Source organism: Pinus tabuliformis, chromosome 5_2 (assembly GCF_031772625.1).
Source record: "Pinus tabuliformis cultivar Carrire ecotype Pingquan chromosome 5_2, CPIR1, whole genome shotgun sequence".
NCBI classification, from domain to species: domain Eukaryota; kingdom Viridiplantae; phylum Streptophyta; class Pinopsida; order Pinales; family Pinaceae; genus Pinus; species Pinus tabuliformis.
The window spans coordinates 886,233,551-886,305,639 of NC_142306.1; positions in this window are offsets into that span (position 1 = coordinate 886,233,551).

A 72,089-nucleotide genomic window follows, 5' to 3' on the forward strand; every position below is an offset into this window, starting at 1 on the left:
AAATGTGTTGTTGGTTTAACCATCACTTTGGATTGCCAGCTAACTTTCTTTCTAGCTTGTGATGTATCTTCGCTCATGTGTTACCTTCCCATTCGAGTACTATTACAAGTTGCCAAGGGGTGCACTCATCTCAACCCACTTTTGTTAGAACCTCTCATGCACCTTCCTTGACTCACTATAGTTGCCACACCCTTGCTACCAACAGAGTTATATTACTTTCCTCTGTACGAAATCGTAGTCAAGGGATTACCATACGACCCACTGCTACGACTCCTACACCAAATAGTCTGAGGTCTAATTGGGACTTCTTACCAGGGAGATCCCCTTGACATGTTGGTGGGTCCAACACTGTCAACGAAACCATTATAGATATGTTTGAAACCTTGAAGACACTTTTCGAGTAGGATGATTGAAGCGCTCATGTAGTGACATTGGAGAAGATTGCTTGGGTATCATGAAGAGTCTTGGAGACCCCCATTATGGTTACTAAAGTTGTCATTGATTAACTAAGTGTTTTGAAGATTAATTGATGGCATTGTTGAAGGAAATTTTGAAGATATTAGTAAGGATTTTTGAAGATTACATTGGAAACCTTGAAGAACTATAAAACTACCTTGAAGAACAAAAGCAAAGGATTGGAGCCCTAGAGGATAGGAGTCCTCAAGAAGATGAGGTTGGAGCTTGGGCCACAAGAGAGGGTTGGATCCATAGAGGATTGGAGTCCTCAAGTAGACCAAGTTGGTGCTTGGTGAAGTACAGGTTGGAGCTTGGTGGAATTGAAGATTGGAGTCTTCATCTAGGGTTGGATCCTTGAAGCATTATTGTACAAAATAGAAATTAATAATTGTAAAATAAGATTGGACTCCTCATTGTTTTTATTAATAAATCTATTCTTTTGTTATATATACTTTATATTATGTTTATAAGTGATCTTAACTAGCATAAAATAACAATTGTAAGAGAAATATTGATTAACTCCCCCCTCAATATTTACAAAAATTGGTATCAGAGCTAGTACCTTCACTCACTGTTATACAGGAAAATGACCTCCTCACCAGCTCAAAGGAGAAAGACATGATGACTAAAGGACTAACTAAGTTCACAGGCCTAGTTGTCAAGCTAACGTTATCTAGGCACTAGCAACCTGCTTTATAAAGCTTCCTAGCAAGGCTAAGGGTTCGTTAGTTCCTAGGGTAACTTTGTCTATTACCTCGGGAAGAGAATTAGTGAACCTTAATGAGTTTCTATGGGTCAAGGGAACAAGTTGACCAAGAAATATCCCAAGATTCTCTCCTATGTCAGCTCACAAAAGTAGGGAGACATCGAAACTCAACCTGTTTGTAGGAATTACTAATTCCTAATGGAGTATACAAACGGGAAGGAGCACAAAGGCTTGGAAAAATCACCACTTTTGCCTAATGGAACTCATGAAGGACTTAGAAACCTTGTCCTCACATGCTATATATGCAAGACTAGGGCCATTGTGAAAGAGGTAGAACCATTTCAAAGGATTTCCTATTTAGTTGTCGAGCATAGTCTTAGACTAAGGCATCAGAAGAGGTTAAAAAGGGATAAAGAGAGGAGCTGGAGGGGTAAGGGAAGGCTGATAGAACTAATGGTTGTAATCACTCTTTTCTACATCAATATAGAGCTGCAATTACGTTGTCCACTCCACGATGTTGGTAGTATAACTTGTTTATATGTTCATGCAATGTCGTTATTCTGAGTGGCTTAGATATATGCAACTAGATATCTTTATATGTTCATGCATTGTTTATCAAGGTTTTATCATGTGATATTATGCTTGTCTTTTCTATGTGCAAGTTTTGATCTGGAGCTGGCTCAGGGGTCTTCCACCTAGCTACGTTGCGCTCTCCAGCAACACCATGCTAAGACTTGAGGTAATAATTCCTTCTCGATTTGATATTCATTTGTTAAGCATAGATATGCATGCACCTTTGTGACAGCTGCAGCTAATCTTATAGTCTTCCAAGGATCCCAGGAAGATCCTTGAGGGTTTCTACATCACTAAACACTCGTGCCTTAATCCCTATCGCACTCACAACCTAACAACTAGAAGGTAGATCCTTAAAATTCAAATGGAAAAGTGAAATAAGAAGGCTTTCAAAAATTCTGAAGGTGTCACCACCTTAGTGGATGATCAGATGTACAATGCCCCATGTTCAATGGAAGAAATTTTGAAATATGGAAAAGAAGATTGGAGGCCTTTTTTATGACCTTTGTATTTGAGGTATAGGAATCAATGATTATGAGAAGCTTTAGAGAGTCAAATGAATTCATTGTAATAACTATGAAGGTTCATGTCATGCGGAAAGAGTCGTTAGTGCGGACACAACCGACCTCCCTAGAAGCCTAAGACTTTCTAGTGACAAACAAGACAAATAAGAGCAATCCTTCTCTAAATATGCATTTACAATATGAGAAATCAAGTGTTTAGATCTTACCTGTAACCCAACACTGTTGTAGTAGTCCAGCTTCGTTGATCCGGATGAGCTCCTCCTTCTCTTCGAAACCTGCATTCACTAACAATCAAACGATTAAATAGCACCTGAATATCACATAAAATAAAACATATTTAACATATAGACCAAGAAGTATATGAAACAACTCATAAATAACAAATTATTGAGAAGAATGGACTAATTTGTATTAAAAGGTAACAAAAGGAACCATTACAACCTGAGCCTTGGTGTTGTGCAGGTCCTTCCCAGGGTCCACAAGAGTTCTCCTTTACTCTGATCAGCTCACCCACTTCCAAATAGAACAAGCAAAGATGGTAATCTCTCCTCACAAGCTTCTACAAGGAAGTCCTAATTCCAGCAGCATCTACCCTTAGGAATGTTCAGCTTTCAACCTCTCTCCCTTTGGCCCAATGCCTGTATTTATAGTGCTCTAGAGGAAGTTATTCAGGTCCACCATCAATGGGATAAGCCCCTCTTTGGATGGGATAGCTCCCCTCTTGATGGGATAAGTTCCTCTTTGGTAGGGATACATGAACCATCTGGAGGCGCTCCATACACGTCAAACAAGCTTCTAGAAGGCTCTAGAAATGACCACAAGTAACTTTTTTGGAGTGAAACTTGCGCCTTTTGACCTGTACAGGAGTACGCACCCATTGCTTTACATACAGAGCGTGCAAGTACGCAGGTATTGTGAACTTGGAGTGCGTACACGCAGGTAAGGCTAAGAGAAACTGCGTACCCAAAGATATATAGATTCTTAATGACTTTCTCTCTTTTTTGAAGTTTGACATGGAGAGCAGAAGTATGAGGTTTGCCATGGAGGATAGTATGACAATTGATGGAGCCATACTAACTGCAAATAGTCATGGTGACAAATTTTAGTGTAACAGATTGCCCCCTAAAGTGCGAATCCTGTAGTAGATTAGGGTTTCATATCATCTAGGAAGGGTGAAGTACTTTATCATTTCAAGGAGTATCTTGCGGAGAGCTCGGTCAGAACCTGCAAATATTCAACACAAAATAGATATATAAGATGCTATCATCGCTGAGGTAGGCATTCCCATACTCAAATTGAAAACTTTAACTAACAATCTAACTACTGCTCTGATACAAGAATGATTTTGCAGTACATCACAATCGTAGACTTTTGTAGACACAGTATGGACGCAGCCATCTGTTTATGGTTAGTCTACTATATAATGAATACAAAAATCCTCGCAGCCTGGATGGTGGAAACTAGATCCAGGGTCTTCATCTCTACTTCCTGAATTGGTACGATTCTATCCATGCGAATAAATGAGTTGACGTCGAACATGGTAGAAACCACTTGATTATCAGTCGATGATGTAAACTGTTAACAAGTGTGAGAGAGACCACCAGTGATGTCAATGGTTCTCAAAGTACCCAGTACAATCCATGAAATGTGAATGAATGGGTTGATGTCGAACACATCACAGAATCCTTTGATCGAAAGTCAATGATGTAAACTGTCGTCAAAGGCGAGAAACCTGCCATTGATGCATGCAGACTTCAAGGTACTGGCGATTTCTAAGTCATCTTTCTAGATAATGTGCTAATGTCGATAGAAAGCGACCCGTCGCAGGCAAGCCCACAACACGAAATCATTGTTCAAGTTGAAGAAATGTTGCTGTAAGGACTGACTCAGGGATGGTCAAGATGGATGACGGGTATTTTGCAGATGAATGTTTATTGCAGAGACCTCTTGAACACATAACGACACGACAGATGGCTTGGTGACATTTGACCCAAAGTTAATACCCGGCTAAAGACTTTCAATGTGGTTTGATCAACTGTCAGGCAAAGGATTTCCCAACCCAGGTGAATGAAAGTGTTGTGTTCAAGAGTGGTAATAAGGCTTCTTCTGAGACAAAAGATAACAAATGGGATCATTTTTCTCTCTTTTCCCCCACCATTTCTGGCAAGTACCTCTTTATTTTTTACAAGCTTGAGGAGGATAACATATGCTTGATTATAAGCTCATCCTTCGGATGAGTCCAACTTAGTTTTGATTCGAACCCTAAGAAGGAGTGGTCCGTTCCTGTTTGTAATCGAACAGGTCCTTTACTGTGAAATTTTAACGAGTCTAGTATAGGAGAAACTCGGCGTTTTTCATTTTTAGAGAGTCTGAAAAAACTTAAGAAGACTCCAGGTTGAACTTTTTCGTAAAGTTGTGTCTCCCAAGCCCGAAAAAGTATAAAATAATACTTGCGAGAACCGCTTAGTCTTGCGACCAAGGAGTACTTTCATGATTAGTGCCTCTGACCTAAAAAGTAAAAAGCGATCAAGGACACGTCATTTTATTTCCATATCGAGTTTGAAACGACAAAAACTCGGCAATCTTTTCCTGTTTTTACGGTCAAGAAAGAGCTATAAGGGGACCATCTTTTAATTCCATTTTAACGAGTGTAAAAGAAACGCTCGGCAATCTTTTCATATTTTAGGAGTCTGAAAAGGGCTTAAAAGAGGACTCCAAGGTTTCACTTTTTCGTAAGTTTTAACGAGTTCGAAAAAATGATAAAAATGTACTCATGGTTTTCACTTTTTCGTAAGTTTTAATGAGTTCGAAAAAATGATAAAAATTTACTCATATGGTCGACTTTCAATTTAATTTACGAGCAGGAAAAGACGGAAAGAACTCGGCATTTTCATTTGTTTTATGAGAATGAAAGATAGCAAAATAATCTCGGGATTTTCATGAGTTTAACGAGTCTTGAAAATAACTAAAATTGACTCGAGATAGGTTTCATTTTTACAAAATCTTGAAACAGAGAAAAACTATGCTTCAAAGTAGTTTCATTTTTGCACAAGCTTGAAACAGAGAGAAAACTGTGCTTGATGCCCCCTAAGCATAACTGCTAGAGCGCATGCCCCCCAGCTTCATTTCATTCAATCAGTTGGATGAAAGGAAGGTTCAAATACGAGATCGTTTGAAAGACTCGACCTAAAACTGTAAGAAAATTATACAAAACACTGAAATAACTAACCTAAATATAGAACTTAACATTTATGAGATCTAGTCAATCTCTCGACTCAAGTAGAGGAGGATTTGTTTCATTTTTTAACGAGCTTGACACAGAAAAAGAACTATGCTCGGATTCAGTTTCATGTTTACGCAAGCTTGAAACGAAAAACTATGCTTGTTATAAGTTCACGTGCCCCCAGCATAATGACGCAAAATGAGGTACATGCCCCCCAAGCTTCATTGCATTCAATGAGGTGGATGGAATGAAGCTTTACTTTCAAGATCTTGGAAAGACTTGTGGGAGATGTTTCATTTTTTAGTGAGGTTGACACAGGAAAAGAACTATCCTCAAAACCCTTGTTTAATTTTCTAAACGAGCTTGACACAAGATAAGGAACTATGCTCATAACTACTCTCTACAATCTACCTAACAAAAAACTCTACTCTAAAAACCTTGATTCATTTTTTAACGAGCTTGACACAAGACAAGGAACTGTGCTCTAAAATCCTTGATTCATTTTTTAATGAGCTTGACACAAGACAAGGAACTATGCTCATGACTACTCTCTACAATCTACCTACTTAACCTACCCTTATTTCATTTTTTAACGAGCTTGACACAAGAAAAGGAACTATGCTCTAAACGTTCGCATGCCCCCAGTATAATGATGCAAAGCAAGGTACATGACCCCTAGGCTTCATTGCATTCAACCAGATCGATGGAATGAAGGTTTACTTTCAATATTTAACTTGAAAAGGGAGTTGTTTCATTTTTAAAGAGGTTGACACAAGAAAAGAACTATCCTCATACCTGATTCATTTTTTAACGAGGTTGACTCAGTAACACGAACTATCCTCAAAACCCTACTTCCTAAAATCTACCTACATAACCTAAAATCTACCTGATTCATTTTTTTAATGAGGTTGACTCAGTAAAAGAACTATCCTCATGCTAGCCTATTTCATTTTTTAACGAGGTTGATACAGGAAAAAACTATCCTCGTACTCACTGATTCATTTTTTAACGAGGTTGACACAGTAAAAGGAACTTTCCTCACAACTCCTTGTTTCATTTTTTAATGAGCTTGACACAAGACAAGGAACTATGCTCATGACTTCCAGTTTCATTTTTTAACGAGGTTGAGACTAGAAGAAACTATCCTCATAACTAATTCATTTTTTAACGAGGTTGACACAGGAAAAGAACTGTCCTCATACTCACTGATTCATTTTTTAATGAGGTTGACACAGGAAAAGAACTGTCCTCTGCCCAACTGATCATGGCTTCCAACTAGAAGAAAGACATGTCAATGGACACACCTTGATCATGGCTTCCAAAAGGTCTTCATCAGAAGGAAGAATAGTTCTCTGGAAGGAACACATGTCAAGGGACTCAAAAGGAATAAGAACATCGTGTTCAAGAAATCCCATAGAGTTTTCCATGTTAATTACCAGATCTAAATCAAAGGAAGATGAGCAAACAGTGAGAGGCTCACGTACATCCGTAACTGAAAACATGGGACCAATTGCCACATAATTAACCCGTGGCAGGGTAGATACCACTTTAGAATCAGGAACATTTAGGGGTGTCATATTATTGGTAGTTGAGACAGGACTAGGGAATGAAAGCTGGTCTACAGTCACAATACTGCCATTGTGAGGGAAAGACATCACACGAAAGAGTGTCGATACGACAGCTTTCATTGCATAAACATAGTCTCGCCCAAGGAGTAAATTGAAATCCAAGGGACCTCGAACTACCATAAGATCAATACAGACAGTTTTACCTTCCAAGGTAATAGAAAAGTTAGGAAGGATCCCTAAAGGTTCACTAATGGTTTTGTTAAAAGCTTTCAGATTCTGCGTAATAGGCGCAAGCTGAGGGGAACCCAAAGCTTTCCAAACAATTGAGGATAAAATACTAACAGAAGCACCTTCATCTACCTGAGTATGATGTATGTCCCTACCACCAGCCTTGACAATGATTTGGAAAGGGATGGAGGAAGGAAGACGAGGTTCTGTCAGTCTATTCCAATCAAAGGAAAAGACCTCAGTACTTGGAGGGGGTTCTGTAGAAACAGGTGAAAGGATCCCCGGCATAGAAGAATCTGATGTAACAAGAAGAACCTGAGCGGTATGAAGTTCACTCTCTAAAGGGAAAGTGGGATCGACCGAATGTGAAATTGAATCGACCACTTGATCAACTAATGGATCATCAACCTGAGTGACATGAGTTTCACTCTCCAATGGAAGAGTGTGATCGACTGTACTTGAATTTAGATCAATCACTCCGTCAGTTGACGGTAGGTTGGGAGAAAGTTTACGGTAACCAGTTGGAAATTCTTGCTGTGGAACAGTAAGGTTTTCCAACAATGTTGAGGCTTCATCCATGTGAGGGCAAATGTGAGTTTGATGACTCCCTTTTCATAACTTACAAGGAAACCTAACTTTACCCTTTTTCCCAGGAACCTGATTATCACTGGTTGATGGATCAACGGAAAGTTGATGAGATTTTTCTGACCAGACTTCCAAGACCTTTGGAATACCAGGACAATTAACAAGGAAGTGGTCACCCTTACAAAGCCTGCAAGGGTATTTGGGTTTACGATGCATGTCGGAGTTTTCCTCAACACAACTAACACTTACAGTCGTGGTTGGTTGGTTGACTTCTTTCTTATCTTACTTCTTCTTCTTCTTCTTCTTCTTCCCTTTATTCTTCTTCTTAGCCCCCTGGTTACTAGCATCAAGGCTTTTACCAGGCGAAGAGGAAGAAATGGAGGAAGAAAAATTAGGCGAAGAAGGTAAAGGGTCAACAGAAGGTTGGTGATGTTGAGATGGTGAACTCTATTGAGGTGAAGCATCCGGTTGAGATGGAACAATTGGAGTACTTTGGGCCAACCAAGTTGAAAATAACCATATCGGTAAACCTATTGTAAATCCAGGTAATGACAAAGTTGCCATATAAGGAGGACCAACATTTCCAAAGTAAGGAAAAGTACTAGGATTCTCGTTAGGAGGGGTTTCTAGGTTGGTAAATTCCGAAACATTTGCCATTATATTCAACTTCAGTGAATTTTATTAACAATTTAAAACTAAAATTAACAATTCACAATCCACACCTAACAATTAAAATTCACAATTCACACCTATGGTCTCTAAAAGTAAAAACAAACAAATTAACACGCACTATCAAATCTAGGAGTCAAACCACACACAAACAGTAACCTTCCGGACCGAAAACACTAGTTGGTGATGAAATCCAACATCGCAGAATTCAGTACAGAAGTGGTGGGTGGAACAGTTACCTCGACAACCTGCTTAATGAATAGACTGGACCAAGTTCCTCCACTTTAACCGTCTTGAGTGAAGTGAACCCCCCAGAAAATCCAAGTGAGTCTAGCCGACGTCTGCTCCAGGTACAGTGGGATCTTCCCTCCACCGTCACCTTGGGTAGAACCCTAAAAATATTAGTCACTAAGGTTACCAACAGCAACAAGTACACCTGGGGGAACAGTCTACGACCCGATAGCACGCAAGGGCAGAGTAACAAGCTCAATCCCCTTGCCGGCTCCTTGACAATAATCCAAGGTTTACCGACAAGTGACCCCAGGCTCCTCGACAATAATCCGAGGTTTACCGTTTGTATTACGTGTGTATCTGGCATCTTTCCCAATGAAGGAGGATTGATCCCCTCACTGGTTCGGACACGGTCTCGTGCTTCTCCTTTAAGAGGAGCTTTCCCAGAGCATAAATGTAACAGTTGGATTTATCCTACCACAAGATGAGCTACTTGTTTGGTTTTACTGTCTTGGAGAGTTAATTACTCTCCTACTCGAAGACACTAGCCTAAGCTATGTTGGTGTATCAGAGCCCTATAAATGTAAAAATTACTAGATGAATTTTAATTAAGCGCTGTGTTATTAAGGCTGTTATTACTCAAATGGGTAAATGGATATGAAACCAATGGTGTTATGACCCGACTCAACTGAATGCAATCGAATATGATAATGCAATCCTTTCAATTCGATGAATCCTAACTACAGTAAGGAGAGAGTTTCCATTCACTTCCAACAATGCAAAAATTGATCACTAAGAGAAAATATAACAAATTCTCTAATGCACTAATTTCATCAAGAAAAACTAATGCAAATCAATTCCAAACCATTTTTTTTATTTCCATTTTTGTGTAAATTCAAATCAAAGAAAGCTGATCTAAATCTACGATTGATTTTTCAGAATGTAAACTATGCAATTGTAATCTAAGCACAATTCACTTGAAAATTATGTAAATGTAATCTATGCACATTTTTCATTCATATTCTGAAAATGAGAATTCTAATTATGCAAATGTGATCTATGCAAGAGAATTCTCAAACACAAGACGATTCTAATGTAATCTAAGAACCAATCAAGTGCAAGTCGAGAAAATTGGGTGAGAGTTCCAAAGATCAAAAAATAAAAACACTCAAAGGCGATTAACACTCATACACAATTTAGCCCCCCCCGGCGAATGAGGGGGAAATTTTTTTGCAAAAACAAAAGCAAAAAGATGCAAAATTGTGAAAGGACTGAGAGAAACCTCCAAGCAATGACCAAAGGAAAACAAATCAAGAATTTCTCAAAAAGAGACTCAAAACACCCAATTGATGAAAGCTTAAAGTAGGAATGCCAATGAAATTAGCCAAGATGAAAGCTTCTGACAGGTGAATAGTGGATCTGGGCAGCAAAAACAAGCTATAAACAAAATCTAATAGGAGAAAAAGGAAAAAATGGATATTTTCTAGCTTTTGACAGGGGTACGCAGGCAGCCTGTTTGCACAGGTGTGTGTACGCTCTGTGTACAAAGCTGCAGTGCGTACAAGTACGCACTGTGCTCAACGCAGAGGCTGCGTACTTCTAGCAAAACCAAGAAAAAATAAAATCTAATTTAACCCTAAGCTATCCCACCCAAATACACAGTCAAACAGCCAAAAACCAGAAAACAAACGACTTTTCTCAGATCAAAGTTTCATACAAAGGAAAAAACATTCACATCAATGGATTCCCCAGTGGAGTCGCCATTTTGTCATGCGGGAAGAGTCGTTAGTGCGGACACAACCGACCTCCCTAGAAGCCTAATACTTTCTAGTGACAAACAAGACAAATAAGAGCAATCCTTCTCTAAATATGCATTTACAATATGAGAAATCAAGTGTTTAGATCTTACCTGTAACCCAACGCTGTTGTAGTAGTCCAGCTTCGTTGATCCGGATGAGCTCCTCCTTCTCTTCGAAACCTGCATTCACTAACAATCAAACGATTAAATAGCGTCTGAATATCACATAAAATAAAACATATTTAACATATAGACCAAGGAGTATATGAAACAACTCATAAATAACAAAATGTTGAGAAGAATGGACTAATTTGTATTAAAAGGTAACAAAAGGAACCATTACAACCTGAGCCTTGGTGTTGTGCAGGTCCTTCCCAGGGTCCACAAGAGTTCTCCTTTACTCTGATCAGCTCACCCACTTCCAAATAGAACAAGCAAAGATGGTAATCTCTCCTCACAAGCTTCTACAAGGAAGTCCTAATTCCAGCAGCATCTACCCTTAGGAATGTTCAACTTTCAACCTCTCTCCCTTTGGCCCAATGCCTGTATTTATAGTGCTCTAGAGGAAGTTATTCAGGTCCACCATCAATGGGATAAGCCCCTCTTTGGATGGGATAGCTCCCCTCTTGATGGGATAAGTTCCTCTTTGGTAGGGATACATGAACCATCTGGAGGCGCTCCATACACGTCAAACAAGCTTCTAGAAGGCTCTAGAAATGACCACAAGTAACTTTTTTGGAGTGAAACTTGCGCCTTTTGACCTGTACAGGAGTACGCACCCATTGCTTTACATACAGAGTGTACAAGTACGCAGGTATTGTGAACTTGGAGTGCGTACACGCAGGTAAGGCTAAGAGAAACTGCGTACCCAGAGATATATAGATTTTTAATGACTTTCTCTCTTTTTTGAAGTTTGACATGGAGAGCATAGGTATGAGGCTTGCCAAGGAGGATAGTATGACAGTTGATGGAGCCATACTAACTGCAAATAGTCATGGTGACAAATTTTAGTGTAACAGTTCATATAAAAGTTAAAAGAAAGAAATGTTCATCAACAAAAGAGCTTTGGGAGAATCTTCAAGATCTTCATTCAAAAGGACTTTTACTCATGACCTCAGATCTAGAAGATCATGAACAAGAGCACAAAAAAAATCAAGAGTTAAAGGAGGCAGATGAAGGCACCAATTTCATAAATTAAGAACTAGAAATTGAAGATGCCAAGAGAAAGGATAAACTAAATAATGAAGAAGACCTCAAAGGAGAACTTGTGGCTACTCTAGAAGAAATAATTAAACTCAAAGAGGAAAATGAAGAAGTCAAGAAGAAGGTACAAAATGCTAATCATGATCATACAAAGGAAGAAATTGACCTTTTCAAACTTCAAGTACAAGAAAGAGTTAAGGATATCAACAAATTTAAGGAGGAATATCATCAAAAGAAGAAGAGACATCATGAAGAAGTTATTTCCATGACAACCCAATTAGAGAAAGTGAAAAGAAGGGAAGATATTATGGAAAATTATCTCAACTAGATATCTAAGGAAATGAGTAAATATGTAGCAGAAATTGGTCAATGTAGAGAAGACATCACCTCCCTAAAATCTCATCAAGATAAAGTGAACAAATATATACAAGGAGATGAAGATAAGAATTTAAAGGAAGATTTGGTCCTCCTAAAAGGAAAATCTAATGCGGTTGAAAAGGAAAGAAAAATCATGACATGCCAACTAAAAGAAAAAGATGAAGATCTTAAAAAATTTAAAACAGATGTCATCTATTTTAAAGTCCAAGCATGTGAAGAAATAAGGATGAAGGAAGAAATGGAGAGTCAACTGGTAAAGAAAAGTGAATACTGTGAGAAGATGAAAGAAGAGATTGATTATCTAAGAAAATAATTTCATCAGCCGAACAAGAATCTAAAGAGTTCTCAAGCCTTGGATGACATCCTAAGTCATGAAAGATCACCACTTGACAAAACTAGTCTTGGATGTGTAGGTGAGTCTTCTAATAAAAGTAACGCAAAACTGAAAGCATCAAAAGACAAGAATGTGGAGAAGCTTGAAAGTTGTGCTAATATCCCCATCTCTAGAAAAAGTAAGGAGAAGAGTCAAAAGTAGCAAATAATATCATAAAATAATCTTAAGGTAGAGTAACTTCAGAAGTATACCAAGGCAATCCTCATATTCTAGGTATGAAACTATATTCTTTGGTTATTGTTACTCCTATACAAATTTTGTGCACATGGAAAAGGATTGCATGGCATATAACAAAGACACTATGAGGACTCCAATCAGTTCCCCAAAAGTAATATTGTAGGGAGATACTCAAATAATTTCACCAACATAAATTATGCTCCATCATTCATGTATAAAAATGAATGCTTCAAATGTCATAATGCTGGACATATAGCTCGAAATTGCAACTTGAATTGGGCTCCTAGACAATTCGGGAAGTATTCCACCAACCATAGAAAAGAAATTACACATGTTTGGAGAAGGAATCATACTAAACCAAAAGGATAACACGTGGAATGTTTTTTGAATACTCAAGGTATCAATCCATGTGGTTAATCAAATATGGGCATCATAGGTAGAAATTATCCCTCACCAAGATTTTTCATATTAGAAAAAGGAATATTATATTTTTAGGGGGTGTAGGTTTATGACAAAGGAGGAGGTAACATGATTAAAATAAGAAGGAGAAACACAATTCTCGGGGGAGTAACACAATTCCAAAGAGGGTAGCACAATGATATGTGGGGCAACATATGAAGAAATTTCCATTGATGTCAAAGGGGGAGAGAATATTGAAAGAGGGAGAGTATTTCCATCAATGACAAAGGGGGAGATTGTTGGGTAAAGTTGTCATTGATGAAAATAAGATGGAAGCACTAGGTTCATTGTTGAAGCATGCCCTATATGAAAACTTAGGTAAAAACCCTAGGATCTTAAGTGAAAACCCAAAGTGTAGATGTTAATAGTGCATGAAACACTAATGTGCAAGAAACCCTAGCCCTAAATTGTTGAAGCAACTCCCATGTATACGATCTCCTAACATAAATCATAAAAAGGTTTATGCCATGCAAACCCTAGGTGCATGGAAATTTCCTAGTTGAATTAATTCCCTTAGGAACCTTTAAATAATCCCTAGAATTGTTGATGATGATGCAAGCCCTAGATGTGTGAATATATGATGCCATAGTTGTGTTGAAGCAAGGCCTAATGGATATATATTCCCTAAAACATATAATGTAACCATAACCCTAATAGATTAATCCTTATATCCTATATCCCTATGATGAAGAATCCCTAACCCTAATGCCCTAGGTCCATGATGATGATACCTTAGCCTTTATCCTAATATCATACCATAAATACCTAATATACTAAGCCCTATTCTAGATAATCATACCATAAATCCCTAACAATTGTCTTAAAATTCTAAAGACTGCCATAAAATAACAATTTATTTCTGACGTTAGAGACAAAATATTGATATGCCTCTTACACCAATTGATAGAGGGCTTCAAGGACTTTCTAACAAGTGTTTATACTCCTTCTAACTCTTTATCATTGTAGTGAAATTAATTTTTGAAGTCAAAATCCACTGCGTTTCAAGCTTACTCAAGTCAGCTCCTAAATGTCATCTTAGCTCAACTCCAACAGATGTGTCCTTTCAAATTATGGTAGAATAGTATAAATAGGAGCATATGCTCCTCAAATTCTGAAATCAACTTAGAGTAAGTCAAGGGAAAGGATCAAAACAGTGTACGAATCTGAAGTGAGAAAAAGATTCAAGAATTTAGAATTGCATAACAAAGAAGATAAGGCAAGAGTTTTGGGCAAGATTTGGTTAATTTGTTTTGTGCTCATGCCTTTGTCTACCCATGGTGAATCTATTTTTGCATTGAATAATTTTTTTGGATAAAAAATTGGATTATACCTTTGTTTAGGCCTGTAATTTTAGCTTAACAAAACCTGCAATTTTGGCCTATTTGGAGTAGAGATAGTCAATAGCCTTGAGTTGCAGCCCCGTGGCTCTCTAAAATTCCACCCTAAGGCCCTCTGCATATTTCTGTGACAATATGCAACTCAACCCTCCTTGATTGGTCTGTACCTCAGACCTGTGGAGTTTATCCTTTTAGCCCTATACAAATCAAACTCTCGGATGTGTGGAGGATCTCTGGAAGTACAAAATTAGACTTATTTCAGACTTGTGGGTAAGTCTTTGTTGCACATTATATTTACACCTCTGGACAAGTATTTTTCCACAGTAAATTTGGACCTATGAAGCACATTTCGAGCCTGTAAAAAGGAAGTATTTTGGAGTAGATTACATTATTTTTGGGAGCAATACTTTGAGCACACATATTTTTTATAGTCCTTGGCCTCCCCTTTGAAGATATCCTTTGTTAGAAATAAATTAATAGAGCAATAAAATACAAAAAGTATTGCAGAGACAAATACAAAAATTCATAAAAAAAGAAAGGCACAAATATAACAAATTTACCAATCAAATGGCAATTATTACCTCAAAACGAGGACTCTAGCCAAAAAAACCCCAAAAAACATGAAAAACAACCTAAAAATGAAAAATATTAACGTTGGAATAACGTTTATTTTCTTTTTCGGGTTAAATTTTCAACATTGTTTTAAAATGGAAGTAAACGCCGATAAAAGCCAATTTTTTTTGTGAAAAAAACACCCTGAAAAAAAAAAAAGCGTTAATGCTAGAATAATGTCTTTTTTTTCGAGCTAAATTTTCAACATTTTTTAACAATGAAATTAAAGTTAAAATTTCATGACTCTAAAAATCCTTAAAATTCCAATGATAGGCATGACATTAAAGATAAAATATCACGTCTCTAAAAACTCAAAAAATTCCAAAAAAAAATAGGCATAACATTAAAGATTAAATATCATGTCTGGCCCATGGGGCTTCAGATTAACGATGAATGGATGTACTGTTAAGGCACTCCTTGCGATAGGTCATCGGTTCAAATCCCCATGGGTGCCTAGGTAGTATTATATAGAAAAAAAAAATATCATGTCTGAAAAAGCCTTAAAATTCCAACGATTTTCAACTTTGGCATTAAAGATAAAATATCACCTCTATGAAAAGCTTTAAAATTCCAACAATTTTCAGCCATGGTGTTAATATTCTTTTAAAAAATTATTACCATTTAATTTATATTAATTTATTTTTATTTTAAGTTTATCATATTAATAACAATTTATTAAATATAATGTCTTTTTTACATATTGTATTAAAGTCACTAGATTGGAAACACTTCAGTTATGATGAATGAGCAACTTTACAAAACAAATAAATTTATATGTGATTTTGGAGTTTTTGACACTCTTTGCATTAAAACACTTGTTTTTTGGAAATTTGTGCAAATATTTTATTTCTAAATAATTTTAAGATTTTGAAATTTGTAAATTGTTTTTTAAAAACTATGTTATATATATATATATATATATATATATATATATATATATATAATTTAAGATTGAAATTTTATTTCTTTTGAATTTAATAAATTCAAGCTAATAAACATATTGAAAGTGGGTAGAAAAAGCAGAGATTACACAAAAAAAAACATGTTGTTTCCAGAATCCTATTGGCCGCAAAAGGAGTACACCATCAACACAAAATTGTCCTCCTATACATTGTTTTTATTTTGACATATATATCCAATCAAATATTTTCCGAATATAGAAACATTGAAAAAAACACAAAAAAATAATAACAAGTAAATAAAAATATATATTAAACCATAATAAAATAAAAAAAATCCAATATAAAAAAAAGACAAAAAAAACTTATAAAAGATAAAAATTTAAACAAAAAACCCAAAAAATAATAAAAAATATATATAGAAAAAGGAAAAATAGATGAAAATTTGGCTGGTAAAATATTGTAATTTCGAAGTCAAGCCGGGTCATTCATTAAGCTGATGATCTAACAATATAAGTTATGTTAATTTAGGGTTTTTTTCCCTAGAAGGAATCCCTCGGTTTATATGAGGGAATTTTATTGCAATTGTGCATGATTATTCTGATCGGGAGACAAAGAGGAGGTTGTGTGAGGGCAAAGAGGAAATTACAATTCATCTGTTGTAGGTTGTATCCCTTCATTTTGCTATAAAAGGAAGGACTAATTGTTTCTCCATGGACGTAGCCCAAATTGGGTGAACCACATATATCTATGTCTCTCTTGTTTTATGTGTTTCTGTATTTGTGTTTTCATAATATTTTGTGTATTTCATTGCTCCGTTAATTAATTTCTAACACTTTTGGAGATACTTTGAAGTTTGTTCGAAGTAGTACACCTGCATTCAAGTGAAACTTTTTAATGGTTTCCTTGGAGACATCTTGATAAAACATTAAACCAATATTTGAAGTAGTCTTAACATAGATCTTTTGGAGAAGCATTGAGAGCATTTCTAAAGCAGTCATGATAGTAACTTTGAAGACTTGGTTGTTCACCATTTATTGGAGCAGACCTAGAGACCTTGTTCAAACTTGTTGAAACCATTATATATATATATAAAACCCTGAAGACACATTTGGAGCAACATGAGTGAAGCCCTCATGGAGTAACATTGGATAATATTGCTTGGGTATCATGAAGAGTCTTGGAGACACCTATTATGGTTACTAAAGTTGTCGTTGATTAACTATGAGTTTTGAAGATTAATTGGGGGCATCATTGAAGGCAATTTTGAAGATATTATCAAGACTTGTTGAAGATTTCATTGGAAGACTTGAAGAACTATAAAACTACCTTGAGGAAGAGAATAAAAGGGTTGCAACCCTAGAGGATAGGTGTACTCATGAAGACTAGGTTGGACCCTGAGCCTAAGGAGAGGGTTGGAGCCCTGAAGGATTGGAGTCCTCAAGTAAACCAAGTTGGTGCTTGGTGACGTACATGTTAGAGCTTGGTTGAATTGAAGATTGGAGTCTTCATCTACGGTTGGAGCCCTAAATAATTATTGTACAAAACATAAATTGATTGTTGTAAAAGAGGATTGGAGTCCTCGGTGTTTTCATTAATAAAGTTATTATTTTGTTATATATATATATATATATATATATATATATATATTTATATTGTGTTATGTTTATAAGTGATATTAACTTGCATAAAATAACAATAGTAAAAAAAATATTGATTCACCCCCGAAGTATTTCCAACATATATTTTTCTTGTTGGGTTCCTAGGTTTCGTTTTGCATTATATTTAAGGTGAATTACACTACAAATACACATACCTCTACAATTTGGCCATTTTTTCCTTATGGAAAAATTCCTTACATCCTTGGAGGTGTGAACCTCTTTGATTAGCTACAATTTCTCACCTTTAGGAACTCACAACTTGTCAAGCATATAGAGTACCTCATTCTAGATATGGTATTGAATTGTGTTTCCACCATCATGCACATGAATCTAGATCTACAATTTCTAAAACAACTCCTTCAAGTCTTCATTCTATGTGTATGCCTCTCTATATGCATCATAGGTGAAAGGATTCATGTGCATTATAGTTCTCAAAGCTATGACATCTAATGTGGGTGGTCTTGGCATGTTTTCCAACTTTTTTATGTTTTCATTATTATACTTTATCACTAATTGAAACTGCTATAGAAACCCTATCCACTTATAATTTCTAGTTTATTGTAACTTACTTTTGGCTTGTAGGTACTGTAGCAGTTAATGATCTAGATGGATAACTATCTCTTTTCCAATCATAGTGTTTCCACATTTTCATAGCTTATACCAAGATCTATATCTCCTTGTCATAGGTAGGGTAGCAGACACATGCCCCATGAAATACTTCAAAATGATAATATATAACATACCCACTCACATCTATCTCAAATCCAAAGGTTTGTTACAAGTTTAGTAATGCATGTTGAAAATAGCAACAAGAAATGCTAAAAATAGCATTGCTAAGGATAGCATTTCAGGATATTTCAATTTTAATTTGTCCTTGAATTAAAATTCGAATTTAGTCTCACCAGCTGTTTGAAAAATAATTAATTAATTCATCCTGAGTTTATTAGTTGGAGAAATTCAAACATGAAGTCTTTGTGAAGACATTCAACAGTTATCCCTTCGATTGAGGAAGTTATCCCTTCATTAAGGAGATAAGGATGAGTTGTATTTGAGTTGTAATTAGTTAGCTCAGTTAACTGAGTTAAGTCCAGTTAGATTAGTTCCAAACAGTTTGTGGAACTGATTGTGAGTTCAGTAAGTTAACGCACGCATGCATGAAACTACTGTACTCCAGATAACTGAATATTCTCTTATAAATAACTCATGTATGTTAGTTCAGACAAAGGCCCAGTTGAGATTAATGGCAGGGACATTGTACTATCAGTTGCTAGAATTTTCCTATAAGAAGATCTCTTGCATGCAAAAGGAATGTATTCCTTGAGATTTGCACAGTTTTACAGTGCGTTGGAGCAGTGTGTGAGATCAGTGTCACACAAGGTTACAGCACGAGCACCCAGGGAAAACAGCGCAAGGAAATAGGAGGCTTGGAGGATAGAGGGAAAGGCATATGAGTTGTCTAGTCTGTCTATGAGTAATGAGAGGGATTTTATTGGGAGTTGGATAGCTGTGAAAGCTAAATCTTTGTGTAATCCTGAGATATTTCCACTTGTATGATAATATAGATAGAGGGGTTTTTAGCTGAGGCTTTCCCCAAAGTCTTCTTCTGTGTTTCATGTGTGATTGATTCTTCTTCTCTGTTATATGTGTTCTATTTGATCTTACTCAAATCAATTAAGCTTCCACAAGTTTGATTGTAGAAGTAGATTAAGTATTTTTCTTTAGTACATTGCATAATCAGATTAATCTACAGTGAGAATTTCTACATGGTATCAGAGCAAAGGTGATCAGAGTTGTGAACAACATACTGATAAGGGAAAAGTCAAAGTTTGAAGTTCTTAATTGCAGGTACAAAATCAAATTCTTATCACACCTCAAAGTTCACCAATGGCATTCAATGGCTTGAGACTTGAGTATGCACTAGATGGAAACTCGAATTATATAGCATGGAAGGATTGCATGGAAGCGGTATTAGAAGACAATGGTTTGAAGGATTTCATTGATCAAGAAATCCCCAAGCCAGTAGTAGTTAATGCCCAAGAATTAGCGGAATGGAAGAAGTGTGTGGCGAAGGCGAGGAGGATTCTTCTGGAGGGAGTTCAAGACCATATTGTCTCCAGTCTCTATGGGAAGGAGACTCCATTTTCAATGTGGAAGACATTGAAGGACCTATATCAGAACAATAGTGACCAAAGGAAGCTGGCGCTCAAGGACAAGCTTCGGAAAATCAAGTGTGAAAAGGGTGACACTATTTCTACATATTTGAACAAGCTCACCACCTGTAGAGATGAGCTTGGAAGTGTAGGAATAATGACAAGCAATGATGATATGGTGATTCTTGCTCTCCTCAGTCTTCCTAAGAGCTAGCATAGCTACCAGGACTTAGTGAATGGAGGAGAGAAACTACCGGATTGGTAATGACTGTGGTTGGATCTGATACAGGAGGAGATCAGGAGGAGCACTAGATATGGTTCTTCATCTAAGCATGATGATGAAGAAAATATAGCCTTAGCAAGTAAGGCAAGGAAAGGGAAAGGGAAGGCTTCCCATTCCAAATCAATTTCTTCTCATGGTGGGAAGAAGATTGACAAATCTAAAGTGAGATGCTTTATTTGTCATGAGGTGGGCCATTATGCAACTAATTGTCCATTGAAGAAATCCAAGAAGAGATCCTCGAAAGGATCAGAAGGTGAGGCACTGGCCTCTCAGTTCAAATTCGATTTTACCCTCATCACATGCATGGTTTCATTGATGGTGGGTTGTGTTTGGTACCTGGACAGTGGAGCCTCATTCCATATGACTGACGATAAGAATTTATTCAGTACCTTGGAGGAGAAATACCTCAAGATGCGCATAGAGATGGGCGATGATGGAAAGTAATGTGTTTCAGGTGAAGGCACGATTGTGTTTCAGAGGGAGCATGGAGCTCCTCTCACCCCGACTGATGTAAAGTATGTGCCTGGATAGAAGAAGAACTTGGTATCATTCGCGATGTTCGAAGACAAAGGCTATGATGTAGTCTTCAATAAAGGAAAGGCGTTCCTGAGACACATAGTCATGGGTCAGACCAAGAGGATTGGGATTCGAGTGAAGAATATCTACAAGCTAGAGGTAGATGGTTGTGCTGCATTGAGTTTGAAAGTAGAATTGGTGCTAAGCCAAGACATTGGCAAGTTATGGCATAGGAGGTTGGGCCACTTTCATCATGGGGTCTTGAAGATAATGCAACAGATTTCTACTGGACTTCCCAAAGGTAAACTTGAGCAAGTGGACACATGCAAAGGTTGTACCTTGGGTAAGTATGCAAAATATTCCTTTCATGACCAAGACAGTCGAGTTGAAGCAATCTTGGAGCGAGTTCATACATATGTGTGTGGACCATTCTCGATAGCATCCACCGTGAAACAAAGGTACTATGTGATTTTCATTGATGATTTTTCTCGTAAATGTTGGATCTATTTTATGTAGAAGAAGGATCAAACCTTCTCAAAGTTTTGTGAGTTCAAAGCTTTGGTAGAGAAAGAATCAGGGAAGAAGATCAGGGCCTTGAGAAGTGACAATGGTGGAGAGTATGTCTCTCAATAGTTTAAGGACTTCTGTGCAGCAGAAGGAATTAAACTTGAGTTGACAGCACCCCATAACCCATAGCAGAATGGGGTGGCCGAAAGGAAGAACAGAACAATTGTGGGGGCAAACTCGGGCGATGTTGCATGACCAAGGCCTACCACTTCATTTTTGGGCTGAGGCATGCAACGCAGTGGTCTATTTGTAAAATAGAAGCCCGCATCGCATACTTGGGATGAAGACACCAGAGGAAGCTTTCTCTGGGAAGAGACCAGATGTGAGTCACTTCAGGATATTTGGCTCATCGGTATTTTTCCATGTGACCAAGGATGCCCAGAAGAAACTTGAGCCAACAGCTGAGTTGGGAATACTTGTGGGGTACACTGATACGCCAAACAACTATCGGGTGTACATGCCTATGAGTTGGAGGACAGTGGTACACAGAGATCTAAATTTTGATGAGAAGAAGGCCATGCGAGTTTCCCTTGAGAGGGAGCTCCAACTACAGGCTGTAGAGGAAATTTTGTTTCCTAAGGAGGAGGAGCCTCATATTGATGCGGAGCAACCACATGCAGAGGTTCCAGGAGTGGAGACATGCACTCAATCAGATTCTTCCAGAGATGGGTGGAAGCGCATGAGAGAAGCTGACAGATTGTTGTCGGATGCAAGAGAGAATGTGGGAGAACCATCTTCTCAGCGTAGACAGAGGAGGTCACCTAATAGGTACACTTGATACATGGCCCTTGTTGGGGAATGTGTTGAGACCAAGCCATCTTCCTTTGAGGAAGTAGTGCAATAACCGATTTAGGTTGATGTTATGGTGGAGTATGACTCCATAGTTCAGAACAGTGTTTGGGATGTAGTTTCAAGAACGAAGAACAAGTTAGTTGTGAGTTCCTGTTGGCTTTACAAGGTAAAGCAAGCTGCGGATGGTAGTGTGGAAAAGCATAAGGCAAGGTTTGTTGTCCGTGGCTTTTCATAGGTCAAGGGGATCGACTATGATGAGACTTTTTCTCCTGTAGCAAGGTACTCATCTATCAAATTGATTTTGGAGCTATCAACATAGATGGGTTGGAAGATCCATCAGATGGATGTGAAGACTACATTTCTCAATGGCAAGATTTAGGAAGAGGTGTACATAGAGCAACCAGAAGGTTTTGAGACCTTCAATCATGAGTCGCATGTGTTCCGACTCAAGAGAGCTTTGTACGGGCTAAAGCAAGCACCTTGTGCTTGGTACACTAGGATCGACAACTACTTCACTAGGTTGGGCTTCACAAAGAGTGAAGTGGATGCGAACCTATACCACATCATGGTAGAAGGTAAGCAGCTGATAATTGTTCTTTATGTTGATGATCTGATATTGACAAAGATGATCATTTGATCATGTATTGCAAGGAGGACCTTCCAAGAGAGTTCAAGATGAAAGACATGGGTCTCATGCACTACTTTCTACGCATGGAAGTGTGGCAGAAGGATGGGGAGTTGTTTGTGTCTCAAGGCAAGTATGCCAATGAGATACTCAGGAGATTCCACATGGAGAAGTGCAAGCCCATGCAGACTCCTCTAGCAGATAACTGGAGGAAGGAGGATGCTACTTCAGGAGAAGTAGTAGAAGCTACTATGTATCGGCATCTTGTGGGTTCACTGATGTACTTAGTGAACACACGACGATATTTGTGCTATGCGATGAACCAGCTGAGTCAAGCTATGGTTCAATATACCAAGCTGTTTTGGAAGGTAGCAAAGCATGTTATGAGATACCTCAGAGGCACATCTCAGTATGGATTATGGTACAGACAGACAGAGGGAGTGAAGCTACAGGGCTTCACAGATGCAAATTGGGTAGGGAGTCCATCAGATCAGAAGAGCACATCAGGAGGAATTTTCAACCTTGGTTCAAATGCAATTTCTTGGTACAGCAGGAAATAGAGGTCAGTTTCACTCAACTCAGCAGAGGCTAAATACATGGCTGCAAGTCAGGCAACATGTGAGGCCATTTGGATGCGGAAAATTCTAGTTGGTTTGTTTGATTAGAGGATGGATCCAACTGTGATCTATTGTGATAATCAGAGTTGTATCAAACTCTCTGAGAATCCAGTATTTCATGACAGGTCCAAGCACATTGACATTCGGTATCATCATCTCAGAGATTATGTGGTGAGGAGGATCATGTTGTGTAGTATATTTTGACCAAGGAGCAAGATGTTAACATTTTGACTAAGGCATTGTCAAAGTGTAAATGCGAGTTCCATAGAGACATGATCAGGGCGGTAGATAATCCCTTTATTGTTGAGAGAGAGTGTTGAAAATAGCAATAAGAAATGCTAAAAATAACATTGCTAAGGATAGCATTTCATGATATTCCAATTTTAATTTGTCCTTGAATTAAAATTGAGAATTAAAATTCAAATTTAGTCTCGCCAACTGTTTGAAAAATAATTAATTAATTCATCCTGAGTTAATTAGTTGGAGAAATTAAAACGTGAAGTCTTTGTGAAGACATGCAACAATTATCCCTTTGATTGAGGAAATTATCCCTTAATTAAGGAGATAAAGATGAGTTGTATTTGAGTTGTAATTAGTTGGCTCAATTAACTGAGTTAAGTCTAGTTAGAATAGTTCCAAATAGTTTGTGGAACTAATTGTGAGTTCAGACAGTTAATGCATGCATGCATGAAACTAGTGTGCTCCAGATAGCTGAATATTCTCTCATAAATAATTCATCCATGTCAGTTCAAACAAAGACCCAGTTGAGATTAAAGGCAGGGAAAGTGTGCTATCAGTTGCAAGAATTTTCCTATAAGAAAATCTCTTGCATGCAGAAGGAATTCATTCCTTGAGGATTGCGCAGTTTTACAGTGTGTGAGAGCAGTGTGTGAGATCAGTGTCACACAACGTTACAATAGGAGCACCCATGGAAAACAGTGCAAGGAAATAGGAAGCTTGGAGGACAGAGGGAAAGGCACATGAGTTGTCTAGTCTTTCTATGAGTAGTGAGAGGGATTGTACTAAGAGCTGGATAGTTGTGAGAGCTAAACCTTTGTGTAATCCTGAGATATTTCCACTTGTATGATAATACAGATAGCAGGGTTTTTAGCTAAGTATTTCCCCAAATTATTCTTCTGTGTTTCATGTGTGATTGATTCTTCTTCTCTTTTATATGTGTTCTATTTGATCTTGCTCAAATCGATTAAGCTTCCGCAAGTTTGATTGTAGAAGTAGATTAAGTATTTTGCTTTAATACATTGCATAATCAGATTAATCTACAGTGAGAATTTCTACAGTGCAAGAATTGGTACTTGACTAATTTTCTACTTTAACACTTCAAATTCTTCTTTTGACCTTTTGAAGTGGCTACAACCACCCTCCAAAATTTTGGCTCGCATGAAAATTTCAGAGCCTACCTTCAATCCTACGATCGATCATCCTTGGCCACTTATTCGTAAGATGATGGTTTCAATCTCCCCTCCTTGAACCTAAGAGTTGTCTTCGTCCTCATATTTATGCAGCATGTGTCTTTTTCGGGCATAAGGGTTGTTGTTTGTCATGCAAAGGGAATGTTGTTTTGCTTCAAGGGAAAGCATGTGCGTATGAGTGGTTGTCATCACATAGACATGTTCCACACTCGCTTCACGCACTTGTGTCATGAAGGTTGTTGCATCAAACAAAGTGTTCCTTATGCATTCTGGATGGTCTATGTTGTGACAATAAGTGTTCGTGTGTGATCACAGTCAAGTCCTATCACTATTTACATATGTTTCACTGATCTCACGCTTGGCCATTTTCCCAAGAAACCTAGCCTCATCTAGATTCCTGGAACTATGCTCTTTGCTTCTACAACCATCAAGCTTCCTCCCTTGCCTATTGAAACCTTGCAGCCCGCAGAGACACCAACCTCCCTTTCTTCCTGAAACCCCGTAGCCCTCAGAGACCCCAGCGAGCACTGCTCTCTAAAAATGCGTAGAGCAGTTAGGCAAACAACATTTCTCTCTAGAAATGTGTAGAGCAGTCCAACTGCACTGCACTTAGAAATTGTGCAGAGGTGTCCTCCAAGGACCCCCATCCAGCAGAAGTGTCCTGTGCCTCAAAACTATGCAATGGTTCCCAAGCTGCCTTGTCTGTCTTGCATGCAGAAACTACACAAACATGCCTCATCCCAGCAACAATCACTATCCATTGAATTTACGTAGATCTACATCTCAGTGACTGCACGAAAAGGTGACATGCTGAAATCACTTCCAAGGAGTTGAGGAGAACTACAAAGGAACCAAGTAATGGAAAAGATTAGGACTGCATGGAAACTTTATCGGATGCAAGATCATCTTAAGGTTAAGTATGGTAAATAAATAACACCTATCGAAGTACACCTCTTAGTTGAGTTTTCAAGATGATTTGTCATTGTCATATCATCCTGTCCTCAGTAACATGCATGTGCAAAAACATGAAAAGTCATCTTATGTGTTTCTTCTACATGTCTTGCCTCCTTTTCACTTATTTGACAAACTGTATTATTCGACATGTTGATTGTTATGTCATGCTTGTCACCTTGTTTTGGTGATGATGAAGGTTGTGTTTGAGTTTTGCTCGATATGTAAATCATCTGTCACACTCACACATGAAGTTGTAGGCATTGACACGCAAGCGTCATCGTGATCATTTAACAATCTATCATAAGTGTCACACTTGTCGCTCACACCATTGGTCAATCACACTAAGTATATGTTTTCTTGATGGCTTGAGGTGTCTTGTCATTGAGTCATGTTAAGTGTGTGTTCGCAAGGTCGTGTACGCACAAGTTCACTTGCTCACACACTCAATCATCTTGTTGAAATTATGACGACTAGATCGCCCTCCAACAACAGGACCTTTATTGAGCTACATTGCTAGTTTCAACCCTCATTGATCATGTACTACTACCCAAAATTGCGCGAAGCTTGAGGCTGTCTCTCAAGCAGCCTGCACTGCATAATCCTGGAATCAGTTGGATTGACTGTCACTTAGAACAATGCAAAAGTTGTTGAACAAGTCATCTCAATCTATGCTGCCTGCAAGCAAATCCGTCAAGCCTTTAGCTGGTTAATCAGAGAGTTTGACCAGGTAGTGACCCCGGGCCTCACTCCTCCAAAAAAATTTCACTAAATCTGCCAAGCATGCCCACTTCTACTGACTGATGAAATTGTGCAAACATGTTGGACAGAGACCCGCTGCTTGTCATTGCATTGCCCTAGAAAATTGCGCAGTTTTCTCAACCAGTCACCTTGACAGCCAGCCTGCTACTCCTCCTGAAAGCTATGCAGTTTTCATAAGTAGTCTCCCAAATGCCTAGTATCTCACTTAGCCAAAAAATTGCACAGGGATTTCCAGTAGACCAACCTCCCATCTCTATGCAGTTTTGGCCAGCAACCTCCTGCAGCCTGCAGCGAGCCTCCCCTGAGAAATTGCGTAGTTTTCACTGCTGGTATTCCCTCGCTGCCTGCACTGTCTCCCTGGAAAAATTACGTAGATATGCCCTCTAGCCGAGCCAGATCCAGTGGATAGTCACTGATGATTCGGATTTCCCATCTCAGCCTCCCAATGACCTCTATGCAATTTTCACTCACACTACACAAAGCCCACATCCCAGCCTGAAATGTGCTATGTGCAATTTTAGAGCCTTGTCCTCTATCCCGGTCACCTACATACGAAAGAGAACTATGATACATCATGGTAGACTAGGATATTTCTGAATTTTATGTCATCTCGTCATGAGTGATTGCAGATACATGTATGTGGATGAGACATGGCATGATGAAAAATAGGATGAACAAGGAGCTTATGAAAGGAGATTTGTTCACAAATGGGATGAACAAGGAGTGCATGCAAGGACATTTGTTCATGAACGGGATGAACAAGGAGCACATGCAAGGAGATTTTTTTGCGAACGGATGAACACATGAAGCGTACCAAGAAGAAAGAGAAGGAGACACATGCGCGTGCATGAAATATAAAGCGAACACCAAGACCATCGAAGACTTCGCACACCTTTCCATGTGGAGATGAATCTATGATACACCAAGATCACATTCATCACTCGATAGCACTGCAGCTCGACATGGACACCACCAGTAACATGAACATACCAGCATGGTTGTGTCAAGTCATGTCATGAGTCATCTCGGTCACATCACTATTGTGGTCCATACTGTTGTAATCAATGTAATGTAACATGGAAGTCCAAGAGACCCACATGTAAAGTTGAAGAGTCATGTAAGTAAAACAGTCATGAGGGAAGTCGAACAGTCACAAGGGTCAGTTTCACCCTTGGCTATATATACCCCTCATTTGTACATGCAAAGGGATTTTCACCTTAGCTCCTCCCACATAGCCTTGAGAGTCTGTAATATTTTCTTTGAGGAGTGAGCAGTGGCTCCAATGCCCTGCTATCAGGGTTAGTGATGTAATGGTGTACGGATGTGTCTTGGAACTTTCGCTTAATTCAGAAGCCTGTTAACATGCTAACACATTTTCACACATGTATTGTATTCGTTTGTAATACTATTCTTTAGACACTTGTAATGCATGTTGCTTTAACCTGTATTAAGAAAATTGAACTATTTTAGTTGTTTTAGTACATATGCTATGGGAAATGTGTTGTATTAGTTGCTAATGCTATCTCGCCCATGTGGGCTATCCCATCGAACACTCGACATATTCATTCTTGTAAACTTGTTATAATGCCTGTTGCACTCATGTAGACTATTCTGATGGGTGTTTTATGTGCTATATGTTCACCTTGTGTTTGTGGCTACCGCATCCATGTGGACTAGTTTGCCGGAAGCTACGCATTTCCTATTGTTTTGTGTGTCTCTAGCAGAGTTGGGACTATTCCCTTTCAACCTAAGACTCACTTCCACCCTCTCCCTCTGCAGTAAAAGAATTTTGACATAAGCAACACTAAGCACTCACCAGGCAGGTGAGCCTCATTGTTCAAAGACAAATCAAACCACTTCACATGCTAAAAATCAAGAGCTAAGGAATATCTTTAAGATAATGGCAACTGGGTCATCGTACCAGATGGGACTCCTACACCAAATAGTGTGAGGTCTAGTTGGGACTTCATACAGGGGATATCCCTTGAATGTTGGCAGGTCCAACACCGTGAACATTTATGGCAATAGAAGGAGGGCCAAATGACAAGTTGAGTCCTCACAATGTATTTTGAATCTCCACATACTTATCATGACTAAAGACAAAATTTCTCTTTTGGAGTGTATGTCTTATGGAAACGACTTTGAAATCTCGGAAGAGCTCTAGAATAACTTGTCATGTAAGACATATGATGGTGGAGGCCAAGTAGCCTTGGTTAGACACGTGATTGGCATTGTAGGCTCCTGTGAAAGGCATGAAATCTTTGAAGATTACATGACCTACATGTTGTTCGCATACACGCTTCAAGGTCACCCACTACATTGGTATGCCACACTTCTCGAAAAATCCATTCACCCTTTCCATCATCTAATCACAGAGATAGACTGTGCTTTCAATCATTTTGACCATAAAGCGCTCAATAAAGAAATTATAAAATTATGGAAAGCACTTGATGAATCCGTTGAACAATTTGACATGCGCTTTCGTAATCTTGCATATCGATATCCTGAAGATGAAATTGATTGGGAATTCCTTAATGGAATATTTAACTATCTTCTTTACATCTCTGAAAATCCATCATTCTTGGAATCATTCGAACCCCTCCCAACACACCTCGGTGTTAGAGTTGCAAAATATAAGACAAATGAGGTCATTATTACAAGTGATTTCCTATCTTCTTCTCATCAAACAGCTCTAGCTCGCAATGCAAGGTGGGATAAGGTGTGCACACATCTGTTGAATTGTGATATCCTCCCACCCCATCTACTCTTTATATCTATGCAGATTTGGCTTGCAAGCTTGCTGGTTGTCATGTGGACTCGTTACCTCAACCTCCGTCCCCACATTCTTTTGATCCTCCAGATTATATTGTCTTATGTTCTTTCATTCCAGACTCCACACTTGTTGTGAACGAGGATCAAGTTGTTGATGGAGTTGGTGTTGTGCAACCAACCTACGCTATCATTCATGATGAGTGCGTGCAGGAATTAGAATAAGAACTCATGGTGAAGGATGACTGCCTTCCATCCATGCCTTATCCACTCTATCCTGACATCCATTGTGATTCTGCCACTTTTGATTCTTCTTGTGAAAACTCATTTCCAGATGTTTCTATTTCCAATCGTTCACAAGACACACCATATGTCAATCTATCATTACATTGTGAAGAGGACACATATTCCTCTAAAAATTCGTCACATCTATCATCTATCATTTCTGAAAACACAGAGGGTGAACATCCTTGCTTCTCATCTACCCCTCTACATGATTCATCAAATCGTGAGGATTCCACTAGTCTCTGATGATCTATATATTGACGAAGTGGAAACCCCACAAACTAACAAAGAACTTTAGCCTGGGCTGATGGTTATGTCAAGCCCTCATTGTCCTAAGGTTAGTTCCACTTCCAATCAGAAAATTTTTGAAACACCCAAGGCTCCTCGTTACTCTCTGCTTTGCATTGAAGATAAAATAAACACCCAAATTTTGCTTCCTCCACTTGAATCACATGATCCCATCACTCAAGCTTTGGAGGAATCTTACACACTGAGCATGCTTGCAAAGAATAATTTGTCGGTATTTCTCATGTTCTCACATATGTCATAGTCCAAAGAGTGTGTATTTTTACCATTTGCACACAGTCCGTCACAACACCATGGTACATCTGCAGAATGTTTATTTTGTGCATTGGATCTTTTCTATTCTGTGGATGTTTTAGAACTCAGAGTGTATTGGTCTTCATTGAACTATCTTTCTTGTTTGATGGTTTACATGATATCTTTCTTTTTAACCATGCCTTCACCAACATGGACCAGCCAATGCGCCAATGGTTGCATTGGAAATATCACTTCACATGAGTAGGCCCATGCACTGTTTAGCATAGGATTAGGAGTAGTATTTGTTTCTTGCTTTTCTTTTCTTTTTGGTGTTGAGCATGGAATCCCCCCCAAGGCATGTTTTGGGGCTTCAAGCCCAAATTTTGACCAAATCTTGTTGTAAAACCTCTGCAAATTGTGGGCGCGGGGCACGAGAGTATGATAGAGTCACAAGGTTTTCCACCCTAGTTTTGTAATGTAATGTCAGCTGGATAGACCTACCCATGGTCTGCGGACCATGGGATTGTATAAATAGAGTGAGGCTCTAAGTGTAAAAGAAAACTAACTAATAATGAAGGAATAATGAAGTCTAAGTAATTGAGCCAAAGTGTAAAGTGTGTCTGTGGGTCGTAGAGTAGGAGAAGGCTCTGCAGCTGAGTGCACAGAGGCCTAATAGTCCGCAGCTGAATGCACGGACCCCTGTAGCTAAGTGTTCAGGGCAGGTCAAGTTTGTAACCATTGGATGAATCAATAAAGAGAAGTTTTTCTATAATCTAGTGTATCTTTTCTTGGTTTAATGCATGATTGATATAGTTTGTAAATATACTGTTTATTTACTGCATGCACCTGTATGGATGTTTTGTATTGTTAAGTATAACTTAAAACACTTAAGTAGGTGAAGGTGCTTAAACAAGACTGGAAGATAATAAGATTTCAGATAATAGCGCAGAGAGGTAGTGTACCAGGCCGCAAGGAACGGGAAAGTGTGCGAAGCCACCTACGTGCAGGGACAAACGAAGGACCAGTCGAACTCATCGGACATCTCCAGGGTGCGGAAACCTAGTTCTAACACCCTCCCATACTACTTCAGGTGAGACCTCAGTCTGCGCTCCACAAACTGTTGCCGAAAGGGCCAGTAGTACTGGGATTTGTTTGGCTAATTAACTCTGAACCTGGGTCAGGCCTCAACAAGCCAACAAATGGTTTCATTTCCGGGACCAGGATCTGCATAGAGATGTCTGATGTCGTATCACTGGAATCTGACCAAGAAAGGAATTGAAGAGTGGTTGGATAGAAAGATTCACGAGTTCGCGGCATAGGAAAACAGGAATCTGTGACTATCAAAGGAAGAGTGCTTAGATTGCTACTTGTATACAGATATCCATGAAATTTTCTTTGCATCCTTCCCTACGGAGTTGTACGAGTGGATCGTGAAGCTAGCAAATAGCCAAGGAAGGTGTAAACTCGACAAACCTATTGTGTGGACTCCAGAATTGGTGCGCAGACTGGAAGCATTAGAAGCATCGGAAGATAAGATTGTGCACGTTGTCAATCACAAGCTCGATCGAATCATAGGAGGGTTCATTACCGAATTCGCAGTATATACTTTGGTCAGCTATAGCGAGGCAGAATGACAATTCCTCAAGGGACCGTGGGGTAAGTACATTAAATCTTTGAACACTTGGATTAAAATGCTACTATATGAAAAGCGGGTTATGTGAATAAATTGATGTTTGGGGCTATGTGGAGTGGGAGAATCTACAAAAACAAAGGTAGCACAGAACTAGAAACTATCCCCTTGATATCACCTCCACGAGAGGGGCGAAGAAGAGCTCGTGAAGGTTTCGCTAAGAAGTGCGATCAATATGATAAAGCAAAGAATTCCGCGCATACCACCCCCACTCACACCACCACCATCTTCACCCCCGACTTCACCCGTATCGCCTCCGCCACCACCGCAAAGCAGTATGGCTAGTGCGATAAAGCTACCAGTGTTCAAGGGAGTAGGGAAGGAAGATCCGGACCAGTTTTGGTTCATGATAAAAGTTGTATGGGAAGCACAGGGTGTCATAGACGACAATATAAGGAAGGTAACGTTGGTCAGTTCTCTGCAGGATCATGTGCTGACTTGGTACATTAAGCATTTCAATGACAATCCGAATGCGAGGATAGTGGATATCCAGACTACGCTAAATAAAGAATTTAGCAAGCCAAAGTCAGAGGCACAATCGATCATTGGATTCAAGGAAATCTCAATGCTACCAGGTGAAACCCCGTGGGAGTTGGATCAAAGACTGAAGTGCACAATTCACAAAGTAAACATGACCTCAATAGACGAGCAACACCATGAATGGTTTGTGGCCTCGTTAAAACCGCATCTATGGAACACGCTGTCACAACAAAGGCTAACCACTCAGGCTGAGGCTTTGGAGGTCGCGATGAGATTGCACAAGACTCCAATACAAGATCCTAACTTGGGAGTGCAGCAGATTCATGTGCAGTTGAAAAACTTGTGCCTTGAGATGCAGAGTTTGAAACAAGATAAGACAGCTTGTCCAGAAGTGCACGACGAGGTATGGAGCGTAAAGTGCAAGGGCCAAGGGCATGACAAGGACCACTGCCTAGTGTTCGTGAATTACCTTGTAGGAGGAGGACCAATGCCATTGAGACCGGAGGCACAAGTAGGACCAAGTGTGGTGCCTGCATTGCGGTGCGTGATTTGTTAGATAGGAGGGAAGCATGCTATAGATAACTGCCATCTATTACAGAAGTATACGCAGAATTCCCAGCAGTTGTTCTGTAATTTCTGTAGGTCAGTAGGATATGACGAGCACACGTATAGAAGTTATGAACTGATGATGGATCAGACTCCTACCTATAGATTTCAGGCTGAAACATGGGCCCTAGATCAAAATGCAGGAATGGTGTGCACTGGATTTTTTTAGAAAATTATATATTACGGAGCAATGGAACACATAGAATATTGCAGAAATATAAACACAGAAAACGCACAAAACAAGAGAGACACAGATATACGTGGTTCACCCAGTTTGGGCTACGTCCACCCCGAACAGCCAGTCTTTCCTTTCTATTATCCAGCAAAATGAAGAGATACAACCTACAACAAAACCGCTATAATATCCTCTGTTTTCTCTCACAGTCTCACCTCTATGTTTCTCGCTCACCGAATACACATCTGTATCCCAGCCTCAAATACAATGCCCTCATATAAAGAGAGGGGTTGCCTTCTAGGGCAAAAAACCCTAAACTAAACATAAGTTCTACCGTCAGATCATCCGCTTAATGAATGGCCTGGACCCCCCACGGCAGCGATCATTTTACGGGCGGCGTTGCCGCCCCATATTGAACTGGGGTCCAATATGCCGGTACTATAGAAGATAATCAGGCTCCACACCCAACAGATTTCAGGGGCGTGGACGAGGCCGAGGTGGAATGTGGCCAAGAAGAGGTCGCGAACAGTTGATATGTTACAATTGCAGAGGACTGGAGCATTATGCCCATGATTGTAAAAATCCAATGAGACCATCATGCTTATATTATACGCAGTTTGACCATGAGACAGAGGACTGTCCAACACTTATAGTGAGGTTGCACGATAAAGGAGCACTCCAACCTCCCTCGACTCAGAGCCTACAAATGATGAGGTCTGAGCCATGCGAGGAAGACCCTAATGTAAATATCGTTCTTCAAAGTGGTATTACGACAGGGGATGAAAAAGGTAAGTAGCATGAAGAAAGCACCTAGGTTTGCAAGGCTCCAACGAAGGAACCAGAATTTGATTTGGAGCGCGCTAAGGAGACCTTCATGAAAGTTAAGAGGAGCTTCACTAATGCCTCCACTTCAAGAATTAAAGATAGAATGGAGCCATAAATGGACCCATCGATGCTCACTATGTTCTTGGAGACATGCATGAAGCTGTTGCGTGACAGTAAGGCTGTAAAGGGGTTGCAAGAACTCATAACTAGATGTGCTAGGACCGCGCCAAGAGACCTGCGCATAGTCCAGAAGCATGGGCAACACACGACGTGAATAGGAAGGGAGATGATATTGACCACGTAGATCGAGGAATATGAGATGGACCAAGTGATTCTGTACCTAGGATCATATGCAAACGTCCTGCCAAAGTAGACATGAGAGTGCATGGGTAGGCCTGCGCTACAATGGTCTCCTATCCAACTATGAATGGTGAACTAGCAAAAGATCCGACCTATGGGGAGATTTTAGGGAATTACAGTAGACATCGAAGGAGCGAGCGTGCTAGTAGATTTCAAAGTAATAGAGATTGTGGATGACAGCAATCCCTATCACGCGTTATTGGGAATAGAGTGGGCCATTGACATGAATGGAGTAATAAATCTAAAGAAGCGCAAGATGATCTTTGAGAAAAAGAAACTGCACGTAGTGATACCTTTAGACCTTGTAGAAGGATTGCACTACACAGAACCAGTGCGTGACAATGATAGCGACGACAATTTGGACTGCATCTACAAGATAATTGCGTGGGAGAAAGATTTGGTAAATCCAACCACGGATGGTTGAATCTCTTGGGAGCGCAAAAGCTCCTGCACATCATATTCTGATGAAGAGATAGAACGATGGCAGAACCAGTTACATGAGGTAACCATGCTCAACTGTAACATGATGACGAGGTCACTATGCTACGTAGCAATGGAGGTAAGAGACTTGCCAACGTATGACAGGTTAAGCGAGGTGGATGACTTCCTAAACAAATTTGAAAGAGAAGTATCGGAACAACAGCGTTTTGACGCTCTGAAATGGGTACTGCGCACTACACCCACAAGATGGTGGGGTACACACCAAAGAAGTTTTGAGGACTGGCGCGAATGCAGGAGGATGATGCTCTTACAATTTGGGAAGCCTCAGATGTGATTGAAATACAAGTATGACGGACGGGACGATCCACGTACGCACCTCGCAAAATGGATGAAGGTCTATGGGGAAGAGCCACAACCTGAGTGGGTGCACCTGTTCTGTCACACCCTAGATATTATACCCATGAATTGGTATATAGAGACAAAGCTCCACCATGGCATGAATGAACGGGATATCTTGCACGAAGGATTCATGTTAACCTTCACATTTGAGGATCGTTGGTGGGATACTGTTGATGATGCGCTACAAGAAGTAAAAATATCTATCTTTAAAATATCCTAGGAGCCAATGGAAGTGCTTCAGCCTGAATGGGCGACCCAGCTGAGCTGCACGCTTGAGTGTTACAATGTAAACGTTGAAGAAGACGATGAAGATCCATGCAAAGTTAACATTCTAGAAACTGAAGGCTATCGTGAGGTTCAAGTTCCATTGATTGAAGACCATGACATTACCGCACTGGTAAAAACAAAGCAAGTAAACATTGGTACGGAGGCTGAACCGAAGTATTCAATGCTCGGCGACTACTAGGATGATGCCATGGTGGATAAGGTCACTGAGTTACTCCGTGAGTACCAAGACTTATTCCCAACCAAGATCATTGAGTTAAAGGGGATCATTGGCGATTTAGGTATGATGAAGATCACCCTAAAACCCGATGCGAAGATGGTTAAGCAGAGGCCTTACTGCTTGAATCCGAAGTACAAGGAAAAGGTCCATGTAGAACTAGACAAAATGCTCGCATCGGGAATCATTAAGCCAGTGGAAGAATCTGATTGGGTAAGCCCTATGGTAGTACAGGAGAAGAAGCAGAAGGGTGAGATAAGAATATGCATGGAACTCAGGAAATTGAATGATGCTTGTGTGCATGACCCATTCCGGACTCCATTCACAGACAAAGTAATTTCGGTGGGAAAGAAGCGTATTCGATTACTGATGGGTTCTTAGGGTACCACTAGATCAAAATCATGCTGGAATATAGGAGTAAGACCACATTCGTGACTGAGTAGAGCTGCTTTTAATACACCATTATGTTGTTTGGGTTAAAGAACGTGCTGACCATCTTTTCACGCATATTTGTTGCAACATTCAAAGAGTATATCCACAAATTCCTAGAGGTCTATCTGGATGATTGGACTATATTTGGATTGGTTAAGCAACATGTAGCGAGCTTACGCTTGATGCTGGATACTTGCCGACGACCCCAAATTGCGTTGAACCTCAAAAAGTGTACGTTCCTCGTTCCCTTTGGGAACCTATTAGGACATAAGGTCTGCAAATAGGGACTAATGGTAGACCCTACGAAGATTGCAGTAATTCTGAATTTGGAAGCACCGTGAAGTGTTAAACAGTTGCGCGCTACCTTGGGACATATGGGGTACTATAGGAAGTTCATCAAAAGCTATGCCCAGATCACCGCGCCAATGGAGAAACTGTTGAAAAAGGATGTCACATTCTACTAGAATGATGATTGCATGAAGAGCCTGGATGTACTAAAAGAGAAACTGGCCTCCGCCCCAATCCTAGTCTTCCTGAAATGGGATGTGGAGTTTCATGTCCATGTGGATGCATCATGTATAGCGCTAGGAGTGGTGCTCACACAAGAAGGCGGAGAGGGCTTGGACCACCCTATCATGTTTGCAAGTCACAGGTTGTCCAAAGCCAAAAAAAACTATTCCACAACTGAACATGAGGGGTTGGCTATGGTGTACACGCTCCAAAAATACCAGCACCATTTGCTAAGAGGACATTTCAAGATGTATACAGACCATTTCACGCTGAAATACTTGGTCAATAAGCCTATGTTGGGGGCGTGCATATGCAGGTGGCTCTTATTGTTCAAAGAGTATGACTTTGAGGTCGTGGTAAAGCCTAGACACCTGAATGTAGGACTGGATCACTTGTCGCGTATTGAGACGGGCGAGGAACCTACTATTTTGGAGGAAGGATTACCTAACGCACATCTTTTTGCTGTGCGCATTGCAGACAGACACTTTGAAGATATAATCCACTTTCTGACAATAGGGACTGCGCCAAAGGAATAATCTGTCCAGCAAAAGAAGGAACTGGTGGTGCGTGTGGTTGAATTTTCGATCATTGCGGGGCACCTATACAAAATGGGGAATGATGAGATACTATGAAGGTACGTACCTAAATTTGAACGAAGACAGATCATCATAGAAGCACATGGTGGCGCTATAGGAGGACACTATGCAAGATGCGCGACCGCACAAAAGATTCTCCACACAGGGTTGTGGTGGCCAACCCTTCACCAAGATTCAAAAGCACATTGTAAGGCCTAGGATATATGCCAGAGGACAAGTAAACCATCATGTAGGGACAAGATGCCCTTGAATCCACAAATGATGCTGCAGCCCTTTGTAAAATGGGCAATCAAATTTGTAGGACCTATCAAGCCTTAGGGAAAAACGAGTGCTCAATACATTATCACCGCGACAGAGTACCTGATGTGTTGGACAGAAATGCAGCTGGTCAAAGATTGCACGGCCGCCACTGCTGCGAAGTTTTTGTTTGAACACATGTTGACTCGATTTGGCTATCCGAAAATCTTAATGAGAGATCACGATACACATTTGCTGAATGAAACCATCACCGCGCTAACAGAAGAGTTCCAAGTGTATCATCAAAAAAGCACACCGTATCACCCACAAGCCAATGGGACAGTAGAAGCATTCAACAAAATATAGGAGACTGCGCTAACCAAAGTATGCAATACGCAACGAAGTGATTGGGACCTGCGCATACCTACAGTACTATGGGTTTATAGGACAACATGCAAGAAACTGACGAGACATACACCTTTCCGGTTAGTTTATGGTGTGGAAGTTGTCATGCCAATGGAGTATATTGTCCCTAGTCTGCACGTAGCAGTGCTCAAAGGTATGATGGACCGCGAAGCCTTGGAAGAAAGACTTGCGCAACTAGAAGAACTCGAGGAGGAATGGTTCATGGCTGGCTTTCATCAATAGGTGCAAAAGTAGCGTGAGAAGGCCTGGCACGATCGCCATATTAAGTTGCACACCTTTAAGGTAAATGATTTAGTGCTACTATATGACAGTAAGTTTGATAAATTCCCGGGAAAGTTCAGAATGCATTGGCTGGGACCATACATTGTTAAGGAGGTCACAGATGGAGGTGCAGTACAGCTAGTCAAACTAAATGGAGAGCCTTTCCTAGGCAAAGTGAATGGCAGCTGCTTAAAGCCCTACATGGGTGGCCCGACTATCTGACTAACCAGCTAAAGCACAGTCTTCATGCTCCAAGGATCCAGACAAAGGCACAAGACTATAAACAAATGTAGGGGATACCAGCATAGATTCAAAGAAGCAGTTTTGACACAAAGGTCTCGGAACAATGTATGTAGCAAATCTAGCAAGCAGTAGCTTAGTGTGCTGCTAACCTTACCATAGTTCAAGAATAGTTGGAGGGACTCCACGCAAAGATCTCCGCACTGATAGAGTGACTCGAGGGCAAGTCACGATGTTTGTGTTGGGGCCTGTTGGGCATGGAATCCCCCCCGAGGCTTGTTTTGGGGCTTAAAGCTCAAGTTTTGACAAAATCTTGTTGTAAAAGCTCTGCAAATTGCGAGCAAGAGGCGCGAGAGTATGATAGAGTCACAGGGTTGTCCACCCTAGTTTTGTAATGTAATGTCAGCTGGATAGACCTACCCATGGTTTTCGGACCATAGGATTGTATAAATAGAGCGAGGCTCTAAGTGTAAAAGAAAACTAACTAATAATGAAGGAATAAGGAAGTCTAAGTAATTGAGCCAAAGTGTAAAGTGTGTTTTTGGGTCGTAGAGTAGGAGAAGGCTCTGCAGCTGAGTGCGTAAAGGCCTAGTAGTCCACAGCTGAGTGTGCAGATCCTTGCAGCTGAGTGCACAACGCAGGTCGAGTCTGTAACCGTTGGACGAATCAATAAAGAGAAGTTTCGCTATAATTTTGTGTATCTTTTCCTGGTTTAATGCATGATTGATATAGTTTGTAAATATATTGTTTATTTATTGCACGCACTTGTATGAATGTTTTGTATTGTTAAGTATAACTTAAAACACTTAAGTAGGCAAAGGTGCTTAAACAAGATTGGAAGATAAATAAGATCTTGGGTAATAGTGCAGAGCACAGTACTACCCTGGTTAGGGCTATGTGAAGGTAGTATACCAGGCCATGAGGAACAAGAAAGTGCACGAAGCCACCTGCACGCAGGGACAAACGAAGGACCAGTCGAACTCATCAGACATCTATAGGGTGCGGAAACCTAGTTTTAGCACCCTCCCATACTACTTCGAGTGAGACTTCAGTCTGTGCTTTGCGGACTATTGCCAAAAGGGCCAGTAGTACTGAGATTTGTTTGGCTAATTAACTCCAAACCTGGGTCAGGCCCCAACAAGCCAACATCTGGTTTGTAGGTTTGTTTGCTCTCTTACTTGGTTTGGTTTGCTCTCTTACTTGATTTCCTTGTTTTTCTCTCGCTTTACTTTTTCTTTTTTCTTTTTGCTTTCTTTGCTTGCTTGTACCTGTAGGTTAACCTCTTGTGAAACTTTATTTGGCTCTTGAGACAAGATAGGAATATCTAAGAGGACTTGTACAACTATTAACATCTGGTTATCTGATGTCCTCTCTCTTTATGAATAAATTATTGTCTTCACTTGATGATGTATTGATGGAAAATACGTTCTGTTTAGAGTGAGTCTTGGTGAAAACACAAATCTTGCACTGTTAACTAGTACTGCCTACTATAATCGGTTTTTTTGGGTTAACCCTTGTCAGCTCAGTCAAGTAGAGTAAGGTGAGTGGGAAAAACTTAACAAGTATGTTAGAGGTATACATAACATACTTCTCTAAAGGAACAACCTCTGCTGCTCTCAATAAGTCGGGATCCCTCTTCCGCCTCTAAAATAAATAAGTGCCTACGCACAATTTTTTGAAAATAAAAATAAAAAAAATGAAAAAGGTGAAAGAAGAGAAAGGCTTCCTACACAAAGAGGTGATGCAAGTAACTTCACCAGGGTACTGACCAGACTCATTGGCAGTAGAGCGATGTTTTTGTTCTTGCATGACTTTGTCGAGGTACTGTCCAGGCCTACTGGAAGTGAGAAACACTAGAGATGAAACTTAAACTTTGACAATTATATTACTAGTGCATCAATATACCCCTCATTCCCAATCAAAATAACTAAGTTGAGTTGGCTTGGAATGTCTGTTGATCAATCAAGAGCATGGTAGGTGCTACATATTTCAATCAAGCTAGTATGGAAACCACAATGATCAAAGAATCAAACAATACTTCCAGAAGGGTTAGACTTTCTTTTCACAAAACAAGGTTCATTCAGAGATCTGGAGTTCTACCAGTGCGTTGCCAAGTGTTGTAGCTACAACCACCCTCCAAAATTTTGGCTCACATGAAAATTTTGGAGCCTACCTTCGATCCTTCGATCGATCATCCGTGGTCACTTATTGGTAAGTTGATGATTTCAAGGTCCCCTCCTTGAACCTAAGAGTTATCCGCGTCCTCATCTTTATGCAGCATGTGTCATTTTCGGGCATAAGGGTTGTTGTTTGTCATGCAAAGGGAATGTTGTTTTTCTTCAAGGGAAAGAATGTGTGTATGAGTGGTTTTCATCACATAGACATGTTCCACACTCACTTCACGCACTTGTGTCATGAAGGTTGTTGCATAAAGAAAGGTATGTCTTATGCATTTTGGATGGTATACATTGTGACACTAAGTGTCCGTGCGCAGTAACAATCAAGTCCTATCATTTTTTACATATGTTTCACTAATCTCACACTTAGTCATTTTCTCGAGCAACCTAGCCTCATCTAGCTTCCCACAACTGTGCACTTTGCTTCTATAACCATCAAGCTTCCTCCCTTTCTTGCTGAAACCCCATAGCCCACAGAGACCCTAGCCATCACTCCTCTCCAAAAATGCATAGAGCAGTCAAGAAGCCAACGCTGCACTCTAGAAATGTGCAAAGCAGTCTAGTTGCACTACACTCAGAAATTGTGCAGAGGTTTCTTCCTAGGACCCCCATCCTGCAGCAAAATCCTGTGCCTCAAAACTGCACAATGTTGTCCAAGCTTCCCTGTCTCTCTTTCATGAAGAAACTTCATAGACAGACCTCCCATGGCCTCATCTCAGCAGCAGTCAATGTTCGCTGAAATTGCACAGATTTACCTCTCAATGACTACAGGAAAAGATGACATGCTGAAATAGATTTCGAGGAGTTGAGGAGAAGGACCAAGGAACCAAGTAATTGAAAAGATCAGGACCGCATGCAAACTTCATCGGATGCATGATCATGTTGACCGTAAGCATGGTAAGTAAAGAATAACTTTCGAAGTACACCTCTTAGTTGAGTTTACAAGATATCTTGTCATTTTCATATCATCCTATCCTCACTAACATGCATGTGCGCAAACACAAAAAGTCATCTTATGTGTTTCTTCTACATGTCTTGCTTCCTTTTCACTTGTTTGATGAACCATCATCTTCAGCATGTTGATTGCTATGTCATGCTTGTGACCTTGTTCTGGTGATGATGAAGGTTGTGTTTGAGTTGTCCTCTCTATGAAAAGCATGTGTTGCAGTCACACACAAAGTTGTATGCACTGACGCGTAAGCATCATCGTGGTTATTCAACGATCTATCACAAGTGTCACGCTTGTCACTCGCACCATTGGTTAGTCAAACTGAGTATATGTTGTCTTGATGGTTTGAGGGGTCTTGTTGTCAAGTCATGTTCAGTGTGTGTTCACAAGGTTTTGTATGTACACGTTCACTCACTCACACACTTAGTCATTTTGATGAAATTATGATGACTGGATCACCCACCAAGAGTCAGACCTTCATTGAGCTGCATTGCATAGTTTTAACCCTCAGTGATCATGTACTACTGCCTAGAATTGTGTAGAGCTTGAGGTTGTCTCCTAGGTAGCCTGCACTCCACTATCTTGGAATTAACCATACTTACTTTCACCTAGAACAATGCATAAGTTTCTCAACAAGTCATCTCAATCTGCGCTGCCCACAAGTAGATCCATCAAGCCTCTAGCTAGTTAACCAGATAGTTTGTCCGGGTTGTGACCCTGAGCCTCACTCCTCTAAAAACATTGCGCAGAAGCTGCCAAGCATGCCCGCTTTTGTTAACTGATGAAACGGTGCAAACATGCCAGATAGACACTCGTTTCCTATCATTGCACTGCCCTAAAAAATTGCGCAGTTTTCTTAGCCAGTCACCCTGACAGTTGGCCTACTGTTCCTCCTAAAAACTGTGGAGTTTTCATGAGCAGTCTACCAACTACCTAGCATCTTGCTCAACCCAGAAACTTTATAGAGATGTCTAGCAGGCTAGCCTCCCATCTCTATGCAGTTTTGGCCAGCAGCCCACTGCCAGCCTCCCTGGAAAAATTGCGCAATTTTCACTGCTAGTATTCCCTTGATGCCTACATTGTCTCCCTAGAAAAATTGCACAAATATTCCCTCCAGCTGAGCTAGATCCTGCAGACAGTCACTGCTGATCATAATTTCCCATCTCATCATCCCAATGACCTCTGAGCAATTTTCACTCATAATGCTCGGAGCCCATATCCCGACCTGAAATGTGCTCTATGCAATTTCAGAATCTTATCCTCTCTCCCGGTCACCTTCATCCAAAAGAGAAATATTATGCGTCATGGTAGACTAGGATATTTCTGGATTTGATGTCATCTCACCATGAGTGATTGGAGATACAGGGACATGGATGAGACATGGCACGATGACAAATGGGATGAACGAGGAGCACATACAAGGAGATTTGTTCATGAACGGGATGAGCAAGGAGCACATGCAAGGATACTTTTTCACGAACGAGATGAACAAGGAGCCCAAGCAAGGATATTTTCTCGCGAACAGATGAACACATGGAGCGTACCAAGAAGTAAGCAAGGGAGAGATGTGCACATGCATGAATTATCAAGCGAACACCAAGACCATCGAAGACTTTCCACACCTTTCCATGCAGAGATGAAGCTATGATACACCACGAGCACATTCATCGCTCAGCAACATTGCAGCTCGACATGGACACCACCAACAATATGAACATACCAGCACAGTCGTGTCAAGTCATGTCATGAGTAATTTCAAACACATCACTACTGTGGGCCATACTACTATAATCAATGTAATGCAACGTGGAAGTCCAAGAGACCCACATGTAAAGTTGAAGAGTCATGTAAGTCAAAGAGTCATGAGGGAAGCTGAATAGTCACAAGGGTTAGTTTCACCCTTGGCTATATATACCCCTCATTTGTACATGCAAAGGGCTTTTCATCTTGGCTCCTCCCACATAGCCTTGAGAGTCTGTAATATTTTCTTTGAGGAGAGAGCAATGGATCCAATGCCCCACTATCGAGGTTAGTGATGTAATGGTGTATAGATGTGTATTGGAACTTTCTCTTAATTCAAAATATTGTTAACAAGTCATCACATTTTCACACATGTATTGTATTCATTTGTAAGATTATTCTTTGGACGCTTGCAATGCATGTTGTTTTAACCTCTATTAAGATAGTTTAACTATTTCGGTTGTTTTAGTAAATATGCTATGGGAAATGTGTTGTATCAGTTTCTAATGTTGTCTCGCCCGTGTGGGCTATCATGCTAGACACTCGACAGGTTCCTTCTTGTAAACTTGTTATAACACTCGTCGCACTCGTGTGGACTATTTTGCTGGGTGTTGTATGCGCTATCTATTCACCTTGTGTTTGTGACTGCCGCATATGTGTGGACTAATCCATCAGAAGTTGCGAATATCCTATTGTGTTGTGTGTCTCTAGCAAAGTTGGAACTATTCCCTTTCAACCTGAGACTCACTTCCACCCTCTCCCTCTACAATGAAAGAAATTTGACACAAGCGACACTAAGCACTCACCAAGAATGTGAACCTCGCTATTCAAAGACAAAGAAAACCCCTCTCACATGCTAACAAGTTAGAGCTAAGGAATATCTTGAAGATAATGGCAACCAGACCATCGTACCAGATGGGACTCCTACACCAAATGGTGTGAGGTCTAGTTGGGACTTCATACTGGTTAGATCCCCTGAATGTTGGCGGGTCCAGCATCATCAACATGACCCTTTCCCCATTGGAAACTCTTACCACTTGTTGTTATGGAATGAAGTAGTGCTACTACTACAGAAAAGTAGGCTATCAATTTCCTTAGGTACAATGTTTCCTGAATGGAACTCTTGACCTCAGAAACATTGGTAAGAACTGGCCACTTCATGATGTCCTCTATCTTGGAAGGATCTATCTTCCATTCTCCTCCATTAAACACATCCTAAATACACAAATGATTATTGTGAAAACTCACATTTCTTGAGATTTTCTAGTAGCTATTGCTTCTTCAATGTCGCTAGCACCTCCATTAAATGGGAGATGTTGTCTTCCCAAGTAGCACTATATACTAGTATATCATCCAAATGCATAAGAACAAATGAAGCAGAAAAAGGTTCAATATGTCATCATTAATCTCATGAAATTAGTTGGTGCATTGTGTAAACCAAATGGACTGACTAACCACTCATACAAATATTGTTTGGTTTGAAGGTGGTTTTCCAGGTATATTATTCATTGATTTGAACCCAGTGATACCCTAGTTTTAATTCCATCTTGGTGAAGTATTTTTCTTGCAACAACTGGTTTAATAGATCATCTTCCTTTGTAGGGGGTACCTATCCCTAAGACTTATTTTGTTCAATTACTTGTAATCAATGCATATTCACCAATTCCCATCCTTCTTAGCCATAATTATGATGGTTGACCTATATGATCAAGTACTTGGTCGAATAACTCCCTGCTCTAGCAGTTGTTGCAACTGGTTCTTTAGGTCATTATCTTATATTATGAACTACATGAATAGCTTAATGTTTGGAAATGGAAAGTATAGACATAATTGGATCTCATGCTCCACTTCCCTCTTTGGTTGTAACCCTTTTGGATCCTAGAACGCTCCTTTGTATGCTTGTAGCAACCCACCCAAGATCTGTTACTTAGTACACCCCTCTAAGGATGACCTTTCTCTAACCGACTCTTCCATAGGTTGATTTTCTCTTAAAAATAGAAAAAAACATACTTCTTGATAGAATCAACCAATTTCTTATATTGGTTGGCATGTACCAGTGAAATTTTAGACCTAACCTTGTGCTCATTAATGGTGAAGGATTTTCCATCCTTGATATGGAAGCATTGGTTGCCTCTTTCTGTGAAGATTACATCCCACATGAACATATAGGGACTCGCAAACATCACTCCACATACATGAAGTTGAACTACATCCAACTCTACTTCGTCAATACAATTAGTATTGATAGGAAATTTGATTTTACACTAGTTTGTTAGCTTAATTTTCCCATCCTTATTTACCCATCCAAATGGATATGTGCTAGGATGATCTTCAACATCCAACCTCAATTTGTTGACTAGCTTTGTTGCAATGAGATTCACCTATGATCTTAAGTCAAAAAGAGCATAAATTTTCATATTTTGACTTGTATCTTTATATGAAACACTTTGGTCATATAGAGTCTCCTCTTGTTGTTGAAGGATACTCCGATTCACCCCCTTCTTCATTGATGTAGAGATGATATTCTCATCCATGTTCAAGCTACTTCACACCTAATTTCTTGAATATATAGGCATGGGATTTTTCTTCTTTGCATATAACTTTTGGTTCTTTTGGTTGAGATTTAAATTTAATTTCAAGTACTTCTCCTCTATGTGACCATTAATGTTATGGTAGATGCAGTGGTTTCTTGTATATTTGCACTAGTGCATTGTGGTTATTGTATTTTTATCCTCCCTCTTTTCCATTTCTTCTTCCCCTCTTTAGAAGCTTCCTAGCATTCATTTTTCTTTGAACCACTTGATTTCTCATTATTTTAGCCTATGTTTTCTAGGTGTTGTACTTGTACACAAGCCTCATCCACAGTTATGGGTTAGAACAACATCACCTGCTTTTTCATATGGCTATATAGACCCCCTAGATACTTGAGAAGTACATCTAGATTCTGAGCAGATATATACCTAGCAGTAGTTCCATCTTCTTGGATTCTATGGTGTACTCATATACACTCTACCCCTGTCTCTGCCTAATGTAATTCCATTGGATCCATTGATCCTCTACATACTTCATAACACAAAATTGGGACTTTATGAGACTTTTAAACCCTCTCACTTAGTTACTTAGGGATCCCCTCAGGCTCAGGGTTTTTGTGTGGCTTTCCCTTTAGGTAAGGGCATGACATTCTAGTTTCAAATGGGTTAAATACATTTTTTGTTCTTTCCTTGTGTGATGAACACTAAAATAAACCTCTAATTACTGCAACTATGGATTTAATTTGAAAGCATAAATATCACCTTGATATGGCTTCATGTCTACCTTCACTTCCATCTTGAACAAAGCTATGAATGGTTTATGGAACTCGAAATGGGTTTATCTTTTTCAACTTCTCTCTTAGACTCCTTCTCTAGTTACTCTCGATCCCATGAATTTCCTTATGATCTAACCTCTAAATTGGAACCTATGTTTTATTCGATTCCAAGATTATTTTCCATATTTGCCATGGAAAGGTTAATATTACGGTTGAGATTTGCAACCAGCTCCTTCGATAGTGTGAATATGTCCTCTACTAAATCTCAAGGCTTATTAATATGTAAATTTTAATAATTTTGTATCTCATATATTAAATTAGTAAATTTATTTATTTATTATACTTTTATCATTGTAATTAATCAAAATTAAAAATAATTATATACTAATTTTGAAGAAAACATGTTTTATCTAAAAAAGAAAAAGAAAGAAAGAAAATAGAATAAAAGGGATTTCTTAATACATATAAGTAGAACTTTTTGATAAACCATTTCCTAACCAATAAAATGATATTTTATTTTTATCAAAATTAAGATAGTTAAAAATATTTTGTTTCAATTTTTATTTTTTTTCTTGTTCATGTAATGAATGACTAAAGTGATTCCCTAAATACCTAAAATATATGGATACTCGTATTCTTATTATCAAAATCAAATGATTTTGATGACAAAACTCACCATAATGATTATTTTCTTTATTTAGGTTAATGCAATGAATACAATGTAATTATATTATAGTTAATATAACTAAACATAATGGAAACATGTTGTATGAAAGGTTATGACGTAAATATTCTACATATGTATAATTGTTAGATTCATTATAATTATAGAATAAAAAAATATATGTTAATTTAATTTATTGTTTATAAATTGATATAAAGTTTCTAATTGTTTATCCTATTAAGTTTATTTTATTATCATTCTTGTTTAGTGTGTCTATCTTTTTTTTATTCTATTTATTCATCTATTTTTTGCTCTTCTTAATGCTTCTATACATCTTCATCCTTCCACAACCATTTCATTCCAATGTAGTGCTTCGAAATCCTTATTGTTATTTTTCCCTCTAGTGTTTCGAACACTTACTACGGTTTCACCCTTCCTCCTTTGACTATGATTTCTCAATGTGTTAGGGTCCCACCCTAACCCCCTTATTTATGTCATGAGATCACGTCATAGTCAAGAGTCAATAAAGGCCATATTAATATTTGTAAGTGGTTAACCCGCAATTAATGACAGGACCACAGTTAGTTGCAAATGGGCTGTAGTATTAGATAGATTGTATTAATAAAACCCACGGTATTGGCCCGTGGTATTGCATTTATGAGTCATATATAAAGGATAGAGACTCCCTGCGAGGAGCATCGTGTCTTATTTTGTAATCGAGCTCTTCTCTATTGGAGGTTGCCCCCTCGAAGAGGCATGTGAACATTGCTCTTTGAATAATAAAATCATTGCTATTCTGTGTTCTGGGTATCTTTTTTTCATATATTCTGTGCTCTTGGGTATCTCTTCTTCGCATATTCTGTATCTGGGTATTATTTTGCAGGTTAAGAGCATAACAAGTGGTATCAGAGCACTTTCCAGGGCTCGGTGGGATCTCCAATTTTTAGCAAAAAAGAATTTTGGCTAGAGACGTGTTCCGGCGTCTTTAAACCACGGGATCTGTCGTTGAGCGCATAAACCTGCGGATTTGGGGAGGCATGCATGCAGGAAATACAAGAGGTGGTCACGTCTGTTGGACTCCCTTGTAACCCCTGTGGGTACCCCTTCGAGTAGTAGCGCATTAGACAAAACCGCGCACGGACTGTCTTCCACATACCCTCTGGGTATATAGGAAGCCCCCTAGGCTCCCTTAAAACCTCGCCATAGATAAACCTTCGGCCGTCTTGTGGCTATAGTACACCGAGAACAGCACTCAGAGAGATTACTCGCCCGTACGATAGGGTAGTCGGGTTGTACGGCTAAGGGTACGGTCGATCCTCCTTAGTTAGAGCCCTGAAATATTGGGCTGAGTACTACTGTCAGACCCTTATGTATATTGTGATCTGTAGCACCTGACACTCCTCTAGACCATAGTTCCTTTTTCTATCGAGGATCACACATCAGATCCGCGTGTGCAAAGACATGCTGCAGCAGCAGACATCAGTCCCGCAGCTCCATCAGATCCGCAGCAGCAGTTGTTCCAACATTCAGATCTCTCAGATCCACCAGATCGGAGTTGTTGTGAAGGGCTCCTGTACCGGGGTATACTTTTCGCAAGACGTTTGGCAGCATTGACATTTTGAGGATTTGGCGACTGCAGTATTGATCAAGAAGGAGTAAAACTCCATTAGGAGTTTTCCAAAAAAAAAAAAAGGTGTCTGAGATCTTCCGAGGCGCTTATTGGTGATCTAGCCCATCAGCATCAGGACGACGAGCTAAGCAAGGTGGTACCATTCAATTTATTAGGAAAAAAAAAAAAAAATTGGCGGTCCCAATTGTTCATCAAGTTGGTGTATGGTAGAAACTAGAGCTCAAGCGATGGCTAATGAAAGGCTAGACAAAATTGAAGAAGATCTGAACTCCCTCAACCGTCTGATTGGCGGACTAAGTATCCAGGTACAGAAAGTACTCGAGAAGGGCAAGGAGCCAGCCCAAGTGGAGGAGTCTAATGGCCATGAATACCATGAGGGTGAGTCTAGCCATTCTCCTCATGTCTGGCACACCCATCCACCACCCAGTCAGCGACCTCCCAAGTTGGATATGCATAAATTTGACGGTTCTCACACGTCCGCATGGCTAGCACAAATGGAGCAGTATTTCAAATTGAATCGTATCCTAGATGATGGGACTAAGCTTATGGTGGGAACCATGTATTTGGACAATGAACGATGGCAATGGGGGAATGGCATCAACGTTGCAATGGACCTTTTCAGAATTGGGCCCAATTTACCAACGCTCTTCGAGATCGCTTTGAACAGGAAGACTCTTTTTTGGGGCGTCTCACTAAGCTCCGACAGACGGGTATAGTGGATGATTATATTACCGCTTTTGAAGCCTTAGCCTTCCGCACTAAGGGTCTCACAGATGATTTCTACACGGAATGTTTTATCAGCGGTCTTAAAGAAGCCATCAAAGCTCAAGTTCTACTCCACCACCCTCCCACGTGGACGGAGGCTTGTCAGGTAGCTCGTAAGGTGGAACGTGCAATAGTAGCCCAATACAGCCGCCCCAATTTCCCCGCTAAAGGTCGTTCCCCACAAGCTCACAACATGACTCAGACACTTAAGATCTAAAAGGTGTCACCTACGGAAATGGCTGAAAGAAGGAAGCAAGGAATATGTTACTACTGTGATGAAAAATATTCCCCGGGTCATAAATGCAAGGAGCCCAAGTTTTTTCAAATAGATGCCACTGACTACAGCTCCACTGAGGAAGATCCACCACTTGAGGAACCGGAGGCGATCGAAGAAGACAACCAAAAGGAGATTGTATCTGACGAACCAGTTATTTCGCTAAATGCGTTGGCAGGAATTTCTTCCCCTCAAACTCTCAAAATCAGGGGTTTTCTTAAACATCGCCCAGTAGTAGTCTTGATTGATAGTGGAAGTACCCATAATTTCATCCATCAAAAAATCGCCGAAGCAGCGCATTGTTTTGTACGGGCAGTTTCTAACTTCCAAGTCCAAATTGCAGATGGGGGCACAATGAAATGTGAAGGCCGCTGTGAAAATGTCAAACTTCAAATGGGGGATTATCAGTTGAAAACCCACATGTTTGCCATACACATGGGGGGTTGCGACATTGTCCTAGGCGCTGAATGGCTCCGCACTCTTGGGCCAATCACAATGGATTTCCAGGAGTTATATATGAGTTTTAAGCAGAACAACTCCACACATACCCTCCGTGGACTCTAGGCGGGAGCCCCCTCTATCATCAACTCACATAGGATGGAAAAATTGTTAAAAAAGGGCCATCATGGAGTGGTAGCTCAATTTAATGCCATCCAAGTAGTCGAAACCATGTCTCTGCCAATTCATCCTGAGATGCAGCAGATTTTAAATAACCATCGAACGATCTTTGACAAGCCTCATGAGCTTCCACCCTCGTGAGGGGAACATGATCATAGCATCATCTTGGTTCCAGGGACCCAACCCCCAAATGTGTGGCCATACAGATATCCATTCACCCAAAAGAATGAAATAGAAAAAATCATCAAGGAATTGTTGGAAGCAGGTGTCATTCGTCCCAGCATTAGTCCTTATTCATCCCCAGTGGTCATGGTCCTCAAGAAAGATGGGGAGTGGCGGATGTGTCCCAACTTCAGGGCCCTCAACAAGTTGACAATCAAAGATAAATTTCCCATCCCGGTGGTTGACAATTTGTTGGACGAACTCAATGGGGCTCAATTCTTCACTAAGTTGGATCTTCGCTCCGGCTACCACCAAATTTTCATGAAGGAAGTCGACATTCCCAAGACGGCTTTCAGAACTCATGAAGGCCATTATGAGTTCCTGGTCATGCCATTTGGTCTCTGTAATGCCCCTTCTACTTTTCAGAGTCTTATGAATCACATCCTCAAACCATATCTCAGAAAATTTGTCCTTGTCTTCTTCAATGACATTCTCATCTATAGTGGCACTTGGGCGGCACATCTTCAGCATGTAGATCTACTCTTGCAACTGCTCCGCAAGCATAAATTATTTGTCAAGATGTCTAAGTGTTCGTTTGGCATGGAAGAAGTTGAGTATTTGGGCCACATTGTGGGGCGTGAAGGTGTCAAGGTGGACCCCAGAAAGATCCAGGAAATGAAAGAATGGCCTCAACCTAAGACCTTGAAGAGCTTGAGAGGATTTTTGGGTCTCACAGGCTATTATCGTAAATTTGTCTGCAACTATGGCCGCATAGCGAAGCCCCTCACTCAACTCCTAAAGAAAAATTCCTTCTTCTGGAACGAGGAAGCACAACAGGCATTTACCGCTCTCAAAAACGCCATGTGTTCCACTCCAGTCTTAGCACTACCTGACTTCACCAAATCCTTTGTCATTGAATGTGATGCTTCGGGTACAGGTATTGGGGTGGTCTTAATGCAGGAAGGGCGACCATTGGCCTTCACAAGCCAACAACTCAGTGGGAGGAATCTGGGCCAATCTACGTATGAGAAGGAAATGATGGCCATCTTACATGCAGTCGGGACCTGGCGACCTTACTTATTGGGGCGACGTTTCCAAATCCGCACAGATCATCACAGTCTTAAATTTTTTTGGAGAAACGCCTATCCTCCCCACAACAAAATAAATGGTTAGCCAAAATGCTGGGATATGATTATGAGATCATTTACAAGAAAGGGAAAGACAACAGTGTAGCAGATGCATTATTGCGCCAATTTGAGGAGGAAAGTACTCTGCTTGCAATTTCCCTTCCCATTCCAGACTGGATTGAAGAGGCTCGCAGGGAATGGTTTTCACACCCAGGGCTCTCCCAACTCATTTCTCAATTGCAGGTAGATCCTAATTCCAGCAAGGGCTACTCGTGGTAGAATGATATTCTTCGCTACAAGGACAGAGTCGTAATATCACCAACATCCATCCTCAAAAGTCGCATTTTGGCAGAATTGCACTCATCTCCCATTGCAGGACATTCGGGCTTTCAGAAGACGTATGCTCGCACCAGAAGATCATTCTTTTGGACAGGCATGAAAAAGGACATCCTTACTTTCGTAGCAGAATGTGACGTCTGTCAACGCCACAAAGGGGAAACTGTCAACACACCAGGCACATTACAACCATTGCCCATTCCGGCATCAATTTGGACGGAGGTTTCTATGGATTTCATAACAGGTCTTCCAAATTCAAGGAACAAGTCAGTCATCATGGTGGTTGTGGACCGACTGTCGAAGTATGCTCATTTCTGCGCCCTACCCCACCCATTTACAACAAATTTGGTTGCTCAATATTTCATGGATCAGATCTTCAAATTACATGGCATGCCCATTTCTATAGTGTCCGACCGCGACCCGACCTTCACCAGCAATTTTTGGCAGGAACTCTTCAGAATACAAGGCGCTCAACTCAAACTCAGTACTTCATATCATCCGCAAACAGATGGTCAAACCGAAGCCGTCAACAAATGTCTAGAAACTTACCTTAGGTGTTTCACTTCAGAAAAGCAACACCTTTGGGCACAGTGGTTACCTCTGGCTGAATGGTGGTATAACACCAACTATCATGCCACCACCAAAATGACTCCCTATGAAGCAGTCTATGGTCAGCTTCCGCCTTCCCCTACTTCTTATCTCAAGGGGTGCTCCAAAGTACAAGCAGTGGATCAACTCCTACAACACCGCGCAACCATGCTCACCCATCTTCGCGAGAATCTTCATCAAGCTCAGAACCGCATGAAGCAATAGGCCGACCAACATCGCTCAGAGCGCCAATTTCAAGAAGGGGATCAGGTCTTTTTGAGGCTGCAACCATATAAACAAACATCACTCAAAGACAAGGGTTGTCAAAAGCTCTCTCCAAAATTCTACGGACCATACCAAGTACTTCAGCGCATTGGAGAAGTGGCTTACAAGTTGGCTTTACCACCTATGGCAAAAATCCATCCAGTTTTCCATGTATCGTGCCTCAAGAAAGTGATTGGGAACAATTGCCGAGTTCAAACCAGTCTACCTGAATTGAACGAAGAAGGGTCAATCTGGCTTCAACCCGAACAGGTTCTAGACACACGAGACAAGCACCTGCGCGGCCGCATGATTAAGGAAGTCCTCGTCAAATGGAAAGACACCTCTCCAGAAGATGCAACTTGGGAACCAGCCACTATTCTTCAGCAGTTTCCGCAGCTTCAGCCTTGAGGACAAGGCTAGTCTTAAGGGGGAGGGCATGTTAGGGTCCCACCCTAACCCCCTTATTAATGTCATGGGATCACGTCATAGTCAAGAGTCAATAAAGCCCATATTAATATTTGTAAGTGGTTAACGCGCAATTAATGACGGGACCACAGTTAGTTGCAAATGGGTCGTAGTATTAGATAGATGGTATTAATAAAACCCACGGTATTGGCCCGTGGTATTGCATGTATGAGTCATATATAAAGGATAGAGACTCCTTGCGAGGAGCATCGTGTCTTATTTTGTAATCGAGCTCTGCTCTATTGGAGGTTGCCCCCTCGAAGAGGCATGTGAACATTGCTCTTTGAATAATAAAATCATTGCTATTCTGTGTTCTGGGTATCTTTTCTTCGCATATTCTGTGTTCTTGGGTATCTCTTCTTCGCATATTCTGTATCTGGGTATTATTTTGCAGGTTAAGAGCATAACACAATGCTTCAAAAGCATCATCACAGTCCCTTTATGCACATTTTCTCATTGTTTTTTCAATCTCTAACACTCATTCACACATGCCAACTCACCCTCCACTTCCTCACAAAATGATCAACGGAAAATTTTAAGAAATCCATGTATTACATCACCATCATTTCAATAGTGAATCTAAATATTTAATAGATTTTAATGATGAAATTTCCCTTATAATGAGTCTAATGTAGTTATATTATAATTAATGTAATTAAATCCAATGGACACCTCACATGAAAGGTTATGAAATAAATACACTATAAGATCGATCATCATGGAAGAATAAAAAATACATGTTTATTATGGTCAATTACTCCAAATGGACAGGTACCTTTTATTCTTCAATGATGATTACAATAGTTTGATAATGATGTCGTGGCACTCGAGCTCATGGAAATGTTTCACTCAAGCTTGGTTATGAGTTGAATCCTTTGCTCATTATCAAACTCATATTCTGAAAATCTAATTGGAAATGAACACAACTGAAGAAGAGGTTCACCATGAACACCAACGTATATTGGAGTCTGAGTTGGTGGATGGCATTGTGGCCTAGATTCTACATACTAGGAATACCAGAGGTCATTAGAACCACTGTTTACACATTGTTGATCGTTATTGGCATGTTGTATTACTAATGGGGAAGGTTATGGTCAATCGAAGGGATGCTAAAGACAACTTGACGCACAAGTTGGAAGAGTTGAAGTTGTTATTGATGGACATGGAAGGATGTTTAACATGCCATGAAATGTGTTCATCTCTTGGCCCAACAACAACACCTTATTGAAAGGATGCGACTACCCCATTGACCTTGATACCTATTTGTCTTCATGGCTCACAAGTTGTTTTTAATGGTTGGTCCATTCACTATATCTAAAATTTTGACTTTTATGACTAGGAGTCTACATGTTGGTTACCCAGTTATGGGGCAACATTTTTCTTTTTTAAACCCCTATACCATAGACTATACTTTTGGTTTTCTGACTAGTTTTCTCCTAAAAAACAACTCATCTTATTTTTCCTAAATACCATTTACTCTAAACCAATAATTTTTGTATCTCAAATCTCATTTTGCATGTGAAAAACTAAAAACAAACAACAAAGTATAATAGTTATAACTTTTTGAGTTAGAATAAAAATATAACTTATATATATCTAAATAGAAAGAGTGGTCTCCAATCCTAACTCGTATGTCATTTCTCACTTTTATAACTTGATTATGTACGAAAAAACAAAACCAATAAAAAATGTAATGCGACCATTTATATTCCTCTTTCATAAATAATTATTTATGAAATTTAATATCAGGAAAATTAAATAACAAATATTAAGTTTATATGAAAATATATATATATATATATATATATAATTAAGTTTTTTATTTGTGTATAAATCAATTAATTTTATAACCATTTTAAAATATCAACATAAAATAAATTTATATTGATATTTTAATTTGTGTTTATTAATACATAGGGAAGCTCGTTTGGACATTTGTTCTTGCCCATGTGATGGGCTGGCCCCTACTTCGAGAAAAGGAGTTAGAAAGAAAGGTTGAATAATAAACGCACTTTATAATAAAATAATCATGTGTTGAGAATGCCTAGATCACCAGAATGTTTCTTCCGTAGATGCATCCTAGGTAGCCTATGCTTTTCTGTTTGAGGGATCCAGCCCAAGGTGGGTTCTGGATGTTTTCTCATTGCTTCTCCTATTGCTTTGTTGCTTTATGCGTCTGTACAGTAATATTATTATTGAACATGCCCTAAAACCAGTGGTTTCTCGTGTGTTTTGAGGCCACAGTGTGGAAATCTCCCGTGTATAGATAATAGATAATGATTGCTTCACGAAGAGACCGTGTACTGAAGCAGTTACTTCCGCAAGGGTGTAGCCATCCCCCTCCGTCTGTCCGGAGGGCTGTCAATAAATCTCATGCTATCGGGTTATAAATGAATGACGGGTGTATATGCCCACTGTTTGATTTTGCTAAGGTCAAAATCGAACGGTGGGTATATACATCCATCGTTCATTTATGGTCCAATAGTATGGGAAATATGGCTTGCCTTTGTTGAGGAGTAGTCTAGTCGGGATGTTTTTGTTTTGTTCGGGTTAAATTTAGTTAAATATTAGGAAAAGGTAATTTTTATTTTATTTATTTATTTATTATATATATATATATATATATATATAGTATTAGTATATAATTTTTTATTTTTGACTAAAAATTTATGTCACTTATCCATAGTTTAATATTAGGAATTCATTTTTTATTATTTAAATTTATTTAATTTTAAAATGATTGGTTGAGGTCTCATTATGGATTGTTTAATAACTTCCATTTCTATTAGTCACTGATCTTTTGTTTTTAGTTTTATTTCCTTCATATATATATATATATTTCATTTTCATGAATTATAGTTTTTTCTCCTTATTTTTAGTTTAAGATGACAAATTTTAAAGAGAGAAAAAAAAAAATTCCAATATTTTCTTTTTATTACTTTTTAATTTGACATATATATATATATATATATATATATATATATATATATATATTCCATTTTCATGAATTATAGTTTTTTCTCCCTATTTTTAGTTTAAGATGACAAATTTTAAAGAGAAAAAAAAAAAATTAATTTTTTTCCAATATTTTTTTTATTACTTTTTAATTTGACTTATATTTTGTTTTTTTTTGTGTTTTTCTATCTTTTTTAAGATGACAAATTTTTAAAAGGAAAAAATAATTAAAAAATCTTTTGTCAATATTTTTTTTAGTTTTCTTACTTTTAAATTTGATTTATATATTTTTTTGTCTTTTCTTTTGTTTTTCTCCATTTTCAATTCCAATTACATCAATCATCATTTTTTTCCTCTTTAAACATAGTTTTTATAATTAATAACTATTATTATAATTAGTTATTAGTTTTTAGAATCTTGTGATCATTTCTTTCCTAATTTTATTAAGAAAGTTTTATTGCCCATATAGTTACTAATTTTTAGGATCTTGTGAGCAATGTTTTTCTTAACTTTGTTGAATTTGTTTTATTTAAGCATAGTTTTTATAGTTTGGGCCTCCAAGTATATCAACAATTCAAGAAATTGATCTTATAACAAGAAATTGAATTCAAGAATTTAAGAAATTAATCTTCTTGAATTCAAGAAGTTTTGTTTTTAATTCCTTTTGTGTGTCTGTTATTAATGTCTAGTATTCTCACAGGTCAAAGGATTTGAAACTCCAACTGCTAGTACAAATTTATTCCTTGTTTTATTCAAAGTGACTGTTAAATTCAATCAATTTAGTACTAAATTACAAATCATAGACAAACCTATAATATTTAGAAAAAAAATTGAAAATGGCTAATGATATATTTTATTTATTTTAATATTTATTTTTTTAAATGATTTTTATTTTTATTTTCACTATATCAAATATTTTAGGAACTAATTATTTTGATTAGAAACAAAGTGTTTTGATCTCCATCTATATTTACTAGTGATTTAATTTATATAGCTATGCTAGTTATAATTTAGTTGTTAAATTAATAGTAAAACAATTGTTTTTATGAATTATTTATAAATATTAATTAACATGTCTTTACAATTTAAATTAAAAATTAATTTAATCCTAAATCACAAATTATAGATCATCTCAACTCAATTTCCTCTACAAAATAAAGAGACCTCAATTGAGTGATAACAAGAAAAGTTTTGTTTCATATTCTGATGCCTTCACTGCCACAAACACATTGCATTCCACTATATGTCAATCATGTTCAAAGTTTTGTTTCATATTCTCATGCCTTCACTGCGACAAACATAATTGCATTCAACTATATATCAATTGTGTTCAATTCAAATCAACTTCGAATAAGACAATTGGTTGTGCAAAACAAGTTTCTTGGAATTGACATCTCATTGAGTTGCAACTAAGTTTTTCCATATCAATTTGAACCAAACACTGCTAAAAAAAAATAAAGTTATAAAGCTTCATTATAACCAATGAGGTAGGACTCTCACCAAAAAAGCAACATTTTAGCACAACATTTTCATTTCCATTTCTATTTTTCTTTTATGCAGGCTTTAATGGATCATCTCACACCTTGGAAGCATTTCATACTCCAATTAGTTGTATTTAAACTAAGCAGAAGGTACTAGCTACTACGTAGCACTTGTTTTGTTTGATTGAGAATTTCAGTTGTTTAAAATGTTTCTATAATTTGGTAATATGATAAAAAAAAATTGTTCAATTGTGGATTTTAGTTGTTTAAAATGCTTTTTTAAAAGAATAAATGGATTTAGCACTTTGAAAAATTCTTAATTTTTTTTTAAGATGTATGTCTTCTCCCAACCCATATGTTTAGCATCCATGATGTTTGAACACAGGCTAGTATGTTTGGGAAAGAGGCTTCAACAATCATCTGTTTGTTAAGTTATTTAAAAAAAGTGGAAAATCATCTATTTGTTAAGTTATTTAAAAAAAGTGGAAAACATGGATGCACATCGCTGGCTCAAGATGATTGGTGCAAAGGAGCTAAAGAGCAGGGAGAAAACTTGGAGGAAGCAAAATAAGTGGATGAGAAAATGGGGGATTAATTGGCAAGACTGTCCTAATTCCAAAGAGGAAATAAAAAATTGGGTGCTTGAAAAATTCAGGTCTACCATGTGGGAAGAAAAGGTTCACAGGAAAAAAAAAAAAAAAAAAACTAAACTATATGTCAAAATTTTCAACCCATCATGAAAAGACTTATTTGAGTGCGGCAATCAAGGGAAAGGCTTAGATTTTAATAGCCTAGTTGAGGATTGGATCTCATCATCTTAGATGCGAAATAGGTAGGTGGATAACCCCCAAGGAAGAGTGGGAACAAATAATTTGTATCTTTTGTAGGACAGTAGCGGTTAAAACCGAATGACGTTTCATCATGGAATGTTCGGCTTATAAGGACATTCTTAATCAGTTTGAAAGTGGTCTAAAGGTGGACAAGAGCAATTGAAATCGAATAACATTTCATCAGGGAATGTATGGCTTATGAGGACATTTCTAATCCTTTTGAAAGTGGTCTAAAGGTGGATAGAGGAAGCAAGGCTTCACCAAACAGCCAATTTTTTGGTCAAGATTCATGACAAAAGGGTTGTTTTAGAGGGAATATCTTGTTTGGTGTGGAGTTTAGGTTTTTTAGATAGCTGGATCTAGGGAACATCATTAAAATATAGCATATCATATCACTAACAAAACCCTTTCTCAATCGGTTGTGCTCCCAAGGCTCGAACCAGAAAACTCGATTTGTGATGATGATGATGATGGTTACTGTCCACTGAGACCAAACTTTGGTCTATCGGACCTAAAGAAATGAATTATTTAGTTTAATTTAAGATTTTATTCCTATGCTCAAAAAGCTTGGAGAGAAGCCTCCCGAACTCACTGTAATTTTGACAATGTAAAAGGCTAGGAAGGTCAATATTGCAACAAAGATTTTGAAATTGAGATGTAATGTGGTTGTAAGTGGGGCACTTTAAGAGGGAGTGATTTTCATCCTCGATGTTCGTATTCTCAAAGAGATGACAGAACCTTTCCATCCATGGTGTTTTAGGAACTGCCCAATGACCCGTTTCACTATGGAACTCATGAGAATTCGTTCTAATCTTGGCTATATTAATTTTCTTCTTTGAGCTAGTTAAAACAGAGAGATACTTTTGATCTTCTAGGGTGGGGTTGATGACCTCCTTATAATATCTTAATTTTTTTTTAGCTGCTAAATCTTTCTCACACCACATTTTTTCTTTGAACTCAGAAGTAACAATATTTTTATGTTATTAATGTTTTGCAATGCAATATTCTTGTGATCTCCCAATAGTTTAACCAAGTCCTGTTATCTTTATACCAACCTCGTTTGAGCCTTAGGTGGTTTTGGCTAGAATTTAAAAACTAACTTAAGAAGTGTATACTAATTACACAAATTAAAATTTCAAACAATCTTTACTAAATTTTAGACAAAATTAACTAAAAAACTACTAAAAAAAATAAAACACTTATACTATTTCCTTTGTTTGTGTCCTTTTCTTATTAGGTGAGTCAATGCTGACTGAACAGCTTCTAGCAGCTCACGGAGGGTGAGGTTGGTCATGTCACTCATGACGCAACCCTAAAGATTCCAAAACCAATCAGCAATGTGCAGAGATTCGACTGAAGCTCCTCCACTAATTGAACGCCCAGTAGGCGCCCTTCAAGGCTTTCCCCCTTGTCCTTTTAAGTTGGCCCGTCTCTGCTTTATATAATGGAGGAACCCACAGTCCTGCATATGTTTAGCAACTCTCACAATTGAAATCAGAAGGCACAGTTGAATCTGGCAACTGGCACGGTCGGCAACCCCACATATATCATATTTTTTTTATGTACAAGTTACGTGAGACCTACTCTATATAGAACGTTCTTTTCATACCGTCCCTGGCCATCGGTTTCCATTGATTTCCAGATGGTCGGATGAGGACAGCGGGCAATTGACTTTAATTTATGTGAAGTTTTACTCAGTGCGGAACATTAATTAGAAAAATCAATTAATTGTAATTTTTGGGTTACTTGGCAGCGTATCACTATCCCTCTCAATTAAAAATATTGGGCTTGCCATGATTCATACGCGTTATAGTTCAACGACAATCTGAGCAAAACAAGTATTTCTTTAATGATAAAATAATTGAATGGAAAATATGAATGTCAACCTTGGATAATCAAAACCCTGCGCACCCATGGAACGAAGTAAAAGTTGCATTCAATTTCATTTATTGACAAACATTTTTCCTCAAAGCTTGTATTATCCAATACCAGTCATTTTTTCAAACATATTGTTGGAGGCACTTCCGTCTTCAAACCATTTCCTTGCGTGATTCGTTGATAAAACCTTTTAAATAGAAGTTAATGGTGGCATTGTTTGGGCCACTTCTCATAAATCAGGCCGTTAATCATTCTCTTTGTTTTTTTCTGAGATTATTTGATTAAAAGAATTTAAATATAAGTTAACCCAACCTTGTTTTTCTAAATTGTCATAAATTAGGCTGGCAACTGAGCTATCATAGATTTTTTTACTGTTTAAAAAATTTATCATAAATCAAATCTGTACTTGTACGGGGAGAAAGAATATATTGAAAAGCTTTAGTCTACTTAGGTTAAGTTTTGGAAAGTTTTTGGAGATATTTTCAGTTTTAGTTTTGTTAAAATTTGGTAGCAATTTATTGGAATATTTATGCTAAGTTTTGGAAAGTTTTCAATTATATTTTTCTCTCTAATTTAGTTAAAATCTAGTAGGAATTTATTAGAATCACAAATTTGAGTTGAAAACTATCCACAATCTGAATGCCTTACTAATTTTTCAGCATATTAATTCCATATATATAATCAAAAACCCATTTTAAATTAAAAAATAAAATTAACACTCTATAAAAAGAAATCCAAAACTTAACATATTTGGACGACTCATATTGAAAATATTATAAATCTAAAACCCTATATGATAATTTTAACATTATTTTAAATTAAAATAAATAATAATTAAAAAATAAAAATATATAATAAAAATTCATCATTTGAATTTTTGAAAATAATTTATTTAAAATTTATTTTATAAATTCAATTTAATTTAAAAAAATAATTAAATTATTAAAATCATTTTTACTAAAAGAATTATTAGTAACTTAATTTATTCATTTTATAGTTTTAACTTTATACACGGGAATATAATTTCACTTTATGCATCTAGAACATACACTTACTATTAAATTTTACTTTATGCATCTAGAACATACGTTTATTAAAGTTCACTTTATACATATAGAACATACATTTTTTAATAATTAAACTTTTAGTCTACTTATTGAAACAAAATGATTGTAGTTTGACAATAAAATGTGGTGAAGTTATTACGAAGGTATAAGATTATTTTTATAAATATGAATATTTTTTTTACCATATGTCATTATGGTTAATATTGGATAATTTAGTTTGGTAGCCTTATTTTTATTTTGAAAATATTATTTAATATTATATATATATAGCTTTTTTCTCAAATAAGTTATAATTCATTGGGTTAAAATTTTGTAAATAAAAGAGTAGATTAAGTAGAATTGTTAGAGATCTAATTCATTATAGTAAAAGAATATAAATTATTATTGAAAGTTTAAGGGATTTTGGAAGAAGAATCCAAAGTATAAAAACATGTATTTATAATTTTATTTTATTAATGAAATGTAATTATACTTTAGTCTAATAATAGTGTTAGAATAAGTTTGGCTCAAATATTTTTTATCATTATAAGGCTATCCAATATGCTATTCTTTAGTCATGAAATCATTTTCCTTATTTCTTTGCTATTATAAAACAACTTAAGTACATGAGTAAGTTTTTAGTCCTTGAACCATTTTTTTCCTTTTTTCATGGAAATTTTGCTAAGTCCTTTGTTAACAAGCACAATGCTTTTCCATCTTGTAACAACATGAAAAATTACCGTCCTTTTTGCAGATCCTTTCCTTATGCATTTCCATCAATGCTAATCTATTCCTTTTATGTTCAATACTTTTTCATCCTTCCTGCCATTCCTTTCAAAATCCTTTCACTACATCCCTATGTTAGTACCATGACCATTTGCAAATATCCAACAACATTCACAATGAAACACAACCAAATGTGTGACCATTATAATTGTCTATAAGTGTCAAATTTCCTTGGAACTTCTCACTTTAGCTACCACGAAGAGTTAACTATAATGTCATTGAGATTATGTCCTATTTTTATTTCTAATTTTTCATTATCATTTTCAAGTGTGAGGAGATCATCAACAACAATTTTTCAAAGCGTCAATGCATTTTAGATGAATTGGAAGTGTCCATTCTAAGGTTAAGACCAAATTTAGTGTTGCTAAATTTTCACATGGTAATATAACATTGCATAGTTAACCAATTCTTTCTCGCCTTCATTCATTCTAATCTATTTGGCTCACTTTTTATTCTTCACATTCACCACTGACAATATTGAATTGATTGACTCAATATTGAAGCGTGATATCATTAATGAAGATGGCCTTGGAGTTGAGAGAAAATGTGTACCTAATCCAACTTGTGACAATCCCAGAGGTATGGGATACTCTTCTCCTCCTAGAATGGTTGTGATCCATCACAAGAACATGAAATTAATTTGATGTTCTAATTCATGGTAATTGTCCTTGTTTTTCTCACCATATTGGAGTTAAATAACTACTCAATGCCATTAAATATGGTAAGGTTCTTGTCACAATATCTGAACTCTACCTTTGGAGGATAGTCAAGAAGTAAAGTGATTACATTTAAAAACTCAACATCTTAGGGGTCAAAGAAAAATATCACCATTAAAATAACATGGGATAGATGTGCATTCTACACTTATAGATTTGTTCACTAGAAGGACTCAAAGGAATGAGGGCATCGACAACATATTTAAACTTGAACATCAATTCAACCGCAACATAAAAATAGTTGTTACTTGCAAACAATTTTCTTGTAAGTTTATTAAATTACATTGTAAATGGGTGCATTTTCGTAGAAGTCGATACCCTCATTATCTTTCCTACATGGAGGATCAATGTTATTTATCTTTATGCATGTGAGCATTTTAGAAAGATTTGTGTCCTTTTACTTTGTATTTGATAGGAGGGGAATGCTAATGATTGATAGTCAGGCTTCTATATTGAAGCCCTATCAATAAAGCATGTTCAAGCATTCTTGAACCATAGTTAGAAGCTAAGTCTCTCACTGAACCAAAACTAGAGCATCAAGCCGTAGTCAAAGTTGTGAGGTTGGTTTAGTTTGGAGACATCTTGTAATTGCTACTTGGAAGCACTTCCAATCATAAAAATACATCAACTTCTAGCCAAATTTGGAAATGTCCAGGGAACTATTAAGTCTCAAAGCCAAGTTCTAGAGTTTGTGGTCATCTTCAAATCATTATTTACTAGTACTTTTGATTTCGCAAAAAACATCAACTTTGAGAGAAATCAAGAACTTTCACGGAAATAAAGAAATGTTTTGAGAATTGTCCAGTCTTAGAGCGGATATCTGAGAGTTGGTGGTTAGTTTTAAACCATCATTTAACATAAAACTTAAGCTTTTGATAGCCATTGGGTTTGTTCCAAAGATTAAAAAAACTTATAATTTATAAGTTTATTTTATTAATAAAATGCAATTCACTCCATCTTTAATTTTCAATCTTAATTTTTACCTAGAGCATCTATCCTATTTATACCTAATTTCAGGTCTGATTTTTTCATCTTTGTAATGAAGATGAACCACAATAATTGGTTAGAAAAATTGACTAAAAACAAAAATAATATATATATATATATATATATATATATATAGTCTTAAAATCATTAATCTCTCTCATTAAACGGTGTAACCCCAAAATAACCGCATACCATAAACACGATTGATAACGATTAATATGAATAAATGTTTCCATACTTCTCTCTTATATATGTTCAAAATATTAGAAGATATCCTCAATGTTAAAAAAATAATGAGAATATCCTCCTACCGAAAGTGAAAAAATATACCATATATCTCGTCAATACTATTTAAGATATCCTGCATTCAAAGAATTACAAAATAGTGAAGGGATCCTCCACCCACGGTGAGAAAATATTCGAGATCTCATTCCAAAATGAATAAAGCACCTCTATGTTTAGTTGCAATGAGAAGCAACAACGCAGAATGCAAATCCAGTTACATGATAACCAATATTTGGAACAGCGAGGCCATGAAGGAGACATCCGATTAAGAAAAAACGTACACTTCTCTGCCCAATACGCACAAACATTGACCCAGTGAGGTCAATCAAAATATATTATTTTCGCGGTTTGAATACACAGAGTCAACTATTTATACATTAAAATAACAACAGTCCGACACACGACATATATTTTATTCACTGTTACAAACTCCCAGAATTTAGACATCAATTTGTTTTGGAAATCACAGAGGAGAATCATAGGATGCCCAGTGGCTTTCCTGAAAAAATTACAGAACCCGGGTTGGTGAAGTGCCACGATTCGAAAGGGTACGTTGCATTGATTTCTTTTTCGGTGAGTGGGTATCAAAGGCGAACAATGCGGAGGGAATAGATTGTGGCGATTCCTATTTCCAATTGTTGCAGTGTGTACTTAACGTGCGCACTTCATAACAAGCTCATCCTCACTTGCACGGTCCTCGACTCTTACATCTTATCTAATGACGTGAATCCTGTCCTCAAACAGTGACCAGAGCTGTGGGATTTTATTGCAGACACAGGGAATTTTGCCCTTCAAGCTCAGGATCGCCACAGAAAGGAAAAAGAGAATCATTGTAACTCTGAAACTTGAAAACCAGATAGACAGAAATCTCTAATTAGTCAATTTCTTTCTACATGTTTGATCGATCAGATATAGTGGCCCCAATGTACCTCAAAAGCCATTTTATCGTGGATCTGTCCTTTGCTCGATTTAGAATGGCGGTAGCTATTATATCTGAATCTAAGTAATAATGGCTATTGTTGACATAAAGCCTTGGAGCTTTTATTCTGTAAGGTGGTTCAGTACTACTGTCATCAATCAATCAATGTGAAGCCTGGCCGTCCCAGCCAATACTGGATTGAAAAAAGTCCAATTATGAGCAGTTACTGAAACTCAGATTTCCTTGGTATCAATGTAATATTGGATTATAATGCTTTGATATCAATGTAATATTTAATTATATTGTTACTAGCATAGATTTATTTTAACTCAAAATTTATTAAATAAAATCTTAAATATGATTGAATGTAACGCTTAGTTACAGCATAGATTTATTTTAACTCAAAATTTATTAAGTTAAATCTTAATTATTTGGCCTTTTTAGTATAGATTTATCTTAAATCAAATCTTAATTATCACTGATTGCAATACTTCGTTATAGTATACATCTATCTTAACTCAAAATCTATTAAATCAAATCTCAATTATCCATATAGTATACATCTATCTTAACTCAAAATCTATTAAATCAAATCTCAATTATCCTTGATTGCAATACTTCAGTACTAGCATAAATTTATCTTAATTCAAAATCTATTAAATCAAATCTTAATTCTCACTCATTGCAATACTTGTTACTAGCATAGATATAGATCTATCTTACATTAAAATCTATTAAATTAAATCTTAATTATTACTGATTGCAATACTTAGTTATAACATAGATCTATCTTAACTCAAAATCTATTAAATCAAATTTCAATTATCAATGATTGCAATACTTCTTTACTAACATAGATTTATCTTAACTCAAAATCTATTAAATTAAATCTTAATTATTACTGATTACAATACCTGGTTACTTGCATAAATCTATCTTAACTCAAAATCTATTAAATCAAATTTCAATCACAACAAAATTGGTAGGTCAAATCTATTAAACCAAATTTTAAAAAAAAAAAAAATAAAAAAATCTCACAATAGTTGGAGTGCAAAGTTTTGGGGATATGCACCCCAATCCAAAGATATGAACATGCAAATTGGGTGTGCTGGATTTTACTGTAAAACTTCATTTCCTTGAATCTAAAGTAAAAATGATCTAATCATTCCGTTCTCTGCAAAATGGGTGTGCTGGATTTTACTGTAAAACTTAATTTCCTTCAATCTACAGTAAAAACGATCTAATCATTCCGTTCTCTTCGCTTTAGTAGAAGAAGCGTCCACGTTAATTCATGATTTCATCATATTTGTTGATTATATTTTAGCGTTTCACACCCGATGAAAGCTCCAGAACTTGAAAGTCATTGACAGCTAACAAGATCAATTAAAGAAAAACCAATAATGCCCACTTAACAAAAGGAGCGTTCCTGGTCGATTGGATCCCTTAATGAATATACTCGCCATTAAAATCACTTCGCATCCCTAACGGTTGTGAGGTTTCTAGAATGATGATGTATCTGGCTTTAAACAAGGTCCACAAATAAAGCACCTTTTGCTTAATGTTCAATGGGTCCCCAACGCAGCATTGTCGATTTTGTAGATTAAGTTTTTAGAATTACTATCTTGTTTCGATGATGATTGCAACGACTAAGTGAGATTCAATTGTACTTTTGTATTAAATCTGAACGTGCAAGAATAATTCTGACTCTTCGAATCTGGAGTGTTCGCTCTTCATTTGTTTTCACTCAAACATATAACATCATCGCATGCGAAATTGAAAATACCTGATTATGATATGAAGAAATATATTTCAAAAACATATAAAGTGATTGTCATTCTCAATAGGATGCTGAAGAGGTTGAGTAGAGTATGTAAAGGATTCTTGCTCAAGTTGTGCTTGCTTCAAATTTGCAATGAACTTGAAGGTTGACCCTTAGTTCAAAATCTTCTCCACCTTCAATGGAAAATGAAAAGCAGTAAAGATCAACCCTAAGAGTACAATTCCTAAGAAAAATATCAAGCAAGAGATTGAATATGTAAAACTTTCCTGTTCATGTTGAGCTGGATTCAAATTTGCAATTAACTTGAAGGTTGACCCTTACTTCAATATCTTCTCCACCTTCAATGCAAATGAAAAACTATAAAAGCCAACGCTAAGAGTACAATTCCTAAGATAAATAAAAGCTTTAGGATTTAAGTTTGATCTTTCATTATAAATGTGATAATGTTTTTTATTTTTACTATTTAGAGGGATTTCAATGGATGGTCTACCAAGAGGTTTAGGGGAATTAAAATTTTCAATTTTTAGATATTTGGATGCATAATTTTAGGAGGTTAAAAATGTTTGAATAAAAATAAAAATATTAGAATTTAAATTTGAATATTTAAATGAATATATCATATCTAAATTAAATTATAAAATTAAATAATCATTTTATTTATATTATATGTAAAAAATTATATTACAATAAGGCTTTTAAAGTTGTAATGGTTGATTTTTTTCCTTAATCAAGTCACCAACAAGATTTAACATTATCATTTATATAAAATGAAGATAATAAATCTCCATAAGAAGCACTTAAGTACAAATAATAATGTCACCATGTACATATAGAACAATGATATAATAATATGTAGCTTAGGAAGGGAAGAATAAATGGGCAATATCCTTAATCCAAGGTCTTTAATCAAGCCCAATCAATTGTATGATGTTACATTATGCGAATAAATGAGATGATGTTGAACATGGTAAACACTGTATAATTATATGTCACTGACGAATATTGTTAGTAAATATGAGGGGACCTCCAATAATGAAAATAGAATCCAAGGAACCTAGTACAGTCTAGGAAGCGTGAATGGACGGGTTGATGTTAAACACTTGTAGAATTGATAACCAAAGGATCCATGAGGTAAACCCATTGTCATTCATGAGGAATCCTAGCACTAATGCTTGCAAGTTTCGATGTACTATGTAGTTTCTACATCCACTTCCTACATAATGAGCTAATATTAATAGGAAGAGATCCATTGGACTAGGACCTAGCCCCATTCAATTGAGAAAAAACAACAATAGAGAGTTTTTTGTTGATGAAATGAAAAACACCAAATATGTAACACACCCTCCTAGCCCCTTGACTCATTCTTGGGGAGTGAAAGGTGTTATGTCAGAGGTAACCTGATCTCCAAGGTATATTATGAAGATGAGGTCATATGAAGAAAAAATAAATCCTTAGATTTCAACTTCCTCAAAACCCAAAAATAATACCACTATCATGACTAGCTCATTGAGAATTTTTTGGTGATATAAATTTTATCTCAATCCGATATTTGGATCAAAATTTATGCCCATTTAAAGATCTCATCATTTAACCTTTCCACAACATTGTGTGCTCCATGTGCCATTGCTCTACCACATTGGTTGCAACTCCACGTGGTTTTCCACGTCATCATGCCAACACACAGGTTAGAGGCCTTTTAAAACCTCTATGATGTAATCCCTATGTTGCTTATCATCAATATTTCTTGTCCCATGACTCTTGTCTACTCGGACTGCTAAGAATTTGTACCCACTCAAATTTTCTGCAACACAATGGTAAAATTCAACATTGGAGAATAATATTTTTCTATTAATGTATTTTTTTTCTATCATGCACCACCAAAATTAAAAGTCCAAATAAATGTCAGGGATCTGTGATCTATGATGACATGGACCCCAGGTCATGTTAATTCCACAATGGCATCACATATTACCTCTAACCACATGGTACTACATGCTCCCTGTCATGTGCCATGTCATGTCATCAACTGATCCATGTCACAACGATCCCTACTCCTTGCTGACATTATATTGATTTTAGAGTGATGTGACCATGCCACATGGCCTCATTGGAGGGCACCACATGTCACTTAAAACGCATGCCTTGACCTCCCAATTGGGCCAAATCACCTTTCCATGTGCCATTTCATGGAAGCATCACATTAGCATATGGTCTAAGTCATTCATTCGTGGCATCCATGTCACCTACCACCTCAGCTTGGGTTGGGGGTCCCACCAAGTCCCAAACTTCTGTGTGATGCAAGGAATTTGCATTATAACAAATTTTGAGGTTGATTTGAGTTTCTCTATTACTTAGGACAAAGACATTTTCGTTCCACCACTACACTAGTGCCATGCCACAACAATGTCTTTTGTTAAATAGGCATGGTACAAAACGTAATTTTTCACGACAAGTGATGTAGGAAAATTTTGTCCTCTGTCTCCTGTCAATCATGCCTCTGTCCATAATGAAAATATACCATGGTAGAAGGGGTGTAGCGCAAAGTAAATTTTTCTTAAGGTGACATGCATATGTTCATCCTGTGCCTCTTGTCTAGCACCAAAGCTCTTCAATAAAGAGTTGAGCCATTTGACGTAGTGCATAGTCAATTTTTTATTTTATGCTAAGAAACAGGTAAATCACCATCTAATCCTGCCTACTCTAATAAAACTCTACAATTCACTCTGTCAAAGTTTAAAAATTATAATTTCAAGGCTCTAACCTTAATACTATGATGCAAAAACCCATAACTTTAACATTGTTTAAGGCAGGAACCCTAGATCCATTACTGGATGATTCAATCATTATACTAAATAAATGTCCACCGAGTAAGATTATAGCTATTACAACCATCTATCACATAGTTTTATGAATTTGTTTGGTCTTTAGAAAAACAAGGCATATCCATCCTGTACATGGGAATAATGCCCATCAAACACTAATAATGAACAATTAAATCTATAAACATTTCAATCATAAAAGAGGCTTGCCCTCAATAATTTTATGAATGTCATCAACAAATTTCATTAGCTTATCTATGCATTCATACAATATTCATGAAATTCACATAAGGCCAATATTCCCCATTAGCTAGATGATCATCAATGCTTATTTCCCTTCAAAGGCATGCACCAATATACTTAGTTACAATTCTAGAAAACTTAGAACCATTCATGCATTCATTACATACCAATGTAGTTATTAAACTTATGTCCATTACATAAAATCATGTCACTTATCTGAATGCTTAACACAGGTTGGAAATTGAAGGTAGGACTTCAACTTTTCACCCAACCATAGACTAGTTTCAATGCAACCTTTCTTGTAGTTGTTCACCCTCGATCCATATCCATGATTCGAGGGAGTTTATTTATGATAGGAGTGCATTTATATTTTAAAATCAAAGGAGTATACCAGGGGTGTTACAAAATACTACTAACATAGGGATGGTTGACATGAAAGGTCAACATTATTGTAAAATTAGTGACTTGTACTTTAACTTCCCTTGAATATATAGCACAAAAAAATTAGGAAATAGGTAGAATTGACTCAAAATTAACAATTGACATTGTGCAACAAAACATGAGGCATAAAATCACTCTCCATAATGATTGGGAGAGTATCCTATCAACCCAATAGACAAATCATGATCATAGTACAACTCCCAAGGCAAGATAATACCAACTATAAGAAAATGAAACAAATACGTGCCATGTTCAAGGGTGAAAACAATTGATGGCTACAAATTAGCTGAGTAAAGTTGAAACTTTCATGTTTTTTTATTTTTGTATCTTTTTCATGTTTTTACAAGTTCCATAAAGTGATAAACATATGTTATAATGTAGGAGATGAATGGTTCAATGGCATGCAACTACATTGCAAGTGCATGTAATAAAACTATGTGAAACAAATGCAAAAAGAGTGCTACACAGGTTATGTCCACTCATAATAGTTTTCTCAAAGGGTAGATCTGACAAAATCATTACAGATCAATGCAAATGGAAAGAGGTCAAGATTAATTACAATCGTAGTAGGAGGAGAAAGAAAAAAATATAGCAATATGCACTAAGACTTAAGTAGTAACAAGCATACACAACTGTATAGCAACACAAATAATGAGAGGAAGTCCTTTAGGATGTGACAATAAAATATTAAGAGAAAACAATGAGGCCTCAAATTTGTATTCATGGTGGGGCTAAATATGTGTTCCTCGACCTATGGATAATCATAGCATTAGTTCGAAACAATGAAGGGAATGGTAATTAGGGAAACCCATACATGTAGTCTTTATTGCATAAGTTATGATGTTCAATAAAGAGAAGGGCTACTATCGAAACCTAGAAGGGTTGAACCGAAGGCATATTGTTGACAAATATATGGTTAATAATGGAATATCATATTAAAAGGGAAAATATATTACTATATTCCATCTTAGAACATATACCTTAAATTTTAACAAATATTGTTATAGACATATTTGGGCACTGCAACCCCAATCACATATGTCCATAAAACAAGGGATTCTAAGTCCCTAAAAGTGTTGTTTCATACCCTAAAGGAGCAAGGTCAACTGATTACATCATCTCCTAGAAGTTCTCCATGAAAAACTACTCAGAACTGGTCAAAACTGGACCATACAGACTGCTCAGTGTTAAGGGTGCGATGCATCTAACCTACCACATGCAAAAAGTGCGATGCATACTGGAAAGCCCTTCTGTAGGGTGCGATGAGTGAGAGCAGACAAATGGCAGAAGCAGTTTGCTAGGTGGAGACCCTGAGAATCTTCTAGAAGCTACTCATTTGGCACTTACTTCTCTGAATTCGCCCAAGGATGAGTAATAGATCATGAAATCTCCAAGTGGAACCAAGAACTATCAGAGAGATGACACTAATCAAAATCCCGGAAGCTGACTCACCCACCTGCAAACATGTATATATGGATCCCTCATCCTAGAGATTCAAAGGCTGGAATTTTGTATTTTGTAAGGAAGCGTTGTTGGTTTCTCTGTGAAACATTGTATTGTTGGGTGATCTAAGCTTTTCATGAGGTGAAGAGGGCTTTCATGCTGGGAGGATGGCACTGGGTCAGACCAATGGGTTGTAATCCTCTCTTCTACTACTTCTATCAATAAAGCTATTTGAGTTTTCCTCCATATTCTTGTGTATCTCTGAA